This window comes from Nannobrachium achirus (assembly GCF_963921795.1).
Source record: "Nannobrachium achirus genome assembly, chromosome: 10".
In the NCBI taxonomy this organism is placed as follows: domain Eukaryota; kingdom Metazoa; phylum Chordata; class Actinopteri; order Myctophiformes; family Myctophidae; genus Nannobrachium; species Nannobrachium achirus.
The window spans coordinates 23,015,457-23,087,545 of record NC_137819.1 but is presented as its reverse complement, the minus strand read 5'-3'; the positions used below and the strand labels follow the sequence as shown (position 1 = coordinate 23,087,545).

Here is a 72,089-nt window from a genome sequence, read left to right as displayed (position 1 = left end):
AGCACCCGTACAATAGCTTTCAGCTATTTCTGACATGTCTCTTGTGTACGCGAGCAAATGCAACTGAGTGCTCAATTAGCAATGGCGTCACCCAAAGACAGACAGACACACACAGACGTTTGTACTATACTTTTGAGGACATCAACATATTTGTCCCCGCAGTATCTACAGCATTTCTCAAATTCTACTATACTTGAGGGGACTCACGCGCGCGCACACACACACACACACACACACACACACACACACACACACACACACACACACACACACACACACACACACACACACACACACACACACACACACACACACACACACACACACACAGGAGCTAACGTCATCAGGATGTTGTGTCCACTAAGCAGTAAAGCTCATAAAGAGGAGACAACACAACAGAGCACTCTGCTATAAGCACTGATGCAGCACTCACTGCTGGTCCATTTAGTCAGCTCATCAAGATGCTGCTTATCTCTTCATCAATAACCACTTATGCTTCTGATGCATGGGCCGTGTGTTGTTGCCATTACATCATCCTTTCATGATTTTATGGGTCCCTTTATGTTTTGTTCCCTATTTAGTTTTTAATTATTATTATTATTATTTCTAAAGTTTTCATGAATTAAAAACAAAATTCTACAAATTATTCTCAGTAATAATTCCATAAATTACAAAACAAAATGTTTAAGTAGTGAAAATAGCCAATCTACAAGCTCATAACGTGGCACTTTTGAAGAAATCTTGAAAGCAGATCAGTACTAGTTTTAAGAGGTCACACTCAGCCTGTTACAGAACATGGTTAGTGTAATGCTCTGAACCAGGCAACTGAAAGTGAACGCGCTCTTATGTAACAGCAGGTAATGACAGCCCCAGTCTGGCTCCAGAGGAACACTCCATCAGTCCTACTCGGCAGGGTCGTACCAGGACCCAGTGGAAAGTATTTGACACATATTGAGTAAGGACCCCCATTTGAAAATGGTTTATGTTAGGGAAGAAGAAAAACAATTGTGTTAAAATATTTCACTTTCAAGAACTTTTTTCAAATATTGTGGGTATGTGGGTCGGGACCCCCAGGGGGGCCCCCAAATTATTTTGGGTGGTCCCCAGATGATTAACTTAATGTGCAACATTGTTTTCTCACTCAACAGTGAAGAAACCAGCATAAAGTTGAAGTGTATAGAGGGTACCTGCACCATTCTAAAATGACAATTTGAGGACCTTTTAATACCTCTAAAATGACAAATTAAACATTGGCCAAATTGTCAAATATTAGAGGCAGAAATTGTGAAAATAGCAGATCTGCATGCTCACACAACGCCTCGCGACAATAGAAACGTGTTATACAAAATGTACTCTCATAGTGCTCGTATAGGGTGGAGGGGTCCCCAGTTAAAATATGATTAATTTGGGGGTTGCGGCCTGAAAAGGTTAATTGAGAACTACTGATTTAAAAGGCATTTGTCGACTCGGCCTCAGGTTTTAACAGGGTTAAGTCATCAATTGATAATGACCCACCGCGTTTCTCTTTTGGGTCTGGAGTTGAAAGAGTTTGGGATGGGAACTCTCCCCTGCTGCAGTGGAGAGCCATGCTGTAATCCATTCTCTGATGGTACAATCCGATCCCTCTAAAAACAGCTACAGGTGCTGTGTGAATTAAACATCCACCACTGCACTGTCAACTGATCACACACAAAACACACACAAAATACACAGACTTAATTTAACTACAGTCCTTTACGGCAGGGGTCTTAAACAGGGGGTCCGGGACCCCCAGGGGATCCTCAGCTCAGAGTCACTACAGGAGAGCAGCCAAATGTTTGTGTGATTTGACATTTTACATTACAAACTTGAACCCTATAGCATCCTCAGAATAGGTTCTGAGGAGAACTTTAGACAAAATTAGCAGATCTACAAGCTCACAACGTCTTGCAGCTATTTTCAGCAAAGAGGTTGGGTGTAGAGAGGGAAAAGGAAGAGCAGACTAAAAGGAAGAGCATGACTAAGTACATAGTGAAAGGCCAGGTTTACTAAATAGGCTATTGACGGTTTGTGATCAAATGTCTGAAAATACACATTAACATGAATCCAACATACATTGATGATAATGCTGTCAAACAAGTCTATGAAGCTATCTAGAGCTTGGTGGGGGTCTCTGCTTCATCTCTCTCTCAGCTAAGGGGTCCTTGGCGTGAAAAACATTGAAGACCCCTGCTTTATGATTTTACAGTGCAGCCACTACTCATTCCGTTGTATGCTTTTAGTTACATGTTCTTTCTACTAAATACATATTTACAGAGCTTTAATTGTTGTTATAACGTGGTGTTACCATGTGTACAGTATGTGATAACCTGTAACAAGAATATGTGGTTAGTTTAAGTGGTTATTGCGACCGTTAGGGAGCAGTTTACTACCAAAACCTCCACCGGCCGTCCGTCCGTCCGTCCGTCACACGTCACACCTTTGTTTGTGTACGGTGTGATGTCATATATCTTCAGTATGACATCACTCCACATGTGTACACAAACCTTTGTGTACGTTGCTGTGGCAACAGTCTGTTGTTAGTGGTCTGTTAGTGTACGTTAGCAACCACCTTAGCAACCATGGTTTTACCCTAGCAACCAACTGTTTACCCTAGCAACCAACTGTTTACCATAGCAACCATGTTTTTTTACCCTAGCAACCAACTGGGCATAAAAGGGATTCTGTTAGGGATCTCCATATATGGGCATAAAAGGGATTCTGTTAGGGATCTCCATATATGGGCATAAAAGGGATTCTGTTAGGGATCTCCATATATGGGCATAAAAGGGATTGTATCCCAGATGATGCCCTGTTAGGAGATCCACACTAACAGAATCCATATATGGTCCTACCGACAGCTGCTATAAGCCAACCCTGGCGATAAGGTCTGAGTCGAAGAAATGCTTCTTTCCTGGCAAGAATTGCCCCTTTATACTGTAGGGCTCGTTTGTGTATTGTATGACATCACGCCACATCATCGGCTGAGGACTGTGTGATGTCATCATATCTCCATATATGGAGACATAAGTTGCTCATGCCCAAATATGGGCTGGTGAGGTCAGACTTAGTGTGATGCGTAGGTTATCTCCATATATGGAGATTCAACTTCAATGAGTAACCATGGCAAACTGTCAACTGCCCGTATGTCTTGATAATTGGTAAAACAAACTTTTGGCCTATTTGTGGAGATAAGCGACCAACGGTCGCTTATCTCCCGATTAGGGAGTCTTACTGGTAAATAATGCCCCTTTGTTTTGTTTTTGTATTACCATGTATTACCTTGCTTATTGTATTGATGCATTACCTTGTTATTTTAAATCGCTCTCGATCGAGAGCGTCTGCTAAATGCCTAAACTGTAAACTGTTTTTGCAATGTTTGATTGTAATGACTGGTTTGGCCAAGTTTAAAATGTGCCACAACCCCCAAACTCGAAAATACATGTTATGGACCGTCTGATTGATTTGGGCTATTGTGATAGATTGTAAACACGCTCACATGTACATTACACGCACGCAAACACACGTGCGAGCGGCGAGCGCACACTCACAGCGCACACAAGAGCCATTCCATTCTGGCAGATGTAAGGACTAGCCGCTTGCCACCAGAAAATTACATTACTATCATATAACACTGTCAGAAACACTGGGAGAAACTCCAGCGTTCTCTCTCTCTCACTCACACGCACGCACACACGCACACACACACACACACACACACACACACACACACACACACACACACACACACACACACAGTGCAGAGGGAGCGTGGACACAGCCATGAAGCGCTAGCTGTGCCAAATCGAATCAACAAATCAACAAAGCCTTTTGTGAGCACAGGCACGGAATGGAGTCCTGGGGAGTGCTGTGGTTACACTGGCCTCGACTAGTAGAGCCACAACTTGACTTCTACACCAGGGGTCTTCAACGTTTTCAGGCCAAGGACCCCTTAGTTGAGAGAGAAATGAAGCAGGGACCCCCCCCCCCCCCAAAAAGAAAAAACCTTTTCATAGATTCCATATACCGGTAGTTTAAACGTTTGACAGCGCAATCATCAGAGTATTTTGGATTCATGTCAATTTGTGTTTTCATATACTGTATTTAACCAAACTTGACCTTTCACTCTGTACTTAGTCTGCTCTTTTCCCCTCTAAACCAAACCTCTTTGCCAAAAATAGCCGATCTACAATCTCACAACGCCTCACAGTGCGAGGCGTTGTGAGCTTCAAGGAGAAAAAAAGTTTCTATCACATAAAGATTTGGAGGACCCCCTGTAGTAACTCTGAGGACCCCCTAGGGGTCCCGGATCCCCTGTTGAAGACCCCTGTTCTACAGCTACAAGCACACCTCGAATACTGTATACAGGTGGTTCTTCCCAAACTATGGGTCGCGCAGTGATGTCATTACGTGCGCATCCCGCATCAAAAACTCATTCAAGTCGCCCAGGGACTGGTCCTGGGCGACTCCTGGGGTCCCGGCGATGCGCCTCCATTGGAGTCCATGTTAAAATAATTTACCGGGTCGCGGTAAAAGAAAAACATTTTAAAATTCCACAGACACCACCATTGTTCATAGGTGAAAGCATCCTACTTTATACCCTACGTTAACACAAATAAAATCCACGTAGAAAGTCTTAAACAGGCGATAGAAACGTCAATGTTTTGATTCCACCGACATCCGACGCCATTTTGCGCGCCCGAATTCATTAGGGGCACATGTTTTAGTAGTTTTAGTAGTTCTAAGTTCAAACATTAGCCAAATTGTAAAATAAATATAAGAAATAGGCAAACATTTTGAAAATAGCCGATCTACAAGCTCACAGCGCTTGAAAACATTGTATTGAGGACTCATAAAACTTTTCTGGGACCCATTTGAATGACCACCTGTGGGTCCCGGGACCCATTACATTGAAAACCTAGTAACATCACTGGTCGGGGCCCATATAATCTGATAAAAAATACATAAAGAAAATAATAATAAAAAAACTGAAGAATGTTGTAACGAAAATAATATACCGGTAGTATAAGTCCTGATGAAGATCTGAGTGATCGAAACGTTGACAGAAATACAATTAGACTTAACGTAATAATCATGAATTAAAATGATCGAATATAGGGCTTAATTGATTGAGGATTCATAATGCATTTTGAATCAGAGACACAGAATTGACGTATCTTTTGGGTCTGGAGCTGAAAAGGTTTGGGAACCAAATGAACCAACCACTGGTACTGTGACTATTCTAGTCAGAACAGTGACTTCACCGCTCCCAGGGAGAGCATCTCAGTTACACTGCAAGCGTCATACACAGTTACAGTAAACACACACCCCACACAACACACTCGCTGTTCTTCTGAGGGAAGGCAGACGACCCGCAAACAAAGGCAGAGCCAACCATCAGTGTAGGATGGTTTTACCTAAGTAAAAACATCAACACTGCAATGTAGAAATACTCTGTTTTCATGCAAAAGTACAAAAGTATTGGTATCACCAAAATGTACTTAAACTAGCCCACCAAAAGTATAAAGTAGGCTACTCAAGATGCAGAATGTCCCATTTCACAAGTTTCAAATAAGAAAATTAAAAAAAAGCTCACAAAACATCACATTGTAGATCGTCTTTTTTTTTTAATATATATAGTCAAAGTATAAGGTCTGGGAGGTGGGGTGGCGGTGGAGTATGGTGTGTGTGTGTGGGGGGGGGGGAAGGGGGGGGGGGACAATAGAAAAACATTGATGCTTCTGCTGTAGCAAAGTAGGGTCCGGGGACCCCCAGGGGTCCTTCACGGGTTATGGGTCTGTAACTCAGAGAGCGTAAACACATGGAACCAAATGGACCCTTACAGGTACTGTTTCATTCTCATGTGGTCTATATGGACATACAGATGTGCCGTTTAAAGTATTTTACTGCTCTTTTCCTGAACATTTTCCGGCAAATGCATTTCTTCCACAGCCAGGTCTCTTTCCCTGTTTCGCCTTTCTAATTTCTATGAGCATCATTTTAGCAGAGACTTATAAATGGCAAGAAACCACTCCATTCCCATTGAAAAGCAGAATCCACCTTCATAGGTAGATTTAAACTTTGAAGTCAGAGAAGGTCATAAAAATAGTAAAAATAGTTGATACAAGCTCAATGTTCTAAAAATCCCGTGAAAATCTACTGACTTGGCAGAACGTGTGAAGTTTTGATATTGCACATCTGCACTCTGTAATCGAAGCAACATGCATGTTGAAATAAAGAGTTTATATCGCTCATTTTGTCAGCCAGTCCCATGTTTTTTAGACATTCCGTTAGTTGCGGCCGCAACATACTACCTCCCCTGGTCACGTGGTATATACACAACGAATAAGAACACACAGAACCGGCTGACAAAATGAGCGATATAAACTCTTTATTTCAACACGTTGCTTCGATTTTCTTCCACGCTTGAGAAGTAAAATGATCAGAGACCGGCATAGGACCTTCACTTTTTGGATAGAATGTTCACAAAAGGTAAGAAGTGTTTGCGACCGGCGGATCTTCCATGCACCCAGTCGGACGATTCTGGTTGACGACAGTGACGAACCTCATCTCGGAGCTGCATAGCGGAGGGAGAGGTTCCGAAAGGAGCTATGCCAGCCAACAAGTGTTGTGCACCTACACATAGCCTAGCCCATGAGGTGTTAGGAAAATAAGTTTTCATCCTAGCTAGCATACAGAACCATTAGGTTTAGTCAAATAAGTTTATATACCGTATTTTCCGGACTATAAGGCGCACTTAAAAGCCTTTAATTTTCTCAAAAAACTACAGTGCGCCAGCGCCTTATAGTCCAGTGCGCCTTATATATGGATCATTCATTGACGTTGACATTCCCTTTAGCACAGCTCCATCTGTTGGATGCATAATGCAACGGTAGCGTCTATTATGTGCGCCTTATAGTCCGGTGCGCCTTATATATGAAAACAGTTCGAAAATAGACCATTCATTGACAGTGCGCCTTATAGTCCGGTGCGCCTTATAGTCCGGAAAATACGGTACTAGCATGCAGTAGTGCATCCATTCCACATATCCTTATCCAAGCACATAGATTAGGAAAACAGGTCTATATCTTAGCATAGTGCACCCATATTTCCCAGCCCACAAGCGGTTGGGAAATCAAGGTTATTTCCCGCCATAATGGATCCACAACATGTCTCCCAGGCCCAGCCTATGAAAAGTTAGGAAAAAAAGTTGCTATCCTATCATAGTGCATCAACACACCCCGGGTTTGTATCCTAGCATAGTCGTATGATGTGTTAGGACAAACATGCTTCTATGATCCATATTCCCCAGCATATAAGGGGTTAGGGAAACAAGTTCATAGCATAGTGCATCCATATTCCCCAGCTTATAAGGGGTTAGGGAAACAAGTTCATAGCATAGTGCATCCATATTCCCCAGCTTATAAGGGGTTAGGGAAACAAGTTCATAGCATAGTGCATCCATATTCCCCAGCATATCGTCTCTGTCGGGTGGAAACCTCATACAGTATGTCCAAAACTGTTACGTTTCAGGATTAAGAAAATAGCAGATCTACAAGCTTGAAACGCAGCGCTTTGCGCCGCATTCGAGCCGCGTTCGAGCCGCATTCAAGCTTGCGGATCTGCTACTTGTGATGCTTTTGTGACACTGTTGTATGATCAAGAAGGGCACTAATTTATGATAAAACTCAAAAAGTTAGAATATGGGGGCGCCGGACGCCCGCTGACCTAGCGGTCCAGGCACCGCATAGGCTCTGATGCTTGACAGCGTGTTGCAGGCTCGAGTCCCGTCGAGTCCCAATGACCTTTGCTACATGTCACTCCCTATCTCTCTCCCCATTTCCTGTCAGTCTAGTGTCCTATCAATAAAGGCTTAAAAGCCCCAAAACAAATCAAAATAAGAAATAGGGTTAAACCAGTGGTTCCCAAACGTATTAGCTCAAGACCCGAAAGAGAAATTAGACGTTTGCCCGGGACCCAAACTAGTGAAAGTAGCAGATCTACATGCTCACAACGCGCCATGTTGAGAGCTTGTAGATCAGCTATTTTCACTACTTCTTAAACATTTGTTTTCTAATTTATGTAATTTATTCGATTTTTTTTAATATGGAGATAAGGTTTCTGCCCGACAGACATGATCGTATTATGGGTATTAGGGAAACAAGCATAATGCACCTGCACAGGTCCAAGTAGCACACACACACACACACACACACACACACACACACACACACACACACACACACACACACACACACACACACACACACACACACACACACACACACACACACACACACACACACACACACACACACACACACTAACCATTTATTTATGTCCACATAAGGGAGAAACAGACAGGGACACACATGCTATCGGTGCAGCAAGAGTCACTCAGTAATCTAAGGGTATAAGTAACAGCGTCTCCGCCATATGTGGTGGCAGCCAACTATTGCAGACACAGCACAATACTTTGCTAGCTTTTTTGCCTCCTTTTTGGGCAGCCCAAGTTGTTGAAACCCTCTAACGACCAGCCTATGGGTATGTCATAGGCTGCCAAATATAAAAACAAATAGTCTGCAGACTCTGCACACTAAGGCATTCACGAATAGTGATTTTTAGTATTCGAATTATTCAACCTCAAAGTATTCGAATAGTCGAATATTCTACAGGACTGGCCAAAGTAAGCAAGAGGCGAACATTGTGTCCGAACACAGCTGAGGGCTAGTCATTGAAACTTTTTTCATTTTCATTTTTTCATTTCATTTGAAAGCTGGGAATCATAGCTACAAAATGATATATTGGTTGTGAAGATTGACCCAACAGTTTTGTTGATATGGCTTATAGAGTTATGCCATGCAGAAATACTAGATCTGAGAAATTTTGCCTTGGCATTGACAACTCATTCTTATGACTTCCTATCTAGCAAAGCTTTATAAACTATTTTTAAAGAGAAAACAATAAAAAAAATAAAAATAAAAAAAGCAAATATTCGACTTTGGTGAACAACGTCGAATAGTGACTTTGATATTCGAATATTTGGTGAATGCCCTTCTGCACACACACACACACACACACACACACACACACACACACACACACACACACACACACACACACACACACACACACACACACACACACACACACACACACACACACACACACACACACAGGACTCACGGTTGAAGTCCCTGCGCTGCGCCCGGTGCCTCCAGGGCCGGCCCCTCATCCAGTTGAGCCGTCGAGGCAGCTCCATGGTGCCGGGCAGGTGAGGAGGTCCAACGCGTCACCCGGTGCCACGGCCTGAACCATGCCCAACAAGACGGAGCCTCAGTTTGGGCGCCATTTTTAAACAGGTGCCGGATTACTCCCCTCCCCACTCACCGACCGACCGAACAAGCTATCCAAGCCTCTAGGGTCCAGGAAAGGTTCTTCTGATAAAAAAACACAATAGGTTCGATCTGCTCTTGCTCTCTCTCTCTCTCTAGGGCAGTGAACTGATGGCTCTTGTGACTCCACACATTTTCTTCCCCCCCCCCCCCTCTCTCTCTCTCTCTCTCTCTCCCTGACTTTATCTTTTATGCATGAGTCAGTGGAACCCAACTCCCTCTGGGTGCTGGGAGAGAAGCGGGAGGAGGAGGGAGAGGTGGAGACAAGAGGCCGCAGAGAGTCAGGTCTCATCCTGGGCGCTGGTGGGACAGGCGCTGTTACGACCGTGATCATTTTAGTTGAAGGTTTGTTGATTAAAGGGGAAGACCAGACCACCCATTTTCAATATTGAACTGTGTCATTAATATACCTTAGAGGAGTTGTGTGGAAATAGAAAAAAAAGTTCCCCCCCTTCTGTGTTGCCTAGAACTGGAAGATTGATTTTGGGGTTTGTATTGTAAAGTACAACTTGATGACCACATGATCACACATTGTACTACCCCAAAATCAATCCTCCAGTTCTAGGCAACACAGAAGGGGGGGAAACTTTTTTTCTATTTCCACACAACTCCTCTAAGGTATATTAATGACATATTTCAATATTGAAAATGGGTGGTCTTCCCCTTTAATGTATACCCCTTTTTTGCATCCAACATTGGAGCATAGAAAACATATACAATTCTGTTTGTCTTTTGGGCTTTGTAAACATTGCACAGGGCAGATTATGACGAATAAGTTAAATATCGTCTCTAGTCAGGTGAATACCTCATTAGGTTACTGCTACTTTTCAGGATTCCAATTCCAAAATGGCAAAAGTAGCAGATCAGCAAGCTCAAAAGTATGTTGGGATCTGCAACTTTGCAATTCATTTACGAAAAAACACAAATAGTTAAAATATGGAGATAGGAGCGTTCTGCCAGCCATACAGTGACGACATACAAAACCTATTACTGAAACATAGAAAGAAATGACTGACAATAACCTGTACCCATCAAAATAAATGATGTAGGCCTATTATGTCCAAAACAGGCCAAAATACTTAATTGCATACTTAACTAAAGTGATTTAACGTATTTTCTTTCCTATAAATACCCAAACCAGGGACTCCAGGCCGACTGTGGTTAAAATAGCGTGGACATCATGGAAACAATGATGAAAATATTACATTTATGTTGATTTTAATCCAGCCGTTTTCCATACAGACGAATGGAAAGGATTCTAACTATAATGCAAAACAATGGCGATTAGCTCAAATTATTGCGACCGGGGGGCTATTATGCAATAACTGTGACACGGCTGCTTATGGACACGGCAGGTGACACGTTGTGACAGCCCAGAGTGCAGAGTCTGGGCAGAGTGCCTCACGGTGAAACGTGATGCCCCCCTCTGTGTCAGCCAACACCCCCCCACCCCCCTCTCTGCGTCAGGGCCCCCAGGGGGGCGGCAAGGTGGACAGAGAGGAGAGAGAGAGGAGGCGGTGCTTGGGCGGTCACCCAATAGTGGTGGACAGTGACAAAGTATATTACTTAAGTGCTGTAGTTAAAGGAGTAGTTCACCCCCGAAATGATTTTTTTGGAGCTGTGTGAAACACAGGCTCCCTATACGTGGCTGTGTGGGTCTGTGTGTGTGTGTGTGTGTGTGTGTCTGTCTGTCTGTCTGTGTGTGTGTCTGTGTGTATGTAGCCTGAACTTCCTAAACTTCGGCACGCCACTAGTCCCACAGTTTTGCCACCAAACACTCGCGCCATATGTCAAATCGACCGGCTTACTCGGGAATCGTGGGCTATTACTTTTCTAAGAGAAAGGTTCTATAGTTTAATTGATATTAATTTATTAGTGAATTAATTTTCCCCATTGACTTAGAATGGGAATCGCAAAAACTCACATTCAATTATTTGTCTCTCGCAAACCACAGGGGCTACAGTTTCAAGACTTGGAGAGGAGGTTCATAATGATTTCAAGGATTAAATAAAAAATAATTGTGTCATTTGGCCTCATGGTGGTGCTATAACACCCCACTTTACGTTTTGGCCTGTAACTCTTGAACCGTAGGTCGGAAAATGATAGATAGATGCGCCATGATAGATTTTCCGCCATCTTGAATTTTCTCCAAAACACACTTTTTGCTCCTTTTCCTACATATTTTCTTCAAATGTCACAAAAATCGGTACACATGATCCACACACACACACACACACACACACACACACACACACACACACACACACACACACACAGCTCCACTTCACACGGGTGTGATTTTTTTCCTATTGATCACTCATGCGATGGAGACTTGAGTTCAATAATATTTTTTGTTTTTTGTCGCATTCCTAAGACCAAATTAAAAAAAGGAAAAAGTACCCTGACGGTTTCCCCATCCACTGCCATTCATTTGGGTCCCCATCCAGGGCCATGCATCCGGGTCCCCATCCGGAATCAATGGGGGTAAATTGACTATAATCACATGTGTCTTAGGAATGTGACAAATACAAAAACATATTTGGGCAGAGTGCCTCACGGTGAAACGTGATGCCCCCCTCTGTGTCAGCCAACACCCCCCCACCCCCCTCTCTGCGTCAGGGCCCCCAGGGGGGCGGCAAGGTGGACAGAGAGGAGAGAGAGAGGAGGCGGTGCTTGGGCGGTCACCCAATAGTGGTGGACAGTGACAAAGTATATTACTTAAGTGCTGTAGTTAAAGGAGTAGTTCACCCCCGAAATGATTTTTTTGGAGCTGTGTGAAACACAGGCTCCCTATACGTGGCTGTGTGGGTCTGTGTGTGTGTGTGTGTGTGTGTGTCTGTCTGTCTGTCTGTGTGTGTGTCTGTGTGTATGTAGCCTGAACTTCCTAAACTTCGGCACGCCACTAGTCCCACAGTTTTGCCACCAAACACTCGCGCCATATGTCAAATCGACCGGCTTACTCGGGAATCGTGGGCTATTACTTTTCTAAGAGAAAGGTTCTATAGTTTAATTGATATTAATTTATTAGTGAATTAATTTTCCCCATTGACTTAGAATGGGAATCGCAAAAACTCACATTCAATTATTTGTCTCTCGCAAACCACAGGGGCTACAGTTTCAAGACTTGGAGAGGAGGTTCATAATGATTTCAAGGATTAAATAAAAAATAATTGTGTCATTTGGCCTCATGGTGGTGCTATAACACCCCACTTTACGTTTTGGCCTGTAACTCTTGAACCGTAGGTCGGAAAATGATAGATAGATGCGCCATGATAGATTTTCCGCCATCTTGAATTTTCTCCAAAACACACTTTTTGCTCCTTTTCCTACATATTTTCTTCAAATGTCACAAAAATCGGTACACATGATCCACACACACACACACACACACACACACACACACACACACACACACACACACACACAGCTCCACTTCACACGGGTGTGATTTTTTTCCTATTGATCACTCATGCGATGGAGACTTGAGTTCAATAATATTTTTTGTTTTTTGTCGCATTCCTAAGACCAAATTAAAAAAAGGAAAAAGTACCCTGACGGTTTCCCCATCCACTGCCATTCATTTGGGTCCCCATCCAGGGCCATGCATCCGGGTCCCCATCCGGAATCAATGGGGGTAAATTGACTATAATCACATGTGTCTTAGGAATGTGACAAATACAAAAACATATATTATTGAACTCAAGTCTCCATGGCATGAGTAATCAATAGAAAAAAAGTCATTTTGGGGGTGAGTTCGCCCACAAAATGACTTATAGGCCTATTCTATCAATTACACACCCCATGAAGCCTTGAAATGATTTTTTCCCCCACATTCTTAAGACAATATGATCACGGCATCTGCCCATTCACAGAGTGGAATCAACTGAACAGCAGGTATAACCTAAGACTCTTATACCTTAACAATTAAGAAGTACTGATGTAGCATAAAATTAAGGCAGGTGGCAATGTGCAGGTTAGCAGTACAACTGAAGCCTCTCATGCTGCATGTTAGGTATTCAGTTGTAGGTTTGCCGAACACACAAGCACTGGACCTATAGTCAGGGGCGTCACGAGGGGGGGAAAAGTGGGTCTGAGTTATTAAGGCCCAAGGTGGAGGGGCCTTAATTATTTTATATTTTAGCTATTAAAAAATAGCAGATCTACAAGCTCGCAGCGTGGCACTTGGAGCTTGTAGATCTGCTATTTTGTTTTGAAAAATCTTGAAAATGTGTGCAAATCTTTGAATATATGTATTTTTAAGCTAACAAATTTTGCTTCTGGTGGGTCCCTGAAACTAAATATTTTGAGATGGGGGTCCATGGAATATCATTTTGGGGGTCCTTCACATAAAAATGTTTGAGCACCACTGACATAGAAACATTGGTTTTTCAAAAAACCTGAGAAGGATTTGAAATATTCACGATTTTTCAATAGTTAAAGCACAAAATAATGCGTAATAATGCGTTCCCAGTCTAAATGGGTTAAACCCCCTCTCCCTATGAAGAACATTCATGGGGGGCCTAACAGTGAATCCTTGTACCCAGGGCCCTGAATTTGGTGCGACACCCCTGCCTATAGTCATCAACCCCACCCTGAGATCTGGACTTTATTAGACAAAAAGAGCATGCAGCGAACCCATAGACCCCTGCACTTTGAACCACTTTGTTTTCTGCTGCGTAAATTAGGCATAACTAAATGACAGTACTGAAAAACTAAGAAAAAATGCTTGGGGAACCCAGCCTAGGGGGACCCCCCCCCCCCCACCCCCCAGTCATTCTAATCACAAAGTAAACCAACAGAGGGCATGCATTATGCATTATGTTTGTTTTGGGCAAATCAGATAATGGCTAAACAACACCATTTTGTTTCCTTTTTTATGAACTATAGGACTATTATCTTCTGCCAGAGATATACATAGACCTAATTCAAACAGCAAACTTGTATGTGAAAGCAAAACTTTTATACACCGCTGATTGACACAAATTGCAAACAAATAAATAGTATGCTATGTACTATACAATGATTGCAACAACCAACAGACACAATCAATTCATTATGAGATGATGACCTCTAGTGGCATGTATAGGCCACTGCACTCATAACCAAACCAGTAGGCTAGTTTGTAAAGGCCAGCAAGTGGCAACAACACAGCATTTAATAACATTTTCTTTTTCAGGCTACAACTGCAACAACAGATTAAAAGATAATGTATTACTTTGGTACTATAACGTTGTATAGCCTACCTGATGGACTTCCCAAACTTCTCCATCATCTGTTACTTCTTCTGTTCTCTGGGAGAATGGCTCCATTCATTTCCAGACTATATAAACACGTAAATCACAATTTAAAGCTGATTTAATCTACAGCCCATACTTGCGCACACACACACAGTTCAGAACAGAGTTTTGAGAGGCATGGGCCCCATTATTGTCGTGAAACCTTTTATCCAGACATTTGTTTTCAGTAACTTTGCTCAGAGAGGGACTCGAGCAGTGTGTGGCGTTGAATGAAAATATTAATTAGCCTACAAAAAAATTAAATAAAACACAAAGATAAACGTCTACACCAAAGGTTATGGAAATGTCGGCCTACTTGCATTGTCGTGAAACCTTTTATCCAGACATTTGTTTTCAGCAACTTTGCTCAGCAAATTAGCAATGTGACTAGCCACCTGTGCAGTGAGAGGGACTCGAGCAGTGTGTGGCGTCGAATGAAAATATTAATTAGCCTACAAAAAAATTAAATAAAACACAAAGATAAACGTCTACACCAAAGGTTATGGAAATGTCGGCCTACTTGCAACAACAATCTTTATCTCACCTTTAGGCGCTGGAAACCACGGGTCACATGACTGACTGGTGTCAACAAGGTTGCATTCATTTCACAGAATCACAGTCACACAGGAGATGAAGAGATTTTTAAAAGTGGCGCGAATCTGACAGAGGAGTTCTCTGGTCCTCACTCCTCAGACAGTTTTTTTTATGAGTTGTAAAAGGGACCCCACATAAAGAAATAAAAGCAATTGTGTTTTTTATCCTTTTAGTTGACTTTGTATGTGGGCCTACCAGGCTGTGTGAACTGTATGGTCCTGTCTCCTGTACCTTTTCCTATGAGCAAACCTCTTGATTTTCTTTTTATCAATCAGCATTTGGGTCACATGTCACTCCGCCTCAGGTCAGGTATGGGTAAATGGGTATAGTCCCTCCGCTTGAGGAATTAGTCCTTTCGCGTTCTCTTTATTATGACTTTAGTTTGAACATATAGCACATAGCAGTGCCAGGCGTGGTTTACTGGTGCATATCCAATTCATTTCCCCCATACTTTTACAAAAATATGTATAGGCCTATCAATTATTTTTTACCAATTATCCCTCTCAAATATTTTCACCATGACATCTTTGATTCTGTGAAAAACAAAGGGTATATAAAGGGTATTTAAAAAAAAAGTAGTATTCAAATATTTCTTTTCACAGAATCAAAGGTTTTATGGTCATGATTCAACAGGATCCTAGATGGCTTAATTATATAGGCTTAAAATAATCGATATAAATATTTGTGTAAGTCTATGGGAAAAATGAATGGTCAATTTATTAATGGCACCAGTAAAGCACGCCCACTGCTATGCCCTATAGAGGGTACATGCATCATATGCCACTCATCTGGACTGAGTGGCAAAACATAAAGCAGCATGAAGCATTAGAGTTTGGAAGCACTTGTTGGGAAACTCCTCTTGACTCCTCCTCACTCCTACTGACTCCTCATGACTGTTTTTTGCCATTCAGTAGGCTGCATAACTTCCATGTATGATGATGTCACGTGCATACCCTCTATTGATTGCATTTGTAGTGTGCAGAGAGATGACACATCTCAACTCTTTTTTGTTGAGAACTTCCATTAAGGGTAAATATGCTGCTGTCTTCGAGAGCTAAAAGTTTAATTTTGAGTTGACAGTTTCTCAGTACAATGGCGGTTAAACGGAGAAGAGCACAGAAGCAGCAGATAGGAGATGATGGATAACAGCAGTTAGCAGGTAGAAGATCCCATTAAAAAGGTCAACATCACTTGAATGCCCCTCCGTGTGGTGTGATGTGATGTGTGCGTGCCCCATAGCGAAATTGCCAAATCATTTATCAAAAGCAAACACATAGCTCTCCACCTCCCATTCATGCTCCCAACAGACTACAGCAGTCAAAGAGAGAGTGACAAAACATAAATTACTAAAGGTCATTATGCGCTGGATAATCCAACAAGTTTACTGCAGCTCCCACCCAGGGATCGCCCAGGGAAGACATTTTGGGCAAACAGTTATAGGCAAACATGTTAAATATCAGATCTACAAGCTCTCAACATGTCATGATTCATTGCGTTGTGAGCATGTGAGCTTATGAGCTCGTGTCGAGTCTTAGCCGGGGACCCACAAGCTCAAGGAATAGGGTAGGACCTGTGATTTTCTGCCGTACTTTTTATTTCTGTTTTATCTATTAGTTTGGTCATTAAGGTCCACAGAATGAGAGGCCTGCTCTGCCGGAAACATCGCAAATGTATATTGTATATTTGTATATTCACTGTCCCATTGACTCCACTAGAAATATTTAAAAAACAAAAATAATCTGCTTTAAGTAGCATGTGAGGGGTCAAACTAGGGGTTCTTCATGATTCTGAAGCCATTGCAAGCATTTGTTTTGCATGAAAAACATTCCTTGGGGTTAACTTTCAGCAGCCCAAAACTGTGAAAAGTGGGAAAAAAGTGATGACTCGTCACTTTTCACAGTTTTGGGGGGCCGAAATCTAGCCCAAGGAATGTTTTTCATGCAAAACAAATGCTTGCAATGGATTCAGAATCATGAAGAACCCCTAGTTTGACCCCTCGCATGCTAATTAAAGCAGACTTTTTTTCTTTTTTTAAATATTTCTAGTGGAGTCAATGGGACAGTGAATATACAAATGTCCACTTTTTTTCGCAATGTTTCCAGCAGAGCAGGCCTCTCATTCTGTGAACCTTAATGACCAAACCAATAGATAAAATAGAAATAAAAAGTACGGCAGAAAATCACAGGTCCCCTCCCATTTTGGTGACTGGGTCCCCGGTAGGCCTGGGGCGGTATCAACATTTTGTTACCGCGATTACCGTCTTCCCATTTACCGCCGGTACTGCGGTAATTACCGCACAGCCCGTATCTATTAATTAAGGTTCGGCGTCGGCGATAAGCCAAAATATTGCAATCATCTTCCCTAAAGTCGCCTCACAGCCTGACTGCCCGAGTTATACTTCTCCGTACAGCACAGCGGGTATGGCTTTCATATCACATCCGGGACGCATTCTGAGCTTTTAGATCTGCACTGTCGGGTTACCATAGTAACGTAGGCTAGCTACTTAGCTTTTCAGACACAAACAGCTGTGTGAACAAACCAGAAGAGGACGGGTAGTCAGATCGTGTACAGTGATTCTGTAAACTCACGTCACGTCTCAACTCTCAAATCGCAGTGATTGAGTGCTGCTATATACAGGTTTTAGTTACAAGAAAAGGTTATAAAATCGCCGACGCGCCGCCGGACGGGGCAAAACGTGCGACGCGGTGGAAAAAGTAAAATAGTTTCATTTTCGGTTTTAGTCCACGCGTCCCGCGCTCCGCCAGTAATCCGTATGAATAAAAAAAATATGCCACAACACAAGGTATGTATTAACATCCTTGTGTTGTGTGGATTACAGAGAAAGTTTACGCTGCTCTGTACTCCCCTCGCGGCTGCTGTGGTGCCCTGGCCTGACTCTGTGTCTCTGAGAGTGAGAGTGACGTATGTGGCTTCCAACATGTGGTACACGGCCCAGAGCAGAGCGGCATGGAGCGCATGCGGTCCTCGCTTCTCCCCTGTTTTAAAACTCGCTTGTTTTCCAATAAAAAATTGACTTTTTTTTGTCTTTTTTTACCGCGGTAAGCACACTGACACCGCGGTAGACCTCGGTTTACCGCGGTACGGCGGTTACCGTGTCCAACCCTAGTCCCCGGCTATCTGGAGTCTTTGAGGGCGAGTCCGAGTCGAGTCTGGAGTCTTTGAGGGGCGAGTCCGAGTCGAGTCTGGAGTCTCATAAATTGCGACTTGAGTCCGAGGCCAGGGCCGGGACCACTAACTGGCATACATTTTTAGGCCTGGCCCGTCCCAGAAACGTCAGATCGGGTCGAGTAGGGTCGGGTTCGGGAAGACTTTGAGAACTCTAGTCCAGGGGTCTTCAACAGAGGGTCCGGGATCCCTAAGGGGTCCTCAGAGTTACTACAGGGGGTTCTTCAAATATTTGTTTGTTAACCACTTGAAACCTAACGTCCATATTCTGAGAACTTTAGCCAAAAATAGCAGATCTACAAGCTCTCAATGCCTCGCAGCGCGAGGCGTTGAGAGCTTGTAGATCGGCTATTTTCGGCAATAGAGGTTTGGTGTGGAGGGGGAAAAAAAGAGCAGACTAAGTACAGAGTGAAAGGTCTATAACACAAATTGACATAAATCAAAAATTCTCAAAATATACATGTGTCCTATATAAAATATGCTGAATTGTTAAAACTGTTCATTTATTTTGCTGGGGGCGGTGGGGACCCCCTGGAACCCCCTACCCCAGACCCCACTTTGAGAACCATTATCTTTTGATTGATTGAATACTTTATTAGCAGTTCTCATAGGAAAAGCACAAGACAGTACAGTTCAGATACAAGGTCTACCAATAGGATTTAAACCCAAGAAAGCACTATGCCTTGTTTACACCGGGGTCCTTTGTACTCATTTCATCAAGTATCTCATTGAACCCTAGGCCTGCAGCGTAGAATTATTTTCCAGCACTAGTCTGACTATCAAAAATATTGCACAATGCAGCTTTAACAGTGACCAAAGTAATTTCGATACACAGGAGGCATCAAAACATTCCACATAACTTTATTATAATAAAACACATTGTGTAGAGTCCTGCAGTGAGTGTACAGGACCTTGCATTGTAAAGCACTTCATTTGTCCAGGTCTCTAGCAATACAATAAATTAAAAGAAAAAACAATAACGGTTGTGGCTCCTGAACCAGTACCCCAATCTCTAGAGACTCCGAATTCAGGAGTTGGAGGTCACTCAATGTCATTGTCAATGTACTACTATGAGCAAAAGAGCGATTGTAGATCCTTGCCATGACCTCAACGTCATCAAAACCATTCATGAACTTGACCATAAGTAACATTAAACACCTAAAAGCCAACCATTTGAACCCTAGCTTCCCTATTCTGGGGGCGAACACCAAACATTCAGTGAAAATAGCTCATCTCCAAGCTCACGTGTCGCAGTACAACACGTTGTGAGCTTGGAGATTAGCCGTTTTCAACGAAGATGTAAATGAAGATAGGTGTAGAGGGAAATACTAACGGACCTAGTATAGAGCCCTGGGGGACCCCGGTCAACTGAGTATATAGGTAAGAGACACTTCAGGATAGTCAAGGAAGGTACCACCGTGTATGTAATGGACACAAGTAATAATGGGACGTTTTAGACGGGATGTCAACTAGATAAGGGAAGAGACTTCCTCCAGTCAACAATGCCCTCCCTGCACTGGCTGAACCCACCGCTCAGCTCAAAGGCATGGTGGGTACAATACAGGTTCAGGAGCCACTACCCAAGAAGAAATACACAGAAGATAGAACATAGCAAGCGATTAAGACAAAATGGTTATCTAGACCTCCCAGTTTCAACAAAAAAAACCTGCCCACGGAAATGGTCCACGACTAATATAAAAGCCTCCCATCTCGCGCTTCAGGAGGATATTGAGGAAGACTAAATAACGACACAGGACAACGGACTGAAAACGCTTGCCATTTTAAATCAGTTTACTAGCAAGTGCTTGCGGAAGATAACAGGATTTCCGCGGCGGTAAACGTACTAAACTGACAACCAGATGGATGGCCTAGCTGTGCATACGGACGGCAACAGTCCACACATCGTTATACAGCCTTATTCTACCAGAAAGGCAATAAACACACAAATGACATCTCTGTGCTTTGTTCGCTGGAGTCAGACAGTTGTTGATGTGGTGGTGGCAGGGTTTAAATCTAAATCGAACCCTGCAGAGCTGCTGATGGTTTAACAAACCTCAATTGCATTGCCTAGAGGCCACACAAAAGGTTCTGTATGAAACAGAGGAAAGAACATGGTCCATAAAAAGATGCTATACAACAGTGGACCGAAAACATTTTCATGTCACGGACCCCCAAATATATTTGACTCCCATTTGAAAAGATTTTGTGCGAGGGAATTGTCAACATATTCCGAAACTAAATGACCTACAAGCGCATTGCAGTGTGTGCTTGTAAAATGCAGTGGAATCTACAAGCTCACGACTCCTCGTGAAGCCACACGTTGTGAGCTTGTACATCGGCTGAATGGCCCATATACACACAAGTACAAATCAGGCATTAATGTTTAAACTGTTTCTTCATTTTCCTGGGGAACCCATTGAAAGCCCCTCAAGGACCACGGGTACCCCACTTTGAGAACAATAGCTACACAGAACCACTGTATGGAGTTCTTTAGGAAAACTCACAAGGTTCTTTCTGTTGGACCAAATGGTTCCACGTGAATGTGGAATCTTGTCTCATCTGTGCGAGGCGTACGGACATAAAGTGAGCAACAAAGCCTTTTTCAATTTCTCTCGGCATAAAACACATCACAACACCACTGGACGACGTGAACCTCAACAATCAACACAATGTGCTAAAATTCACACGCCTCTGCTGCGCTCGGATGATGTGTGACAATATAAAAAATATATATTTGGTCTTAAGCAGGTCCTGGATTTACATTAAGAAGGCACATGTGAAGACAACAAGTACACCAAACAACGTTCTACATGCACGGGGAGCGGAGTTGATCTTTCTTACAGGAAGACATGGGCTGCGTCTTGAGTCACTATATTCTGCTCCATCCTAGTTCCTAGGAAAGGACATTTACATGAAGGTGGAAAGTCCAAAGCTTGTAGATTTTATTTGAGCAGTCGTAACATATCTACACACATGTAATATAAAATATTCTTGTGGAAATGACGATCTACTGCACACGTGAATATTATTTTCTGTGACTTCACTCTTTTCTTTCTGTGATTAAGAGTAAATTAAGATTGCACACGTGTGTGGATTACAGGTTACAGGTTCAAATTTCATTGAGTTTTGAGTGCTCAAATCAAATCTACAAGCTCTTTTTGAGGCATATCTACCATCATATTACTGTCGGTGTCCTTTCCTTCGTAACACCAACATACATAGTGAGGATAGAGGAGCTGGGAGAGACGCAGCAACGTAGTTTCGTGCATCTTAAAATGGACAGTAATGACAGAAATGACATGCAATGGCCCGAGTTCATATGCAGCAGTTAAAGTGAGTAACTGTGCGATGTCAAACCACTTTACAAAAACATTGTTTGGAAGTTGCTGGTTTTATCCAGGTCAAATGACCCAACTGTCTGTGCGAGTTCTACCTATTAGTATACAGGTACTGTACATAGATGCTCCTACCGGTTGTATGGATAAAAGAAAATGGATGGAAATGGGAAAGTGCAAAAAATCTGAACGCTGAGAGTACATCCTATATGATCCATAGTGTGAGTCCATAGAGGCAAGGAAGTATATGTATATATAAAAAAAAACAATCCCAACATGTACATGACCTACAGTACATTCTTTTACATGAACCGCACATTGGCAAACAAAAATGAGCATAAATGGATTCAGTCTCAAAGCTTTATGGATGAATCAGACCTGACGCCCGATTCATACTTGGTTGGTCGGGTGTCGAGCACTGAAAGCAGCAGAGCGTTGAGTCCGTTTGTCAAGACAGTGCGCTAAATGGCACAGCAAGGAGTTAACGAAAGGGTCTTCAACGTTTTCAGGCCAAGGACCCCTTAGTTGAGAGAGAGAGATGAAGCAGGGAACCCCACAACCTTTTCATAGATTCCATATAGTTTCATTGTTTGACAGCACGACCATCAGTATTTGGGTTCATGTTAATGTGGGTTTTCAGATATTTAACCACTTGAAACGTCAATACTTAATGAACTTGACCTTTCACTGTACTTGGTCTGCTCAAGTTTCAATCACACACAGATTTGGAGGACCCCCTGTAGTAAATCTGGGGACCGCCTACGTCCCTGTTGAAGACCCCTGAGTTAACAGTTCTGCCGTCTTGTCTTGTCTTGTCTGTCTGCTGTTTACTGAACCATCAAGCAACCGTTCCCTGTGGAAACGACTACTGAAGTACTGAGGGATACTGGAAATCGTTAGAACTGATTTGGGCCCTGCTCAGGAGGTATACTAACCATTCTTTAAGTGTTGTTTTGTTTAGGACATACCTGCCCCTTTAGGGCTGGTTTAGACTATATTGGAAATGTAAAGAAATAATAATTCTGGTTCACAGTCAAAGAGCCAAAAGATGGGGATTATGTTCATCCCAAGCTTTTGTCTAAAACAAATTCTTTGAACCAAGTTCTTACAATATGTAGGTTTAAATCAGGCTCTTGGCTATTTTCGGTGCTCAACATGATGCTCAAACCAAGTGCAAATCAGGACTTGATGATTGTCTGCGTTGAAGACACAGTTCATGCCGATGCCGAGCTGCTGAGTGAGGCGTCTTTGTATGAATGGCATCAGCACAACATCTTAATGTCACAAGAGTTCTTTTTGTAGCTCGTCCCTTGGAAGACAGGGTTTGTTCTGTGAAAAAACTAAAACTAAACAACAGAAACCAGTAGCCACTAGAGGGAGCTCAGAGCTTAAACTTAAAGACGACTCCATAGCTGCAAACTGCTGGGAGGGTTTGGTTAAAACCATGAGAGTCCCTGGACCCCATATCGAGAACCACTCGGTAAAACAAAAACATTGCACCGTAAGAATGAATGGTGTTCCTGTGGAAGAATGAAGTCAGAGTTGATGGTGACGATTCATTGGTTGTATACAGTACTTTATAATGGAGAAGGAGGATCGTAGGAACCCCCCAAATATTGAAAATAAAGACAGTATGAGACCTCCAAGGCCCAACAAAAGGTTAAGCGTCTTCAGTGGCTGTGACAGCCGTGCTATTCCTATGGCGACTCAATCCTATGGTGACGATTTAAAATACATTTGTGCTTACCTCAAAGCCTTTCAGCTTTTGGGTTTTTGTAAGATTGTTCCTTTGTCATTTCTTGTCAGTATCCTAGAATATTTCAGGAATGTCTCTGTGTGTGTGTGTGTGTGTGTGTGTGTGTGTGTGTGTGTGTGTATACGTGTATGTTTTTCCGTGTGTGTACGGAGGGAGCTGCATGAATGGCCACATGGCGCAAACGCCTCTAAAATAAACAATCCTAAAGCAGTCACGTCCACGGCGGAACTCCTTCCTTCCGTCGTTCGTTTAAAAAAGAAAAGGCTCGTCTTTGGAAGAGATGTGCGAGAGAGGGGCCAGCTTCAGCGGAGGTCCCCGTCCCGTCCAAACCCTCTCTGTTCTCTCTCCGCGGGACCCTCCGTCCTGGGATCACTCGATCTTGTCGGGGTCGAGGTTGTCCAGGTCGATGTCGGGCGACACGACGCAGCACAGACACAGCTTCTGGGTGTACAGGGACATCTTGTCTACGGACCCAACCACAAGGGAAGAAGAAGTTGAATGAGAAAACTCACAATTTTGTTTATCCACCCCAGCATCCCTATTCCTGGGGGGAAAGTTGGCAAAAACAATTGCTGATTTACAAGCTCACAACGCGTTGCAGTGAGACACGTCGTGAGCTTGTAGATAGGCTATGAGATTTGGTGTAGAGTGAACAAGCATACCAAGTACAGTGGCAACTTGGGTCTGCTTCGCTATTTCAACCTTGGCGTCTCTATTTTGAGTTTGTCAGGAAAGTCACAAAGGTAATGAAAATATATAAGGTAATGTCCCATATAAAATATATATGGGACACGTTATGGGCTTGTAGATGGGCTATTTTTGTACATCGTACATCAAAGTATGAAATAGGGCTTAAAAGTCTGTGCCACAAAGCACTCCTTTCCCTACCCGCCTGTCTTTTTTGCCAAATGGATTTTTTTTACTTGTATATCAATTCATCAAAAAACAAAATCCACATTCTTTTTTCACATTTGCTATTAGAGGTGCATTCACATCAGGCATCACCATTTCTTTAAGTGACATGATTTAACATTAAGTCAATGTTCTGATACATCGGACGTCTACAACAGGCAAAACGTCCTCGCACATGTTAATCACATCAGGTGGTCTAGAGAAGTAATGCAAGGTCCAAATGACCAACAGAATAAGCACCAAAATCATGGCACTGTGTCAACAACCAAAAGACTGTTTTCTAGTGGCAACGTTCCGCATTAAGCTAATAGTATTATGTGTGTTTACTCCACGTGTGAATACTGTTCTCATGCTGTACAGTTACAGTAGATATGCTAAACATTCTTATGCTACAGAAACCTGCATGTGCGCTGGATTTGAAGGTTGAAAGCTTTACGCTGAAGGGCAACAATGACATAGTTTAGGTCTGCTGGACAATGAGCCAGTGTTGCAGTACTGTAAGTCAAACACGGATTAGTCAAGACTTATGTATGATTTGAACATTCCCTGACCCAATACTTACAAATATGTGTTAACCCCGTTTCAATGTTCAAGGTCTCCCCTTTACTCTGACAGTGTACAAATGGAACCAAATGAAGCCGTTAGGGTATGGGTCAAATTAGATCCCCTATGCCTTCTAAATCAGTGGTTCTCAGAAGAACCCCAAATTGATATACATTTGGCCGTGGACCCCAATCTGAAAATGTTTTCTGACAGATTTGTATTAATACACTTTCAAGACTTTTCAAATATGTTCAAAAATAGCAGATGTACAAACTCGCAGTGTGGCATGAAGTGACACGCTATGAGCTTGTATATCTGCTACTGTACTTTTGAGAACCACTGTTCTAAAACACTAAGAGTTTTCTGAAAAACATACCTTGCTATACATAGCAACTTAAGTGTTCCCACATGTTTCAATAGGTTCCATGCACAGCAGCCATATTGTAGAGAAATTGGACATCTTCCTTACTTCCTTCACAGTTCACAGGTGTTACCATTGATACTAATGAAGGCTCTGTTCCATTCTGGTCAAACAGAGTCAGGGTGCTGATATTGTGCATGTTGGCTCACTGGAAATACTCAGGCCTAGGCCAGACGGAGCTGGATATTTCATATATCCCAGTTTTTCAGATATCCACAAAATATCTAGGTCCACACGACAAAAGATATCTAGGTCTAAAATAATCTGAGTCCCCAGACCTCCACTAGGGGGACAAGCACACACAGTAAAGTCTTCAGAGATATCCGGGTTCCATGTCTACACGGATCCAGTGAATCGGATATTTTTCAATGTATCCACTTACTTATCCGGTTTCAAAAATATCAAGCTTCGCGGCCAAAATATCCAGCTTCGTGTGGCTGCAAGCCCCAACCGCATAAAAAAATGTCTAGCTTCAGAAATATCCAGCTCTGTGTAGCCGGCACCTCAGAGTGTGGTCCAGGTACCACTCTTTGACTCTAAAGACTCTATCATAGTCCAACGTGAAGAGCTGTCACCTCACCGTGGTGTAGTTTTCTAGCCATGACCTAGGCATTTGGCTACGCATTCACTCTGCATACTAGACAACTACACCGCGGTGAGGTGATAGCTCTTCACCTTGGACTATGATAGAGGCTTAAGGGTGTACTCTCTTTGAATTATTATTGTGCTACACTAAATGGAACAGAGCCTTCGTTTGTATCAGTGGTGAGACCTGTGAAGGTAAGTAAAGAAGAGGCCCAATGTCTTTCCAAAGAGGCAGCTGTGCAAAGCGCCTATTCTACGGATCCCAAAATAGATATAGCCTCTGCCTGGGGGTTAAGTAATGAACTAATCAAGCAAGCAAATCTGGAGTTTCAGAAATTAAAAATCGCACCATTGCGAAGTGAACGGTGCAATTACGCACGACACGCGTGCTAAAACAAAGCTTTGGATTTGTCCATGTTGTTGGCTAACACGGGATGTTATGGACGTCATGGACAGAACGACTTTTGATTGATCTGTGCAATTCTTTTTGGCTAAAACAAAGCTTTTGATTGGTCCGTGTTTTGGCCAACACTTGACGTCATGGACGGGACAGCTTTTGATTGGTCCGTGGCAATTTTTGGGGCCAACACAAAGTGAAATATAGGAGAGGATTGCACCGCTCAAAAAAAGAAAAAGAAAAGAAAGAAAGGCCGGTGGTAACCGACGGCGTCATCTCACCCAGCATCCTGCGCATGCAGGCGGGCCTGGAGCTGGGCGGCAGGTGGACACAGATGTAGTAGACGGGCGCTCCGGACAGCGCCACGCCGATGCCCACCAGGGAGTTGATGGTGTCGCTGTAGAGCGGCACCACCACCAGGAACACGCTGCACAGGCAGTACATGATGGGGAAGAACAGGGACAGCTGGGGAGAGAGGAGAGGAGGGAAAGTTTTGGGTCAGTGGTTCTCAACCTTTTTTAATTTCAAAAGACCCTCGGTTTTATATGCAGCATACAGTATGTTAACTCATTCATTGCCTTTTCAAGATGGCTGCCAAGTACCAGGATGCCACGTTCCTAAATTTCTAGTGCACTGATACATTTTTAGTGCACGGATCGTGCACGCCCATGCCTAGATCATGCACCATATGTGTAGTACTTTTTCACAGCTTTCAAACAAAATAATCTGCTTGGAAATCCGTTCAGGCATTCACGAGATAGAAGCCTTCAAGGTCAAACAAAACAAACAAACATGGCTGCCATTTTGAAAGATGTGTTTGTTATGGGGCTAAACATGCAATTTCGCGATTGCGATCATGCCTAATACATTTTTTTTTTTCAAAATGGCTGCCGACTCGGGAAACTCAGGCCGTGGCATCCTGGGGGTACTGAAATAACTCGGGAAACTCGGGCCTGGCATTTAATGAGTTAATTTAACTTTGACAGCATGCAAAATGGAACCAAATTAACCCGCGGTTACATTATGTATTTGGAAGTTGGAACCCCTGGTGGTCCACACACCTGATGTTGAGAAACAGTGTTCTACGTGCGAAAATTGCAAACAAAAATGCATCCTCAGTTGTGCCATTTCCACCCCCTGCCTCCTGTCCTTTCGTCATCGACACAGTTTCCGAGCCAGGCTGGTCTCGCACATCTTCCCTCTCACTTCTGCTGGTGCCCTTCTGTTACAAATCATCTCCCTCCCACCCTCCATCCGTTCCCCCCCTGCCGAAACACTTTTCTTCTACACTTCCCATTACTTTAGATGGTTGACCCCATGCATTTAAAAACTCCTTCCTGTTTTCCGACCTCTATTCCTTCCATCCTCACCGTTCCACCGTCCTCCCTCTCAATCACGCACCCAGATTTACACTCGATTTCTGAACAGTTTCTAACCGGCTACCATCATACTGTTGGAACAGAGGAATCACCAGGCCGGAATTCTTCCCTTATTTGGTCTAGTCTCCCAATGCCAGATAACCTTCTATGTAGATTACATTCACACTTTCTTATGCCGAGTCTACCTGGTATGGTTTCACCTGAGGTGCATTTAACTATGTGAAATATGGGGTTTTCACCTTTGCTGTTACACCAACGGAGGCACCATTTTTTAAGCAGATTTTTATGTTTGGAAGCTGTGAAGGCGCGTCCATGTGTGGTGCATGATCCACGCACCATCGTGCATGATGGACACACACACGCCCACGTTAAAAGTTCAGAAAAGTCCGGCAGTCTGCTAGTCAATTTTGAGATCTGGCAGGTAACACTGTACCTGTTATTTATTCTTTTTTTTTTACTACACCTCATGGTGGCTTGTTCACACCTGAACATTATGCTATTGTTCTAAACATCATGTACATACAGTGTCTATCTTTCCATTTTCTCTTCTGCACTCACTTCACCTATGTCCTCTCATGGAATATGAAGGAGTGTGCACAACATTTCTTTGTAAAAATAAAAATTATGTCACCCACTTCTTTACACCTGTAAACCTGCGATGTGACATGAGTCTGATTTGTGTTTAATAATGTTGAGAGAAGTTACCCAAAAACACATTATGTGGAATGTCGTACCACTGTAGGGATGGGGTGCTAGCAGTGCTGGCGTACCTTGACAGGCCGGTGCATGTTGGGGGCTGTGAAGCGCAGGTAAATCTGACTGCAGATGGACAGACCAATGAACAGCCAGTAGTTGAAACTGAAGTAGTTGATGAGCTTGAAGACGTCGCGCACACACAGGTAGATCAGAGACATGGTACCCTGGGAAATATACACACATACACAGAATGTAAGAACCATGTACAACCATGTGTCGTTGCCATTTTACTTTGTACACATTCTATTTGTGCACTAAACTATGAGAAAATAACACTAAAGCCAAACACCATATCCCCTGGCCTTGGCCAGGCAGAGTCTTGGAGACACATAAGCCTCTATATATGCTATATATGCTCACATATTCACATCTTCACACATATTCACACTGTAAAGGCAATACGACCATGATCTTTGTTGCTTTATGTAAGGGCAATTCACACCCGAGAACGATAGTGACTGACAACTATAAATATGTTAGAAAAACAATCGCTCCAACTCAAATGGATGGCAGTGTCCACACCACAATTATAACGACAACTGTAGTCCTGGGCGATATTGTTTGGATCACTTTCAGCGTGATTTTATGAACAGTAGAAGCATCGACGGCCATTCAAAATCCATTCGGACATCAGGGACGCAATCTGCCACTCACCCTCTGAACGTTTTGTTGTTAATGTACAGACCATATGTAGCCAACGGTAGCTTTTAGAATAACTGTCATTACCTCAGGTAGGGTACAACTACAGTATCTCACCTCCTTGTAATAATTAATAATCAGAGTCACATTATCCCATACATCCCAGTGGTTCTCAACCAGTGGTCCTTTAGGGGGTTCCAGGTGGTCCCCAGCTAAATGGAGTTTGTAACCAAATGCACCCTTATACTGTAGATCTTTAACTCTTGAGAGCGTAAAATGAAACCAAATGGATCCGTATGGTTTACGCTACACAATTCGAGAATGTAGAAGAATTGTTATTTTGATCTAGGTTAGCCGGTTATCTCTCCTATGGTACCACATCAATACAGCATGAAATTGGGGACAAAATGCTATCCAACGATAACAACGTTTTGGGTCCGAGACGCTAAATCTCATCAAACGGTGGTCCGAGGCTCAAATGCCCAGTAATAATGGTCCTTGATATGAAAAAGGTTGAAAACCAATGATATATCCTATCGCACGAGTCTTTCAGATCTCTCTCCCTCTCCTCTCTTTGTGAAATACAGAGCAGGACTGCACAGTGTGTTTGGCGACACGGTTTACAGAGCGCTTTGTACATCAGGTGCTCACATAATAGTCATCGTGCTTAATCAGAGAGGGGGAAAGACATGGAACACAACCAGGACTGAACATGGTCCAAATATTAGCTCCAAAAAGATGAATACATGTTAGGTCAAAATTACATAAGCGGTCATCTGTAGGAACAATTACATAATCCCTTAGAACAAGACAAGAACTGTTGGTTGCAAGCAGGGTTTGTAACCACAGGTGTTTCCACCCACATTCATATTAACCCATTTAGACCTGTTACGTTTCAATCCGGGACAGCATTAGTGTCACATTAGTTGTTGCTACAGTATATACACTGTATATAACATAATAATCCTTTTTTCAATGGGTTAGCAGGGGTTGACACTAACGCCTGCCCGACTGCCCGGGGCAGGTAAATAATATTGTCAGGCAGGTGAAGTTTGCTACCAGATTGCCCGACCGGGCAGGTGCCCATTTTTAGTAACATAATATAAGATATGTTTCGTTAGCCTACTTGAACGCTGAACGGGGCTATAGACTAGTGTTCCGCCTCTCTCTCTCGCTCTCTCTCTCTCTCCCCCAGTTCCTCCCTCCCTCCCCACACACACTGAACAAACGTTGTGCAGTGGGATAGTTTGCTGCGACGTGAGCTCCCTTGAAAACCGCTATTCTACAAGCTCACATCACATTATGCTAAAAAAAGACGTGCATCGGACACGATGAGCGCTCAGCTGCAACTAATTAGAAATCGTGTGATGCAACCCGTAAAGCGACAGCCTCATTGTGTGAACATTAAGTGACTGCTATGGAGAAACCTGTCTTTAGCTATGAGTTCTCTCAATCCCCAAAACAGGCGCAGGAGTAGCGCTAGGTAGAGTAGTGCGTGTGTCTTTGTTTTCAAAGAGTCAGAACAAACGTCCTCAGTGTCCTGGTCAACACTGCTTTTCCGAAGTTTCCTCCCTGCAGCGACACATATCCACAGTTACTGAGCAGCATGTGTGTGCAGCCAACTTGCAAGCGTTTGTGTGCTAAGAGAATCACATCTCCGACTGGCAAGTGGCCATGACCCGAGGGCAGGTAGAACATAACCTGTACTTCTGAGACCTTAGTGTCAACCCCTAGGTTAGGATTTAGAATCGGCATCAGGTCTAAACCCTCCAGACTTAAAACTGAGCCCGATTTTGGCCCTGTACTTGGACCGCCTTTTTCCGTCCACACCAAATCTCGGTGCCAAAAATAGCCGATCTACAAGCTCACAATGCGTCACTACGTGGGCGTGTTGTGAGCTTGTAGATCGGCAATTCTTTTGGCGAATGTTCCCCCCCCTCAGGGACTCACTCCCTAGCTTCCGGCGTGGACTGAAGACTCAGTCAGACTCCACCTAAACCCATAGCACTACTGTAACACTCCCCTTCCCTCAATGACCATACATGAAGCTAGATAGCTTTCTTAGCTTATAGAGAAGTATTTCTACCACTTTTTGTGGTCACATGTTCAGATACTGGATTCTGATTGGCTTAAAACAGTGGTAAATCAGTCAACAACCTTGAGTTGGCTCATGGACCCCGCCCACTGTTGTGTTGCAGTTGTAACATTTCCAAGACCAAACAAGTGTTTTCTTTCATTTATGGTAGAAGTGGTAGAAAAGCAATTTACCATTCGAGGGTTGTTGGCTGATTTCAGGGTAACCCTGAAACAGTGGTAAATCAGCCAACAACCCACTCCCTCTCATGGTAAATGGCTTACTTTTACTGATTGAAAATTGGTAGTCTACTTATGTTGTTTTTCTAGATTGATATTCCTATGCATTTGTTGTATTGTTGTTGATGTACTGAGATATTTATTATATGGCTGTGTTACCTGCTTATTGTAAATCGCTTTGGATTAAAAGCGTCTGCTAAATGCCTAAGGTGTAAATTGTATATGGATGCTGCAGGTAGAAGTGCTGACTGGAGAAAACAATGTCAGCAGATCCAGGAAGAAAAGAACTTGGGAAAACAAGAGGAGATTAAAACCCATTTAGAACGGGTACACATTATTGTGTATCATTATTTTGTGCTTTAACTATTGAAAAATAGCAGATCTACAAGCTCACATTTTTGAAAAATCGCGGAAATTAGAATTTTGACCCAATTCTATAAGTGTCTTTTGAATCCTATGATTTTTCTTTTAAAAACCTGTGTTTCTATGTCAGCAATCTGGCCAGCCATTGTCAAAGAAAAGGTTCTCAAACGTTTTCATGTGAAGGACCCCCAAAATGATATGTATTTGGCCACGGACCCCAATTCAACATATTTAGTTCCAGGGACCACCCAGAAGCAAAATTTGAGTTACAAACATTCGCTTTGAAAGTACATATTCAAAGATTTGCACACATTTTCATGACTTTTTCAAAAATAGCAGATCTACAAGCTCGCAGCGCGCGCTGTGAGCTTGTAGATCTGCTATTTTTCACTGGTTAAAGCATTCCTAAATGGGTTAAGAACACCCACACCACGTAACCAGGTTAATACCCAACACAACAGAGCCAGTAAACACTTTGTGACTGCTTGCCAGAGAGCCGATTATCCTGCGGGGTTACCGGTGGTGAGTGTGTTTACATGAACCCACATTCCATCATTATTTAGAGGGAAATAAAGTATTTTGTTGCTGTCGCTGTAAAATTGTGAAAACAGACGTGTTTATGAGCTTGTAGATCTGCCAGTTTCACGACTCTTGTTTGACAAAGTAGAGCGTTCTTTTAGGGCAGTGGTTCTCAACTAGTGGTCCTCGAACCACCAGGGGTCCTTGAGGGGGTTCCATGTGGCTACATGATGGAGAATCTATAATGGACGTATAGATCTTTAACTCTTGAGTGTAAAATGAAACAAAATGGACGCTTACGGGTCGGTCCATTTTGTTTCATTTTACGCTCTCAGTTAAATTATTGTTTAACATCTGCATTACTTGATTTACAACAAGTTTAAACAATTAGAAAATGTAGAAGAATTGTTATCGAGGTTGGCCTGTTATCTCTCCTATGGTACCACATCAATACAGCATGGCATTGGGGACAAAATCTTATCCAACGACAACTAAATATTCTACGTTTTGGGTCTAAGAGGTTAAATATCATCAAATGGTGGTCCGTCCGTGGCTCAAATGCTGACCAAATAACGGACCTTATATGAAATAGGTTGAAAACCACTGACATAGGAAAAATCATAGTAAAAAATCACACTCGTGTGAACTGAGCGGTGGAGGCTGCGTGTGTGTGTGTGTGTGTGTGTGTGTGTGTGTGTGTGTGTGTGTGTGTGTGTGTGTGTGTGAGTGTGTGTGTGTGTGTGTGTGCGGGCGTGAATGTGAGAGTGAATGTGAATGTGTGTGTGTGCCTGGCCTCAGTGGCCTGAACAACAGCGCCCCTCCCTTAACATGTGTGGTCAAAAAAGGTACTTCAGGCTACAGACAGACAGACAGACAGACAGACACACACACACGCACGGATACACACACGGCCACGCTATGGAGACGGTGTGACCACCGCTCAAAAATTGAAATATGAGGTACTGACGTTGAAGAGCAGGGCTGGGATGGGGGTGAAGCACTTGACGTGGATCATGGACAGCATGTTGGGCAGGTGGCCTTCCCTGGACCCCACGAAGAACAACCTGGGAGGAGGAGAGAAACACGTTGTCCATGGATGGAGTGAAGCAAAAATAAAATCTCACCACACATTTTGTATATTAGAATTATGTTTAGGTATTATCGTTCTAAAGCTGTCTTCTACAACAGCCAAATCACAGATTGAGCACAGGCTTTTATGAAATATCAGAGACGCTTCCTAACATGTTCTATTGCCACTTTGACCAATTCAAACAAGCACTCTTTATTCTATTGCTAGTTTGACCACTTCAAATACTCTTTCATCTTAAAATAATTAATAACCAAAAATAGACAATCTACAAGCTCACAACACGTGGTAATTAGGGCCGTCTACCGATATACAATATAGAGAGGTTTCAGGTTCAGGGTAAAGTTACTGACCTGGAGGCAGCGATGATGGAAGAGTTGAGTCCTCCATAGCAGGAGATGGCCACAGACAGAGGGATGAACCAGCGAGCCCAGCCCAGCACGTCATCAGCAAAGGTCTGCAAAACACATTCACATTACCTTCCTTACTTCTGATGTAACGTTTAATGACTTAATGACTTAAACCAGGGGTTCCCAAACTTTTTTGTCTCAGGGCACCCCATGAATACTTTTTTTAATCCGAGGCACCCCTACATTATAATCGCGAGGCGTTGTGTGCTTGTAGCTCGGCTGTTTTCACTAGTTTTGTGCGACAGTCTTGTATGATGAAGCTTTACCAAAAGACATACACATTTGAAACTTGAAGATACGAGGTTTCTGCCCGACAGTGACGATATTTTAGTGATTATGTTGCGAGGAAAACGTTGAGATAATAGCCATTTTAGTTAGAACTGACTGAAAATAACTTTGTACTTCAAGTTTAAAATGATACTAAAATATTTTTCCAAGATGTCCAAATACATTCCAAATATTATCAAACTAGAGGTTCGGGCCCTTCGGGCCGCTCACATCTAGAGTCCACGCCCGCTTCTTTACTAAAAAACGTAAAAAAAAAAAAAAAAAAAAAGTTAAAAAAAAAAAAATATATATATATATATATATATATATGTATATTGTGGGGTTTTATTGTGGCGGAACTATTGTGGCGCAGCGCACGTTTCCGGTCGGACATATTTGACCGCCGGACGCACTTCCGGTGTGTGTGTGTGTGTGTGTGTGTGTGTGTGTGTGTGCCCTCCCTCTCTGTTGTAAATGTAATTCGATACACTTCTCCCCTTCCCTCTCTCTCTCTCTCTCTCTCTCTCTCTCAGTGCCTGTGTGAGTATAGGCTTCAAGCATGTCCGTTTTGTGGAGGCTTCATGTCCGTGCTTGAAGTGGGCGTGGCCTCTAAGCCAATTGTAAATATAAGATTATCTCGCGGCACCCCTGGACTGCCGTCACGGCACCCCAGGCTGCCCCGTCACCAACTTTGAAAACCCCTGACTTAAACCATAAATACTCGGTTGGACGGAGTCCCTCAGGGCTCTATAATAGGCCCCTCCTGTTTTCATTCTACACTTAAAAAGGATGACTTCACCCATTTTCAGCCCATCTTCATATGATTGTGACTGGGTACAAATTTGCTTTGGTCATTTTTCAGTTTTTTACAGATTATTATGGTCCTGACTAATGCTCATTCCTCACGATAAAAATGTAATTTTTTTTTCTCCGTTTCCATTTCTCATAGGAGGGCTGTGGACAAGCTCTTACACTTTTCTTGTAGATTCCATTTTTCCAACGTTTGCCCCCGAAACAGAGATGCCAGGGTTCATGTTGTCAACTACAATAACCTTGTTGAACTCTGTGGTGAGGAACCACAGGGCCAACACAAATCCCCCCCCACCAGCAGCCAGTATAAGCCCAGCTCGCAGTGGGCTCCTTAATAACATTCGGGCTGGAAAATAGCCGATCCACAAGCTCACACCGCGCTGCGTCGGCGACGCGGTGTGAGCTTGTGGGTCAGCTATTTTCCCGCCGCGCGACACTGCCAGTACGCCGGAGCACAAATCGAGCTTAACCCATTTAGGCCTGGGATTATTGAATGCTTTAACTATTGAAAAATAGCAGATATACAAGCTCACAGCGCGGCACCGAGTGCCGCGCTGCGAGCTTGTAGATCTGCTATTTTTGAAAAAGTCGTGAAAATGTGTGCAAATCTTTTAATGTATTTTCAAAGCGAACATTTGTAACTCAAATTTCGCTTCCGGGTGGTCCCTGGAACGAAATATTTTGAGATGGGGGTCCGTGGCCAAATACATATACTTTTGGGGGTCCTTCACATGAAAAGGTTTGAGAACCACTGACATAGTAGTCTCTCAAGAACAGACTAACTGAGCTCCAGTTAAGTGACTCACTTTTCTTTGACGATGGCTATAGCCAGATTGCTGACATAGAAACATAGGTTTTTCAAAAAACCTTAGAAGGATTCAAAAGACTAGAATCAGGTCAAAATTCAAACGTTCACTATTTTTCAAAAATTTCAGATCTACAAGCTCGCAGCGCTGTGAGTTTGTATATCTGCTATTTTTTTAATGGTTAAAGCATAACATAATAATACACAATATAGTGTACCCGTTCTGAATGGGTTAATCCTCAGCTCGCGGTGGGGCTTCCTTAATAGCCTTCATCTGGCCCCTTGTTCCTACGGAGAGGACCACCAACCTCCTTATCCTCATCCTGTGTTCCCGCTGTCAGAGCCCAGACCCGCCAGGGGAGAGACTTCCTCCTCCTTGACAGGAGAGGCGACCTTTCCACGTCCACGGGACAAGACCCGGGTCCAGTCTGACAGCCATGAACACCGGAAACAAAGAGCTCTCCAGTAGGGTGTTAACCTCATACTGTACGTCCAAAAACTGTTACTTTTCAGGATTCAAAAGCAGACAAAAGTGTCAGATCTACAAGCCTCGAAACGCGCGGATCTGCTACTTTTAATGCTTTCGTGTGACGCAGTAGTACGATCACAAAACACAAACGTTTATTTAGGATATGGAGATAAGAGGTTTCTGCCAGACAATGAAGGTATACATTATAGGCCAGTGGTTCCCAAACCTTTTAGCTAAAGACCCAAAAGAGTTGCCCGGGCAGGACCCAACTAGTGAAAATAGCAGATCTACAAGCGCACAACGCATCGCTTCACGCCACGTTGTGAGCTTGTAGCTCGGCTATTTTCACTACTTCTTAAACATTTGTTTTCCAATGTATGGTATTTCTTTTATTTTTATTTTATTTATTCATGAAATAAAAAGAAAATTTGCTTTAAAAAAAAAAAAAAAAAAGGTTTTGAAATAATAAAAAGAAAAATGTAGGAAAGACCCATAAAAATATGTCTGCGACCCTCAAATGGGTCCCGACCCACTGTTTGGGATTAGACCACAAACCCCCATTCGATACTTTTTTTAATTTTTTATCTCTGGGACCCTAATTTACGCTGACAAACAGACGACAGCGGTGACCGCTGTCCCCCCCCACCCCGGCACAGCGGAAGCCGTCCGTCACTTGACTCATTAAGCGGAGTTAAGCCTTCCATCCACATGTCCACACCGTTCTGAAGGTCACCTCTCAGACGGCCGTGAGAATACAAGACTGACTGCCAGGCCTCAGCAAGGTAGGTTAGAGGGATTTTATAACACCACTTTAGGTTAGAACGGTGAAAGAATAGAGAATATCTTAGCCCTGCAAGGCCCAGCGTTGCTTTTTGGCAACATTTTTTAAATCATTTTAACATTAACATCACCATTAAATCCTATTGTTTAGTATTACAATGCCATTGGCCACGATATTTGCATATAAATACCTACCACAGAGGCTGACATTCACACCTCCGAGAGAAGTTGAAATTCCAGCATCTGGACGAACAACATCTCACTTTTTAACTGAAGCTATTCCTCACTAAAACACAAGTAAAATGCCTGTAATATTTTTTTTCGTGATCATTAGAATGTCTAGAACATGTACATACCGGTATGTTATTATTATGAAAGAATATCCCCAAAATGCAAATTAGAGCATGATTTATGATTTATGGCTATAAAATCTTACAAAAACATTATTAATTTTTTAACATTACATTTTCCTGTGATTAGGACTCCTACAACACCATCTGATTTTTTAAAATTGTTTGGGGCCAGTAGAAATTAATTCGGGTCTTGCAGGGTTAAGGAACCGCAATCTCGTCTAAAATTTTAAAAAGGGACAAGGCCACTTGGCCTTTTAGGGCACAAAATGTCAAATGCCAGGGATGGAAGTCGATTCAATAAAACAATGATTTTAATTCCAGAGAAAGAATGACATTTAAGGATTAAGGATGATTTTAAGGATTAAGGGTGATTTTATTTGCAACAAAATATATAGCATATAAAGTAATTGAGAAATGTACAATGACAAATTCCTGTGTCAAACGTCTATTTATGCTCTGGACTAGTCAAGAGTCGCTGGACTCATTTGAAGAAGGGGATGGGGAGACGGGATGGGAGACGGGGAATTCACAATCTCAACAAAAGTTGTGCTGTATTGGCAGGAGTGTGACAGAGGGTAAAATATCAGCTGGGGAACTGTACTGCAGAGGGTTTCAAACCTTTTTGACTCAGGTCACACCTCTAAATAACTTTCTCATCCACAGCACCCCTGAATTACACTGGTATTTTTTAGAATCTTACATCATATTACGCAACATAAATATGCACATCTTTTCACCTGAGATACGGTAGGCTATGTCACAGAGAAAATATCAGTTTCCATCAGAACTGACTGAAAGTAACTTTATAATTGACGATTCACCTCTTGAACCCCAGAATCCCTATTCTGGGGGGGAAGGTTCACCAAAAATAACCGATCTACAAGCTCACAATGTCACGTTGTGAGTGAACATTCATGGCGGGATGCTCACCACGGCGACCGCCTCGCTGGCCAGCACAGTGTCGGCGTCCATGACCACGTAGTAGGCCACGTTGGTGAGGATGTAGATGACGGTGACGATGGGCATGGAGATGGCGATGGACAGAGGCAGGTTCCTGCACGGGAACAACAACAGAGGGACACAAACTCAGCCACAATGTGACGCATTTATTAACCCATTTAGGCCTAGAATTATTGAATGCTTTAACCAGTGAAAAATAGCAGATATACAAGCTCACAGCGCGGCACCGAGTGCCGCGCTGCGAGCTTGTAGATCTATTTTTGAAAAAGTCGTAAAAATGTGTGCAAATCTTTGAATATATGTATTTTCAAAGCGAACGTTTGTAACTCAAATCTTGCTTCTGGGTGGTCCCTGGAACAAGATATTTTGAGATGCGGGTCCGTGGCCAAATAAATATCAGTTTGGGGGTCCTTCACATGAAAAGGTTTGAGCACCACTGACATAGTAGTCTCTCAAGAACAGACTAACTGAGCTCCAGTTAAGTGAAAAGGACCTTTTCTTTGATGAAGACACTTACAGAATCGGGTCAAAATCAAATTTTCAAGATTTTTCAAAAATAGCAGATCTACAAGCTTGCAGCGCGGCACTCGGTGCCGCTCTGTGAGCTTGTATATCTGCTATTTTTCAATAGTTAAAGCATAAAATAATGATACACAATAAAGTGTACCCGTTCTAAAGTGATTAAATGTTGAGTAGACAAATCCAACTTTACACGGCAGCGCTCTGTAGATTCATCTATCACTAAGAAACCTGTGGTTTCCGAGGGAATTCCGTTTGAGAGCACAGACCATGTCTGTATCCACTGATTCTCTCATGATCGTGACAAGGCAAGTTCTAGTCCCGATTCGACCCAGTCTAGGACAAACAGAAAGCTAGAGGAGGTCTGTTTCGTTGTTTATCTGTTTGGGTCTGTTTGCTACCAACTTTATGTGGGCGGTTATCTCTAGATGACCAGATTACATTTTGGGGACAATTAGGTCATGATCAAAAGGTCAATAAAAGGTTTTGTCCATGACGCTGTCAAATATAATCTAGTTTAGATTAACATCTGTATATCCACTAAAGATTGGAAGGTTTAAAAGGGGACAGTTGGCCGGTTAAAGAGCATGTTTATTGCCAAATAGGAAGTCAGACATCATTGGTGTTGGGCATTGATTGAATAAAATGTGTATATCCATATTAAATCTTTATGTGTTTGCTTTTTTTTTTTACATTATCGCATGATAGCTGTAAATAAATCTACAAGCTCACAACAGATTGCGGGTTTATGGATTGGCCATTTCACAACTTCTGAAAGATACAGCAAATGTTCAACTATATTGCCATGTCCAAAACAGGAATGCCAGGTTGAAAATCTAGCATTGCAAGCTTGCAAATCTGCTACTTTTGACGCTGTTGAGCACAAAGGGTTTCTGCCCAACAGCAACGATTTTGAACACATTTTGATCAAAAGCTCGTCAAAAGACAAATTCCCTCATTGACTGGGCGGTGAGAAACAGAACGGTGCCGTTCTTACCGCTCTGGGTTCTTGAGCTCCTCGGTGATGAAGTTGAGCGTGTCCCAGCCAGAGTAGGAGTACAGCGCCGAGTACAGAGCCAGAGCCATGTCACCCGGGTTCAGCTTGGACCCCTTGAACGAGTCCTCAAAGTTCTGGGTATGGCCTAGGAAACACACGCACGCACAAGCACAGAGACGTGGGTTTTAAAACGACTTTAACCCATTTAGGCCTAGAATTATTGAATGCTTTAACCAGTGAAAAATAGCAGATATACAAGCTCACAGCGCGCTGCGAGCTTGTAGATCTGCTATTTTTGAAAAAAGTCGTGAAAATGTGTGCAAATCTTTGAATATATGTATTTTCAAAGCGAACGTTTGTAACTCAAATTTTGCTTCTGGGTGGTCCCTGGAACTAGATATTTTGAAATGGGGGTCCGTGGCCAAATAAATATCATTTTGGGGGTCCTTCACATGAAAAGGTTTGAGCACCACTGACATAGTAGTCTCTCAAGAACAGACTAACTGAGCTCCAGTTAAGTGAAAAGGACCTTTTCTTTGACGATAGCTGGCCAGATTGCTGACATAGAAACAGGTTTTTTCCAAAAATCTTAGAAGGATTCAAAAGACACTTCGGGTCAAAATTCTAATTTTCGGCACTCGGTGCCGCGCTGTGAGCTTGTATATCTGCTATTCTTTTTATATTTAAAGCATAAAATATTGCGTCATAATGTGTTCAGGCCTAAATGAATTCCCCACACAGGCCTCCGTTTAGAGACAAGTGTGTTGAGTAATGTGAGCTCATGGGTTGGGTAGGAAATCATAGTGAACCGTCACGATCATTAAACTCAATAAGAGAATGTGTACGAATGACTATTCAGATGATACAGTAGATAGGGCTGCAACTAACGATTATTTTCATAATCGATTAATCTGGCGATTATTTGAACGATTAATCGATTAATCGGATAATGGCACTTTTTTGCAATTACCTTTACAATTTAGCTTGAAGTTATTTTAGGCATTTTCTAACCAACAATAAAGACAATAAAAATGTATTCTTCCTTCTGAAATATTATTTACAGCTTTCTTTACATTTGATTAAAAAAGGGAAAGACATTTGTCAAGCTAAATTGTAACATAGCCCATCTCTGACTCAAACGTCTGTATTGCAGACAGCCAGCCAGCCAGAGGTTCTCACCTTGTCCCAGCCGCACCATGCCAGCCACGATGATGACAATGAGAGCAAACACCTTGGCCACGGTGGAGACAACCTGCAGTATGGCCCCCCACTTCACCTTCATACAGTTCACCACCGTCAGCAGACCTTGACACACACACACACACACACACACACACACACACACACACACACACACACACACACACACACACACACACACACACACACACACACACACACACACACACACACACACACACACACACACACACACACACACACACACACACACACACACACACACACACACACACACACACACACACACACACAGTTAACATGAATAACAATTCACTAACGATAATACCAGTACATGTAGGACACCTAAGGGCGAAAAGCGACATGTGTTGGCCATCTGGCCAGTCGGACCAGTTACCCATAATTATATGGAAACCCCTGGTACCCATTATATTCACAGATATAGTTACCCATAATTATATGGAAACCCCTGGTACCCATTATATTCACAGATATAGTTACCCATAATTATATGGAAACCCCTGGTACCCATAGATATTCACAGATATGGGCTTAATATTGATGACATCAGGAATCTCCATATATGGGCATAAAATGGATTTGATTCCCCTAGCATCACAGGGATCTCCATATATGGGCACAAAAGGGATTTGGTTCCCCTGACATCACAGTGATGTCAGAGAGGAAGGGATGAATGGGAGGGATGAATTTTCCTTGCTGCCGCGCCGCTTCCTCCACAGGCTGCGCTCTTATTTTGAAGGGCAGATTTCTTTTCACTTTTTTTTCTTCAATGTTTACCCCATCTAGTCACGTGACAGTGTGTAGATGAGAGGGTGTCATGGCGGCTCCCATGCGATAGCAGATTGAGCTGTAAACATGCCAGCCTTGGGATCAAAATGTATTTGATGATGAATGAAGTCTCTTTATGGGAAGATCAATGCATTTCTAACAGAGGAGCTTCACTTCGCGTGCACGCCCAGCATGCGTTGTAAACAAATCGCGGACATCGCCGATGCAGAATGGACAGCCAAGACGTACACTAAGTCATAACAGTGTTACTGTATTTAGTCTATTTACAGTAAGAGTGACGAGCTGATCTGTCAACGGCGTCATGGTATTATTAACCCTTTCATTGACGAGCTGACATGTCAACGGCAGCTATAAAGTTAAAGGGGAAGACCACCCATTTTCAATATTGAACTATGTCATTAATATACCTTTTGTAGGAGTTGTGTGGAAATAGGAAAAAAGTACCCCCCCTTCTGTCTTGCCTAGAACTGGAGGATTGATTTTGGGGTTTGTATTGCAAATCAAGCAAGTGCCGCACTGTGAGCTTGTAGATCTGCTATTTTTGAAAAGTTGTGAAAATTCTAGCAAATCTTTGAATATATGTATTTTTAAAACTCAAATGTTGCTTCTGGGTGGTCCCTGGAACTAAATATTTTGAGATGGGGGGTCCGTGGCAAAATACACATCATTTTGGGGGTCCTTCACATGAAAACCACTGACATAGTAGTCTCTCAAGAACAGACTAACTGAGCTCCAGTTAAGTGAAAAGGACCTTTTCTTTGACGAGTGGTCCTGCCTTTAAACACCCCTGTTAACAGAACACATACAGCAGGTGAGCCTTACTGTATATGCCATACATTATGCTTCGTTGTTCCAGCGAAACAGGCTGAACCAGTTATCAGATTGCAGCGCTGTAGACGGTTAACAATGCTAACAGTCTGTTTGTATGACCGCCCTACAAACACAGATCCTGACAACCGCCTCACGTCCCCGTTCACCTTTGGTAGTTCTGAGGGGGAGGGGCCCTGTCCAAAACATCTACAGACGTTTTTATGAAGTTGTGGCCTCTTATTTGTGTCAAAATGCATTGTTTTAGGAAGAAGTCTAAAAAAAGCTACTATACACTAGGGCATTAACGACTTGTGATTTTTGCAGTCGACTCGACTCAGTAAAAAGTTGAGTTGAAGTCGACTTTATTGTTTGATGACGTCATCACATCACACACGACCCCCCCAATTATTTTGAGGGTCCCCAGTGGATTAATAACTTAATGTGAAACATTGTTTTCTCACTCAACTGTAAAAAAAAAAAACATAAAGTTTAAGTGTATAGATAGAGGGTATCTTCACATTTCTAAAGTGCCAATTTAAGGACTTTTTAATACCTCTAAAATGAAACATTGGTGAAATTGTCAAATATATAAAGGCAGAAATTGTGAAAATAGCCGATCTACATGCTCACAACGCCTCGCCTCACAATAGAAAGTTTTTTTTTTTTTACTTCGACTTCCGACTTTCTCTGGTGGGAGTCGACTTGTGTAATGAAGTCGACTGAGTCGACTTGGCGACTTTTTCGTTAATGCCCCACTGTACACTGTCAGAGTTACAGACTTGCATGGGTCAATTTAGACCCCCCCTAAAAGGAACCCACAGAGTCCCTGGAATCCATTTTGAGAACCACTGATGTAGAACATAGAACATGTCCACCTCCAACAAACTGATTGCTTAAAGTGCAGGCACCATGCAATTTACCTTGTAAAACTGTTGACACATGTCTCTAAAAGTCCCCCTAAGTATTTTTTTTCCTGCTGGAAATGTACCTTGAGTGTGGTTTCATCTGTATGAACTTATTCCAGGGAAAATTAACCACATGAACTACTATTTCACAAATCACAATCTAGGATTGCTATATACGAGTCTGGACCTACACCTCCCGAAAGCTGAGAAAGATGTGGGCATCTGTTTGTCATTTCCGTGAACGAAAATATATTTAAAACATACCTTGAAAAAATATATTTTAATTTCCGGAAAGCAAGCAACGTATAGATGTTTTGACATTATTGATTTACAATAGGACCAATTTGCGGCTTTGCAGTCGGGAGGCTGTAAGGCTACATGTGCTTTACCCCGGGATCATTTTCAGCTTAAAGTCAATGCAAAAATGCATGGATTTAAGCAAAAGTAAAACATGTGCATTTGGCAACGCGTCAGCAAGGTTTGAAACGTTTTCAAAAAGAAGAAATTGTAAAAAAATGTATTCTTTTTAAAATGTACACAAATCATCTATTATGTGGTCCCTGTCACATATTTTCATTTCAATTTGGGGATTTGCAGCCAAATAGGTACCAATTTAGGGGTCTGTGACATGAAAACAATAGAATTATGCAATACAGAGCAACACAAATACCACAAAACCCTATAGCAAAGTGGTTATCCAGGCAGCTATACAGGCCCATGCGCTACTGATAAATAATTCAGCACGAGATGTTCGTGCCAAATCTTCTGATCTTAGATGCATCTTAGCCTGGATGCACACGTGTGCTGCATGAACTGCTCCAATGAATAGTCTCAGCAGCAGATGGACAAGTCGCTTTTTTATGCTTTTGTGTGACGCTGTCGTGTGATCAATTAGGGCATTAATTGGAGATAAGAGGTTTCTGCCAGTGACAAAATGTCTGACAGTGAAAGTAGCCAGACAGCTGAATTGATGCTGGTGATTATACAATCAAATGGGGTGGGGGGAGAGGGGGAGAGGGAGAGCGCGAGAGAGATACACAGAGAGAGAGAGAGAGAGAGAGAGAGAGAGAGAGAGAGAGAGAGAGAGAGAGAGAGAGAGAGAGAGAGAGAGAGAGACAGAGACAGAGACAGAGACAGAGACAGAGACAGAGACAGAGAGAGAGAGAGAGAGAGAGACTATCCAGTTGATTAACATGGAGGTAACCGGCCAGACAAAGGGGAGTAATTAACAGACTTTCTACAACATTGAGAAGACAAATGGGGAACATTGAGAGCTCTGCTGATGGCCGTGCCTGCTATAAAAGCTTGGCCGGGTTCCCTGCAGTTTACCTGATGGGCCGTTACTCTGTCTGAATTTAATAACTCCCTCAGTAAAACGCGTAATACCAGCACACTGCTGGCAGCGCCAGGATGGACATGCAGATGGAAACCATGTCCAAAAGTGTTACTTTGCAGGGAATGGAAACAATTACCTGCGTTTCAATGAATCCAATGTAGAATTATTTAGTCATCTTAACACTTTTCACTTTTGCCATTTTGTAAAAAAATTGAATCCTGAATCCTTTTGGTCATATAAGGTTTCCACCCGACAGAGATATTATCTTACACCATTACATTTACCACTATTATTGCGACCGTAGGTCGCAGTTAACTATGAAAACCGGCACATCTTGTCCGTCCGTCCTTCCTTCTGTAACCCCTCAATTTTGTTGACATTGCGACATCACCTCATCAAAGATCAAACCCTGGATATCCATATATGGAGATGACAAGATCATCACCTTGATATCCATATATGACATCTACATCTGATTCCCAGATGATGCACAGTTAGGGCAACCACACTAATAGAATCTCTTTTATGCCCATCAACATTAAGCCCATATCTGGGAATGCCCATATAAGGACATATTGAAAACAACCAACCGCAACTCGAATCACACAGGTAATGCTTCAATACATCAACATCGATACTTCAACTGCATTGCAATATGAATCTAGAAAAAAATAACGTTGCTTGACCAAGCACCTAATCAGTAAAAATGTTGTAAAAACCTAAGAATGCTATCTATCTTTCATGTATGGTCATTAAGGGTAGGCGAGTGCTATGGTAAGTGCTATGGGCCTAGGTGGAGTCTGAAGAGGTGCGTCTTCAGGCCACGGCGGAAGCTAGGGAGTGAGTCTGTTGTTCTTTACAGGATCACGTTGGCAAAACGCCTTGTTTTTGTGCAGGATTTCGTCAAGGTCACGCTACATGCAAAGCGCCACGTACATAAAAAGGCAAGAAGGTAACCTATGGATTTAAATACCCTCCGGCGCTTACAGTCCAGCCATCAAACATGATTAACCCATTCAGAACGGGTACACAGTATTGTGTATTATTATTTTATGCTTTAACTATTGAAAAATAGCAGATATACAGATAAAGTGCCGCGCTGCAAGCTTGTAGATCTGTTATTTTTGAAAAATCATGACAATTTGAATTTTGACCCGATTCTATAAGTGTCTTTTGAATCCTTCTAAGATTTTTTTGAAAAACATACGTTTCTATGTCAGCAATCTGGCCAGCCATCGTCAAAGAAAAGGTCCTTTTCACTTTAACTGGAGCTCAGTTAGTCTGTTCTTGAGAGACTACTATGTCAGTGGTTCTCAAACCTTTTCATGTGAAGGACCCCCAAAATGATATTTATTTGGCCACGGACACCCATCTCAAAATATTTAGTTCCAGGGACCACCCAGAAGCAAAATTTGAGTTACAAACGTTCGCTTTGAAAATACATATAGTCAAAGATTTGCACACATTTTCACGACTTTAAAAAAAATAGCAGATCTACAAGCTTGCAGCGCGGCACTCGGTGCCGCGCTGTGAGCTTGTATATCTGCTATTTTTCACTGGTTAAAGCATTCAATAATTCTAGGCCTAAATGGGTTAAGAGAGTCTATAAATATAGTGTACTGGGAGGTTGCTGGGAGTTAGCGTGTTGCCGCTCCCCTTACCCCACAGGCACAGAGCTAATTATGAGGGCATGGTTTGTAATCCCTCTATTACCCTCTCTGGGATGTGTTTCCACTGCTGTGCTGCCACAACAATGGAAATTATTTTACAACATATACTATGAGCAATTAACCAAAAATAAATCTGCACTAACATTTAGAACCAATAATAACCTCCTCATGTTGCTCATGTAGGTTAAACGAATAATCAAGTGATGTTTTTATTTGTATTATTATTATTGTATTATACTGAATTTCCCCCTTGGGATAATAAAGGTATCTATCTATTATTAGGCCTAGAGTTATTGAATGCTTTAGCTATTGAAAAATAGCAGATCTACAAGCTCGCAGCGCGGCTGCGAGCTTGTAGATCTGCTATTTTTGAAAAAGTCGTGAAAATGTGTGCAAATCTTTGAATATATGTATTTTTTAAGCGAACGTTTGTAACTCAAATTTTGCTTCTGGGTGGTCCCTGGAACTAAATATTTTGAGACGCGGGTCCATGGCCAAATACATTTTGGGGGTCCTTCACATGAAAAAGTTTGAGAACCACTGACATAGTAGTCAATCAACAGACTAACTGAGCTCCAGTTAAGTGAAAAGGACCTTTTCTTTGACGATGGCTAGCCAGATTGCTGACAGAAACATTTTCCAAAAAGCCTTGGAAGGATTCAAAAGACACTTATAGAATCGGGTCAAAATTCGAATTTTCACGATTTTTCAAAAATAGCAGATCTACAAGCTCGCAGCGCGGCACTCGGTGCCGCGCTGTGAGCTTGTATATCTGCTATTTTTCAATAGTTAAAACAATGATACACAATAATGTGTACCCGTTCTAAATGGGTTATAGATCAACGAATAGACAGGAAAAGATTAGGCGTCTTACTAGTAGATCAGTGTCGCATTTCTATGACATACCGAGCAACTTTTGGAATTTGTGGTTGGCATTGAATGGAAGTTGCGATCGGGATACATGTGTTTTTTTGGGGTACGAAATAGGCCCCTTTCCCCAATTTTAGAAGGCAGTTACAGGCAAACATTTTAATGTAAACCTTTTGCCCATGACAACATGCCCAAAACAGGGATGCCAGCTTGGAATTAGGGGTGGGCGATATGGAAAAATACAATATCACGATATTTTCACGATACACGATTTTATCACGATTCTTTTTCACGTTGTTTTTTTACGGTTATGTTTCAAGTTACTTGACAAAAACTAGACTCTCTGGGTTCCTTTTGGGAGGTCTAAATTCAACTTTACAAGTATGTAACTCTGACAGTATACAAATGAAACCAAATGGACCTTGTCATTTTAAAGTTTGAGAACTACTGATTTAGACCAAAATGCAGGTTTGAATTGAATTCTTCAATGAATCTCTGTATTTACGATTAAGCAGGATTTTTTACACGGCTCCCTCAATTGTATCACGATATACAGTATACGATACCTCTGAAAAGGCATATCGTGGAGACATTGTATCGTGTCAACGATAATTATCACCATATCGCCCACCCCTAGTTGGAATAATAAATAATTATTGCCTCTGTACCACTACAAAGTATATCGACTCTCACAACACCGTTTGAGAAGCACTGAACTATTAACTTGGCCATAAAAGCCACACACACACACACACACACACACACACACACACACACACACACACACACACACACACACACACACACACACACACACACACACACACACACACACACACACACACACACACACACACACACACACACACACACACACACACACACACACACACACACCTATGTGAGCATGCTGCTCACATACGGCTGACATTTATAGCGTATAGCTTGTGAATGTGAACATTGGCCTCTTCCCACAGTGTCAACATTGACACAACAGGTGTTTGACAGAAGCTCACACTTCACACAGTCCTGTAGAACATAGAACATGTCCACCTCCAACTAACTGATTGCTTAAGAGAAGTCTATAGTCCACACACAACCACTCACAAGGTACCTTTTCTTTGAATTTTAAAATACAAATAAACAGGCGTGATAAGGCCATCAGATTGTGAGTATGGACAGTCTACAGCAGGGGTCTTCAACGTTTTCAGGCCAAGGACCCCTGAGTTGAGAGATGAAGCAGGGACCCCCTCAACCTTTTCATAGATTCCATATAGTTTCATTGTTTGACAGCACGATCATCAGTGTATTTAATAATAATAATGAATTGCATTTTTATAGCGCTCAAAGCGCTTTACAATGGTGCATTCATTCATACATTGGCATTCATGTCAATTTGTGTTTTCAGATATTTAACCACTTGAGCCGTCATTACCTAATAAATTGGCCTTTTACTCTGTACTTAGTCTGCTCTTTTTCCCCCTCTAGACCAAACCTGCCGAAAATAGCCGATCTACAAGCTCACAACGCCTCGTGCTGTGAGGCGTTGTGAGCTTGTAGATCTGCAATCTTTTGCTACAGTTCTCAGAATATGGACACTAGGGTTCAAGTTGTTAATATAAAAAGGATTGGAAGATTCGGAGGACCCCCTGTAGCAACTCTGAGGACCGCCTAGGGGTCCTGAACCCCCTGTTGAAGACCCCTGGTCTACAGACTGTTCTTCTTCCAATGACAGTAGAGCATGCTCAGCTCGGAACTTCCGTCCCCTAGAATTTAGTTGCTTAAGATAAATATGACGTAGTGTACATACTCAGCTGCTGTCTGTGCTCTTCCATTGGAAGACAATAAACCAAGTAGACCTATAGATTAGTATACTGTCGCTGTCAGGCAGATGGGCATTTAATCTTTTGAATTGCATTTTCATGAATGAGTGTCCTCTATAATACTTCGCTATATGACAGGGTCATGCAAAAGCAGCGAACATAGCTGATCTGCAAGCTCAAAACACTTGTATTAGCTTGTTCGTCTTCTTTTTTTTGCTGTGACCTACAGTATTCATTTTTTTAATCTCTTAACGGTTTTGGACAGATTTTATCTGGTTTCCCCTGATAGCGATTATATACAGCATGTTTGGACAAGACATTATCTTTTCCAAAGACCAATAGGGGAGGACAACTTTTCCTATAAGGCCGTCACAGGGTTTCTAATAGACTTTAATATAACGTTTCTGTCAGGCAGTGTATTTATTTCGAATTGAACATGCTATTGCTACAGCGTCACACAAAAGCATCAAAAGTAGCAGATCTGCAAGCTCCAAACGCGGCTCAAAGCGACATGTTTGGAGCTTGTAGATTTGCTACGTTTGCAATTGTTTAAAATTAGAATCATGAAAAGTAATCGTTTTGGACGTCTGAGGTTTCCACCCCGACAGAGTTCTAGCTAGCAGCCATCTGCCATCCTGATTGAAGATTTCCACGCGGCCAAATACATATAATTTTGGGTGGTCGTTGGCACTAAAACGTTTGAGAACTACAGTGTAAGACATTCGTAGAATCGGCCTCAGGTCTTAATCGGTTGCAGGAATCTTTTTCAAAGCTATCAGGAAAGGAAAATTATATATTGCGTTTTGGGTCCAATATGAGGACCCAAACTCCAAGCAACACGAGATACAAAGACACGGAGACGCATGGCAGTGCCCTAATGCAGTGTTTCTCAACCACTGTGCCTGGGGACCTTTGGTGAGCCCCTGAGAAGGGTCAAGTGTGCCCCTTGAAACTGCTTGAAAGCCAGTATTGTATTTATCATTTTAACAAGAATCGACACACAGTCAATTTAAAATCTGGTGTATTGGTGTGTTGAAGTTAGTGTTGGTGTTCTTTCTCATGTATATTTCATAATATTCTAACTTACTGTAGGCTATATGTCTAGGGATGGCCAAATGGAGATTTTTTCTTAACCGATAACCGTCAGGCCTTATCAGTTAATTAACCGTTAAGGAAATGTGTTCAAAAATGCGCTATTTTAGCGATTTAAAAAAGGAAAATAGGCCTACACACGTTTTTCCCCATAATAAAGTGCTATATTTACACATTAAAAACACTGGGAGAAACAAGAATACAAATGTTTTCTAAAAGAAATGTGTTTTTGCAAAGAAACGGATTGAAATGATAAGTCTGTAATGTGACGCGCTGGTCGCCAGGCACGTGCGCACATACAGCAAAAGGGGCTTGAGCCCTTAACTTTTATCCGTATGAAAAGGCCCTTTTAGAAATGTCAGCCCATGCCTCTCTAAAATTCTGTGCACTCCCTGGACCCTGGCTATTGCCTAACAAAACCAGCATGAGACGCATGTAGCCGCATGTAGCAATAACTTCCAATCGTATGACTTTTGGAATCGTTGAATCGGCTAAACGTGATGTCCATTTCATTCATTTACTTCTCTCACGCCCGTGTTTTGTGTGTGCTGATGCAGCGATCATTGAATTTGCGACTCTGAGCTTTGTTATTTTCGCATAGCCTACTATGTAACCAAGACGACTTTAGCGTTCCTCACGTCATCAATGTAACATTAGAAAGTTGTGTTTTAAGCTCTTCTTAAACAGGATTCAATGTGACGACGCGGGTCTGTTTTGTAAAATCCAATCGACGAGGGAGCATGTTTCCTGATGAACAAGTCAGCGTGTACAGCCAAATCAAGCACGCAGCGGCAGACTCGCAGTTGTATAAATGCATGGATGTTACACAGATATTGGTGTCCAGAAATGTGTGACCACAGGGCCTGACCATAGAGTTCTAGGGCCTGACCTGTGAAGTGTGAAGGAATGGTGCTCCCTGCTGGACAAAATATTTCATTACACCAGTCTAGGATTCCATAGCCTAGAGGAGCGGGATAGTCCCCTGCTATTGGCCCTAATGCAGTACCCCCCATCCCATCGTTTGGAGGGCCGCTTCCAATCATGAAACTAGCTCGTTACCATGTGACATTGGACAGCCAATCGGCAAATAGGTCGCCTAGGTCGCCTGAATGTCTCGGCAGAAAATGATCTCTTTAAAAACTCTCTCCCAGCCATTTACAATAGGCTTGTGCGCCTATACTGCCAGGAATTTTATTAATTTCCAAGTTAGCTTTAATCTAACCCAACAGGGATCATATTGTTGTAGAATGTAGTACTAGTACTATCCACTAGAGTGTGCCCAACGATAATCTCCTAGAGTCTGGACTAGCGAGTGGACAGCAGTAGACCCATAATGGCGGCGCCCATTGGCGGCCATTATGTCTCCCGGTCCGCCGAACGGGAGCTATAAAACACGATCCGAACGTCGTGCGCACGCCATTTACACTCGTTTTTGCTCTTGAGTGACCAATCTGTCAGTCCAGCCATTTTTTTCCGAATGAAAATCGGTCTAAAAATGGTAAAGTTTGATAAGAAAAACGTCAACATTCAATGCTGTAAAAAGGCCCATTCTATGTTATGGCCGAACGACTTCCGGGTTACGTCATCGATGATGTCACTTCCTTCGAATATGTAACTTTAGACTAAAATTAAGCTAGAAAGGTCATTTATAGCTCAAAAAATTTCAAAAAAATACCAAAATGATCAGAAAATGATCCCCAAGGCGACGTTTGGCGATCTGGCTGCCTCACCCTCCTCAAAATGGCGATGGAAGGCGATTTGGCTGTGAACTAGTTAATGATCTGGTTTACACCAGATAAAAACGATTTAAACTAGTGAAAACAGCTGATCTACAAGCACACAACGCCTCGCGGTGCGAGGCGTTGTGTGCTTGTAGATCTGCCGTTTTCACTACTGTTGTGCGACAGCCTTGTATGATGAAGCAGGGCTTTACTTTGCGAAGAAACGTACACATTTTCAAACTTGGAGATACAAGGTTTCTTCCCGACAGTGACGATATTTATACCCCTGTATTATGTTGGTGTGCCCATGGATTCTTGGGACATTAAAAGTGTGCCCATGCAGGAAAAAGGTTGAGAAACACTGCCCTAATGATCTCTGGGCACGACAAGTACCAAATCACAGGAGGACAATCTGATGAGCGATCAAGAGGAGGCGGACACCAGGACAGCGCTACAGTACAGTACAGTACGTGCCATCCAGCTCGTCACGCGAGAGTCATGATCAAGCGTGGTGACAATAACATCCTTGTGTGTGTGTGTAGGCTCTTGTATTATGCAAGAGCTTCCTCTCCGATGCACAAAGGGCCATACTGTAGGGGCAGAGAGGGAGGCTTGTGCCAATCATTACAATTTGCAGAAAAGCTGGTGGAAGCCTTGTGCCAGCGCTCGCCAAGCCGCCAACCAGCTGTGATACGATCTTCTTCTTCTTCCTTCCGTTTCCAAAAATAGGAAGAAATCTTGAGCAATCTTGGGCTGTTGTTATTGCCAACAGCCAAAAAGTTGTGCACTCAATTTGTACGGACGCCGGAAGAAAGAGAAGAGGGTTGGTTGTACTACTCTTGATGATTTGCAAGGCGTTGAGAGCTTGTAGATCGGCTATTTTCAGCAAAGAGGTTTGGTGTAGAGGTCAAAAAATAGCAGACCGACTACAGAGTGAAAGGTCAAGTTTACTACCTATTGACGATCGAAGTGGCTAAATGTCTGAACAAACATTAACACAAATCCAACATGGACCGATGACAGTACTGTCAAACAAGTCGATGAAAATCTGCATAACGCATTTATACAAGTCAATATGTAGAAGGGGTCCCTGCTTCATCTCTCTCTCAGTTAAGGGGTCCTTGGCCTGAAAATGCTGAAGACCCTTGGCATAGAGCCTATTGTTTTGAATCAGGAAATGCCCTTGAAAGTGCAGCGTGATGACTTGAATACCACGGTGAACCACGCCAAACTATTTCAGTGGTAGGACGCGAGGGGAAGGCTTACAGATGATGAGCGCGGCGATGAGGCGGACGGCATCGTAGGGGGCGTGGCATGTAGGGTAGAAGGGCTGGATCAGGTACTGGGAGAAGGTCAGGGCGATGACCGCCTGGCAGGCTGGCTCCACGATCATCAACGATGTCCACAACCTGAGAGCAAAACACACAACAAAACCCACAGTTTAACCCATTTAGGCCTAGAATTATTTAATGATTTAACTGTTGAAAAATAGCAGATATGCTTGTAGATCGGCTGTTTTCACTCGTTTAAATCGTTTTTAAAATGATATACAATACTGGCTTTCAAGCAGTTTCAAGGGGCACACTTGACCCTTCTCAGGGGCTCACCAAAGGTCCCCAGGCACAGTGGTTGAGAAACACTGCATTAGGGCACTGCCATGCGTCTCCGTTAGTGATGCGCGGATAGGCTTTTGAGGCCATCCGAATCCATCCGCGCAAATTCATTATCCGCCCATTATCCAACCGCATTAATTATATCATCCAATTTATAAATCCGCACCATCCTCATCCGCAACTTCAAAAGTATTATTATTATTATTACCCTTATTATTAGGCTAATATTATTTTCTGGTAGGCTATTCCCTGTTAGTTGTGCGATCACAGAAATGCATTGATCTAGCCTACGGAATGTCTCCGTTCGTCTTTTTTTCTTTCTTTTTTTTTTGGAGTCGGTGCTGCGCGTCGATGCAGACAGACATGCAGGCAGACAGACAGAGTCAGACACACGAGAGAGAGAGAGAGCGAGGGAGAGAGCGAAAGAGAGAGGAACAAACACAACTTAGTGGGAAGTTTAACTTACCTACTGTACAGTACTTTACAATATGGACTATGGAGCTGAGAGAGATTCACTTTTGCAGCGCGACCAGAGGTAAAGAGTGCGACGATGCATGCCGTGATGCCGTTTAAGTGGACACAGCTGTTTAGTTTTATCGTGGACTGCACATAATTGCCTCATGAAAAATGATGGTTACTTTACAAATTATACAAAATAACACACACTAACACAGACACAAGCATACCTAGATTTCGCTTTTTATTGATAGATATATTAGGCCATAATTTATTTCCTGCATTATTTCATCCGCGGATATCCGAAATTAATTAATAATTATATTTGATTGATCCAAATCCGGTGGACCGCGGATCACCGCGGTCCACCGCGGCTAAAACCGCTATCCGCGCTATTATATTTGATTGATCCAAATCCGACTGCACCGCGGATCACCGCGGTCCACCGCGGCTAAAACCGCTATCCGCGCATCTCTAGAGACTCTCCGTGTCTTTGTATATCGTGTTGCTTGGAGTTTGGGTCCTCATATAGGGCAATGCAATATATACCGAGTGCCGCGCTGCAAGCTTGTAGATCTGCTATTTTTTTTTTAAAGTCATGAAAATGTGTGCAAATCTTTTAATAAATGTATTTTTAAAGCGAACATTTTGTAGCTTGAGTTTTGCTTCTGGCGGGTCCCTGGAACAACATATTTTGAGATGGGGTCCGTGGCCAAATCTATACTATAATTTTGCGAATGTCTGAGTGAGTGAGTGTCTGTCTGTCTGAAACAGCATTTCTCCTCAGTGGCTGGAGCAATTGATCTGAAATCGCATCACCATTAGCATATGAACACACCTAACATAACTGTGAAGCCCGTTTGTCACTTTCACAAATCATATACTGTATATTAGCATTTTTATGGTGTATCTACTATCTATTCTGCATCTAGCTTGAGGCACATCTATTCTGCATCTAGCATGAGGCAACATGTTTAACCAGCTCTCTCTGTGTGTGTGTGTGTGTGTGTGTGTGTGTGTGTGTGTGTGTGTGTGTGTGTGTGTGTGTGTGTGTGTGTAGGCAGGCGGGTGTGTGCGCAGGCGGGTGGGCGGGCGGGCTGGGGGGGGGGGTAGCCATTAAACGAAACGGGTATTTCTTACATTGATGCTCCTACATATTATCATGCAAGCACCAGTTAAAGTTACTTTCCATCCCTCATATACTGTATGCACAGTGCACATCCCATAACCCACACACTGCACATCATTTTGGAGCTCATATCTTTGAACGGGTAAGGGCTAGTACATATAATTTTGGGGGTCCTTGACATGAAAAAAAATTGAAAACCACTGACATAGAAACATAGTAAAAAAATAATAATAAAACATTTAAAAAAAAAAACTAAGGGCAACCCAAACAAACAAACCCATGATGTATTCCTTTTTTTTTTTTTTTCTTAATTTTTATACCAGGATTTTGTAACCCATTTTCACTCAGTGCCAATTGCCTATGTAATCCTGGGCTCTGCTCTCCCTCTGCCGTGCCTGGGGAGACAACGGACTGACCTCATGCTTCCTTCAGTGCATAAGCATGAGGAGTCCAAGTTGCTTCTTTTCACCTGACAGTGGGGATTTCCCTGGTTTGGACGTAGCGCGTGGAAGGAACACGTTATTCCAACCAGTTCCTTTCCCCTCCATCAGGCGTCCCGGCTGGCGTGAGAGAGATAATAATAATAATAATAATAATAATAAACTTTATTTATATAGCACCTTTTTAAACAGTGTTTCAAAGTGCTTAACAATATGATAAAAATAGTGAAACATATTTCATAAAATTACAGTAAAAACAAAAATAGAGTAAAAACACAAAAAAGCAGTAACACAAACGGGTCAGTTATGGGGTTAAAAAGGCTTTCCTATAAAAGTACGTCTTTAAATTAGATTTAAATATGGCTATGGAGCCAGAAAGCCTGAGTTCCACTGGAAGGCAGTTCCATAGGGTCGGGGCCCTGACGGCAAATGCCCTGTCCCCTTTGGTCACCATGTTTGAATTTGGAACCTCTAGGAGTGCTAGGTTGGAGGACCTCAGTTGACGGACAGGCACATAGGGTTGCACCAGTTCAGACAGATATTGAGGTGCCAGGCCATTTAAGGCTTTAAAAGTTAATAATAAAATTTTAAAATCTATCCTATAGATAACGGGTAGCCAGTGCAGTGCGGCCAGTGCTGGGGTTATGTGTTCATGCCTCCTTGTCCCAGTAATTAGCCTGGCCGCGGCATTCTGCACTAGCTGCAGGCGGTGAATGGCGCCCTTACTGATACCCGAATAGAGGGCGTTACAAAAATCCAGACGCGATGAAATTAGGGCGTTAGTGACTATGTGAAGGTTGGGAGTGGAGAGGGCAGACCGGATTCTGTAAATGTTTCTGATGTGGAAAAAGCAGGTACGGACAACTGATTTTACCTGTGCTTCGAGGCGGAGGTCAGAGTCGAGTAGTATTCCGAGATTCTTTGCTACCGGTGTGACATTAGTTGACAGTGTACCGAGAGAGTTGTGGAGTTGGGATCTGGAAGTAAGGGGGCCGAACAGGAGGATTTCTGATTTATTTGTGTTGAGTTGCAGGAAATTGGCAGACATCCAATTTTGCAGGTCGGTTAAGCAGGCTTTTAGGGAGGATAGGCAGTTGGGGTTTGAAGTATTGAGTGGTAGGTATAGTTGGGTATCATCTGCATAGCAATGAAAATGGATGTTGTGTTTGCGCATGATTTGACCTAAAGGAAGCATATAGATAGAGAAAAGTAGGGGGCCCAGAATTGATCCTTGTGGAACACCGTGGTTAAGGGTGACAGAGGAGGAGGTGGCATTTCCAATTTCGACACATACTGTTCTTGATGTCAGATAGGACTTCATAAGTTGGAGAGCAGTGCCACTAAGACCTACCCATGACTCCAGTCGACTCAGCAGAGTGACGTGGTCGACGGTATCAAAGGCCGCACTTAAGTCCAGGAGGACCAGTATTGCAGCATCCCCGTTGTCGAGTGCCATAAGCAGGTCGCTGGTGACCTTGACCAAGGCTGTGTCCGTACTATGGAGTGCTCTAAAACCAGATTGAAATTTTTCTAAAAGGTTGTGGGTGGAGAGGTGTGTGAGCAGCTGTGAGGAGATTAGTTTTTCTAAGATTTTGGACATGAAGGACAGTTTGGAATATATTATTATTATTAGATATTAAATATTAGAGGCAGAAATTGTGAAAATGGCTGATCTACATGCTCAGTTGTGAGCATGTAGATCGGCTATTTCTGCAATGTTAAAATTGCCATTTTAGAGGTATTAAAACGCCCTTAAATTGTCACTTTAGAAATGTGCAGATACCCTCTATACACTTAAACTTTGTTGGTTTGTTTACTGTTGAGTGAGAAAACAATGTTTCACATTAAAAGTATATTCAGTGTATTTCATTCAAATAAAAATATAATTGGTACATTTTCCATTCATTCTCCTCACTAGAATGTGTGCTGACCATATAAGGACCTCCACCATGACCCGTGTTACGAGCATAGCTAGATTCGATTTTCAGAGGTGGCCAGCCAGTCCTCGACCAATCAGGGTTGAGTATGTCCGTAGTTATGTTATGATGTTTAGTTATGATGGTCAAAATAAAAGTTTTGAGAACCACAGTCGCTCCACGTCTGCTAAATGCCTAGACTGTAAACTACTGAACTCGTAAAATGCCACAGTCTCGTAGTAAATCAGTATCATACTGTACATATCCTGAAGCTGGAGAAGTAGGCCTTTTGGGTCTAATGATCAAAACGAGAACATTATAATGGTGTAAAAAATCTATAAAAAAACGAAACATTTCCACGCTGTAAGGCCAGTAAGGGACAAGATGAGCCCCGGCCACTTTCATTATCACTGAATACACCTTTAAGTTAATCATCTGGGGATTCCCCAAAATAATTTGGCGACCCCCCTAGGGGTCCCGACCCACAGGTTGAGAACTACTGCATTACAGCACCAGGGACAGCAACAGACCGGGCTGGGCTTACTGCTCATCAGTAGATTATAAATAGATGCATATACTGTACCCCCAAATCTCCCCTGATTATCCTGGAGTGCCACAACCCCAGTTTCTTAACCCATTCAGAACGGGTACACATTTTGTGTATCATTATTTTATGCTTTAACTATTGAAAAACAGCAGATATACAAGCTCACAGCGCGGTGCCGCGCTGCGAGCTTGTAGATCTGCTATTTTTGAAAAATCATGAAAATTTGAATTTTGACCTGATTCTATAAGTGTCTTTTGAATCCTTCTTAAGGTTTTTGGAAAAACCTATGTTTCTATGTCAGCAATCTGGCTATAGCCATCGTCAAAGAAAAGGTCCCTTTCACTTAAATGGAGCTCAGTCAGTCTGTTCTTGAGAGACTACTATGTCAGTGGTTCTCAAACTTTTTCATGTGAAGGACCACCAACATGATATTTATTTGGCTACGGACCCCCATCTCAAAATATTTAGTTCCAGGGACCACCCGGAAGCAAACTTTGAGTTACAAACGTTCGCTTTGAAAATACATAATATTCAAAGATTTGCACACATTTTCACGACTTTTTTTACAAAAATAGCAGATCTACAAGCTCGCAGCGCGGCACTCGGTGCCGCGCTGTGAGCTTGTATATCTGCTATTTTTCCACTGGTTAAAGCATTCAATAATCCTAGGCCTAAATGGGTTAATCCATCTCTCGGTTTCATCTGTGAGACGGAAACAGGTCTGTGCACTGACCTTCTAGTCCCAGATTTAAAGAGCATTGAGGCGCACATTCCGTACAAAGATATCGGCTAAATATGCCAGCTGTGCCAGCCATTTGTTATCAGTACATTTCTGTGCCAAAAAGGGTCGTTTCAGTCTGGGAGGAATTCCCGGACTTGTTCTCCCCGAGTTCAAAAAGGTGATTTAATATGATGCATGGAGATCCAGATATAGCCACCTTCAGTGTGGTAAGACAGCCGGTTATGCTCATTGCTCAGAGACCCTTTCATTGCACAATACTTTGAGTATGTGGACTGGAAACTATTTGCGTTAGTTTTCAGTGCATTGACAATACAAGCTGCATCGTCAAGCACCTGCTTAAAGAGGTGGTGCCATAGTTTTGTACTTTTTCTGTTTTTCATGTGTCTAGGAGGTTGAAAGTACATAATTGGACCCCCTGGTATGGTTTTTAAGAGCAATTATGTATTCTCTTGGTATTTGTTTGTTTTCTCTTGGAGGCTGCCACTTTGTGGTCAAAAGTGTCAGTTAAAAAACACAGATACTTTTACATCACAGAATCAACTCCTCCCCTAATTACCATTCACCCAACACTGTGGGGTGTGGCTAACTTCAGCTGGGTCACCACCCACCATGACATCCATGCATACTTAATGAACTGGGGGTGTGGCAACATAAAAACCCAATTTTAACTCTTTCTGTATACTTTTTTGGAAAAAATCTTCCTCCTAGTATAATCATAATACCTGATAATCATGTTTTAGAGGGGGGGGGGGGGGGGGGGGGAAATCATGGCACCACCTCTTTAAGAGGAGATGGTAGGGGTGTAACGATACATTTTGATAGCGATTACACCCCTAGGAGATGGCATTCTGTTTTTGTCAGCATTTGGATCGCTCACAGATCCGCATCCGACAACAAATATAATCCATCGCAAGTCTGGAGGTTGGAAAACCTGGCCTGAAGGTATTGGAATCAAATGACCTACGGATGGAGCCGTTGGTATTTGATTGATTGAATACTTCACTTATATTTTTTTCAAATTAAATATTTAAAAAATAATAACTAAAAATGTAATGGAAAATCATTAGAATGTCCTAATGCCTAATTGCCTGGCGTTGCCAGCCTCTATCACAAACTTCGTTTTGGGAAGAGAGTCTGGGATTTCAGGAAGAGCTTTCATTTCTACGTCATTGCCCCAAACCACGTGCCCCAAGCCTACAGAAACCACGTGCCCCAAGCATACAACCCTGATTGGCCAACCCTTGAAGCTGGTTGAGGAAATAAAATCTCAATCAATCGGTGCCAGACCGTACTACAACACCACTACCGCCAGGGGGTGGTGTTGTGTTCGGTCTGGTTTATTAACCAGGCAAGTCCTAATAATAATATGTGTGAGAGGGCCATGATTTTTCCACTACACATTTTTTTAAATGTTATATTTTTTGTGAAATATCCCTTGAATTAGTAGGAAATGTAAAAACCACGTTGTAGGACTACAGTGGTCAAGTCATTAAGGCTAAAAGGAGAACACAAAAAAAATCCATTGTGTTTCAATATTCAATTCATCAACATAGCATAAAAAGTGTACACAATAATATGTTTCATCAACAAACAAACACTATATGCAGAAAGGAGAAAAAGGAAAAACTGCAGCGACTCATAGTTTAACCACTCCACTAGATTTAACCTCCATATTAAAAACCACAAGCCTCATGTTCTACCACTCATGACATCCTCGGTTAAGTATTGAGTTCTCTGAAATTCCCTCCGCTTTCATGTACTTGCAACAGGCTCTGCAGCTTACCTGCAGAAGCGCGCTAAAGCTCCAGTTTGTTTACAATGATTTATGGCTGCGACGCAGAGCTCTAGATAAGTGTTATCACCTGTGTAGAATCAAGCTGGGAAAACAAATGTGTATGACGGATGATTTCCCTCTCTATCCCCTTATAACCCCCTAAAGCAGAAACAAAGCTTTTTGTAGGAGGCTTGCCTTCTAAAAGAGGGTCTGTACACGTGCGGCTGTGTGTTTGTACGGAGCTAATCTCTCTAATCTCTTTCTGGACCGATCAGCGCCACGTTTCTTGTGCATGGTGCCAGTAGGCAAAAGAAAGTATTTCTTTCATGTTTTATACATTTCCATATTTTCAACCCCTTAAACCAGGGGTGCCCACACGTCTTGAGAACTGCTTTTAAACCAGCTCAACAAGATCTACAGTACCCACCCAAAAATACTTAAGCCTAAAATAAGCCTGAGGGGTTTTAGAGTAACACACTTGGAATGGGAAATAGAGGAGGGGAACGTTTTTTTTATAGAACTTTGTAATGATACGTTTGTATCCAACACTCTTGAAAACAAAGTATTACATTGTGGGTCTGTCTACTATAGAAGCCGTGAAGTGAGATGACAGGCCCTTCTTGTTGTCAATCACTCATGTCACCTTAATTCAAGTGGTGATGCCAAAAAAATATTAGATTCTTTTAAAGGCATGTCATGTGGTCTACAGTACCTTCACAGCCTTTGTGATCTACAGTACTGGTCACCCCTGCCTTAACATGTCAAACAGTGAAAATAGCCGACCCACAAGCTCACAACGAGTCACAAGGCGACACGCTTTGAGCTTGTAGATCTGCTATTCTGTTCGCCTACTTTTGTTGAATGTCCAGCTATTATGGCACCCTCAGAGAATAGGGCTACTATGGTTTTATAATGAAAGTCAAGGGGGTTGTATCAGGCTGAAACCATGGCCAATATTTATATTATAAATAAAATAAAATGTCCACCTACCGAATAAAAGCTAAGAATCCTCCAAAGGTCTCCAGGATGTAGGCGTAGGAGGCGCCAGACTTGCGGATGGTGGTTCCCAGTTCGGCGTAGCAAAGTGCACCCAACACGGAGAAAACCCCGCCGATCGCCCACACCACCAGAGACAAGCCGAACGAGCCCGTGTGAAACAGCACCCCCTGGAGGGAGAAGGAGGAAGGGAGAGAGAGAGAGAGAGCTTTCTATAAATCGTTACTGTCAGGTGGAAACCTCATTTATGTCCAAAGTAGACTACTTTATCATACAAGAGTGTCAAACAAATGTACTAGTAGAGCATTCATTTGCGAGTTGAAACACTAGCCAAAAGCATTGAAATGCTAAAACTTTAGAAGTGCAGAGACTGACGGTAATACATGTCAGCAGTTATCCATTTAGTCTTGTTTGCATGGTCTATCTGCATTGCATCTTCCCATGTGTGTACATTCATGTCTACTGCACCCTGAACCACCGTCACTGTGTCAGAGGTCAGAGGAAATATGGAGTAAGGTCCCTAGAGTCAAATTACAATCCAAATATGTCCTCCAGCATGGCACTGTTACAGTGAAAGTGACCTGCCAATACGTGTCCAAATTGTGGATTCTACATACAGTAATAACTCCCACTGGTCACATATTTCGGCAGGTCACCAATTTCACCGTTAACACCGCCATGCTGGAGGACGAAGGAGCCAGAATTCTAAGTATTAGTGGAATTTGTGTTTTTTTTTTTTTTTATCAGTATGTGACATGATATGTATGTGTTGTACAGTATAAATAAGTGTCCATATATTTGCAATAGCCCCAGTTCAAATCTCTATTACGGGGGACCTTAACTGTTATGGTGGTGGTGGGGGTCCAGTGCCAGTCTAAACCCACAATAGAGGGTATGCACATGCATAAAATTAATAGCAAATCGAGTGGCAAAGTTTAATGTTGTTTAATGCAATCAGATAGGACTTTTCTGTTTGGACGTATGGGCTGTCAAGGCCAGAAAGTAAGCCATTTACCATGAGAGGGAGTGGGTTGTTGGCTGATTTACCACTGTTTCAGGGTTGTGGCATGAGGCGAAGCAGAGTGCCAAACAACCCACGACCCTCGAATGGTAAATTGCTTTTCTACCACTTCTACCATATAAATGAAAGAAAACACAGTTGTAACTTGCAAGGTTATTTAGTTACAATCATTAATTGTTTCAGTGGGCGGGGTCAATGAGCCAACTCAAGGTTGTTGACTGATTTACCACTGTTTTAAGCCAATCAGAATCCAGTATCTGAACATGTGACCACAAAAAGTGGTAGAAGTATTTTTTTGCCACTCCGTAGGTGTTCCCGTATAACTTCCGGGTATGATGATGATGTCGCACGCATACCCTCTATTCTATTCCTGCCAAGCTCACAGCGAGCTTGTACAGCTGCTGAAAATGTTTGAAAAATATCGAAAGTGTGTAAGATTTTGAATAATTATGATTTTAAATCTATAAATCAAAAGTCTTTTCAGATGGGGGTGCGCGTCCAACTCCAAACACACATCTATGTAAGGGTTCCTTGGCGTGAGAAAACCTTGAGGACCACTGCAGCTGCACGCTACCTTGGGCGAGACGAAGATCCCCGAGCCGATCATGTTCCCCACGATGAGACAGACGCCGTGCAGCAGAGAGATCTCCTGCTTGAGACGCACGCCGCTTCCCTCCGACGCCGTGTCCCCGTCGGACCCCATCCTCCTTTCAGCTCTGCACCGCCTGCGTTCAGCTCAGAGTCCTTGTGCTAGGGATAGGATGATAATCGTTATTACAAGGTTCCCACACATTTTTACCAATTAATTTCCCAAACTTTTCCCAAACTTTTCCAGAATATTTAACCCATTTCCAGGACTATATAACAATAATTCAGCTCAATAACAGGTCGCTTACTCATATGCGCAATGCACAAAGACAGCTAGTGTATGCGAGTGGTTCTCAACCTTTTTAGGCCGTGACCCCCGAAATAATCATGTTTTAACTGGGGACCCGGCACCCTGGCGAGCACTAAGAGTTGAGGAATTTTGTATAACACGGTTCTATTGTGAAAATAACAGATCTACATGCTCACAACGCCTCGCGTTGCGAGGCGTTGTGAGCATGTAGATCGGCTATTTTCACAATTTCTGCCTCTAATATTTGACAATTTGGCCCATATTTAATTTGTCATTTCAGAGGTATTAACAAAATCAATAACCAAAGACAATGCATAGCTATTTGCTTGATAAATTCCAAAACTTTTCCAGTACTGGAAAAATATTTTTCTAATTTCAAAATATTTCCAGGAATTTCATGACGGTGGGAACCCTGTTATTATCGTGATAGAAAACACTCACTATATATGTTAATACAGGGGTCTTCAACGTTTTCAGGCCGGGGACCCCCAAACGGATGGAGAGATGGAGCAGGGACCCCCTACCACCTCGTAGGGTGGGGGGGTGGGGGCTACGACATATCGTAGGGTGGGGGGGGGTGGGGGCTACGACATATTTGTTATTTTAAACATGTACAAGTTACAGCGAGCAGGGTGGGCCGTACCACTACCATTTCTAAATATACTACTTATTAACTGAGAATCAATGTCAATAATATCAACAATCTGTCAATTGCATAGTAATCATGTATTCAAGCTATTCAAAATGGATAGAATCATGATTTATTTTTTAACATAAATGTGAAAAATGAAAAAAAAAAAAAAAACTTTTTTGAAATCTTTTTTTTTTTTAAGCAATAATTTCACGGATCCCCTGCAGTGCCTCCGCGGACCCCCTAGGGGTCGCAGACCCCCTGTTGAAGACCCCTGTGTTAATATATGGTGAAATTATCCTCTGTTATATGCTGGGATCAGTTCACCTTTGGTCCACTTAAACCCTCTACAATTGGTAAAACACACCTGTAAACATACTTGATATACCGGCAGTCTTTTTATTTTCACTCTACTAAATCTCTTTGCCAAAAAATTGGCCGATCTACAAGCTCACAACGAGTCGCAACACGACGTGTTGGGAGCTTGTAGATCTGCTATTTTTTGGCAAATGTTCCCTCCCAGAATATGGATGCAGGGGTTCAAGTGGTTAATAAAAGCAACATTTTAAAAGCATTAGGCATATTTTGCTTATTGCGATAATGTCGTCAATCGCAAGTATTTTGGTCACAACAATCGTGGCGTGACACTTTCATATGGTCCCATCCCTACCTTATGCACCTACTAACCTCTCGTCACCAGGCTTTCTCGGGGGAAAGCCTGGTATTCTTTTACAACGGGCCGTTAGATCCAAACAGAAGAAGCGGCGTCGCATTCCCTATTCCCTATTAAAATGCTCGAGTAGCCTAGTGTAGTCTGGCCAGTGGCTACGAGTTGGACTAAAAGATGCATATACCAAACAGACACATTTTCCAAAAGCAAAACTACGCTGCATCAAGTAGTTTATTAAGTAGGCCCTAAAAGTATGTCCTTGCGCGCAGGGGAATTATTATTATTCCGGACAAATTGTAGTCCTTTGAGGACTACAACATGACGTAGAGTGGTTTCCGCTCCCGACCGGATCAAACCCTGAAAAGTGATGGGATCCCAGGCTATGCACCTACTTTCTGCCAATTACCACCTCCTCCTGCTGCCGACGCGTGCCTCCTTTCTGAGCTCAACAGTGGCCTTACGCAACCTCCTTTCGGCTCAAGAGCTCAACTGTGGCCTCGCGCGCCTCCTTTCAGCTCACAAGTGGCCCTCGTCACGGCGGCCTTATTGAAGAGCCCCGATTCCTCCTCCTTCCGAGGAACCAGGATTCAAGGACGGAAGGGCGGAGGCATTAGGGGAGGAGGACGGATGAAGGAGCGGGCAGGAGGAGAAGAGGGGGAGCCGGGTGGTGCTGCTGCGGGAAGCTCTCCTCCATCTCAGCTGGCAGACGTCATGGTGGGAGGAGGGGGTGTGAGGCCACACAACCTGCCAGGGACACAAGGGAATGTCATTCAAACATCGAGAGAATCAAGGAGGGTTTATTTATCACTTGCTGCATACCGACACAAGCAGCGACTAGGGCTGTCACGATTATGACATTTTACATGCAGATGAATTGTCGCTCAAATAATTGCGATTAACGATTTAATTGCATTTGTCGTTGACAATTACATTTCTGTTTTTAGGCTTTTCGGCTTTGCAGTTGCACATGGCAGATATGACACATAACAATGACTGACATATTTGACAACTTTATACTTAAAAAGAACATTGATAGTGGATATGGCCGATCTACAAGCTCAAAATGTATCATGGATGCAATAATTGTGACAGGACAAACATCAAGAGAATCAAGGAGGGTTTATTTATCACTTGCTCATACACAAGCAGCGAAATGTTGAGTGTGACTATGTTCCACAGAGGCTGTGCCAACAACTGCAATACCTATTTAAGCTTTGTACGGCTACGGCAGATGACAACAGCAACCGGAAATGATCAGCGCTCGATAGATCAACCTGCCGCCGTAGCAGCTGTACTACGCCAGAAGCTCGCTTTCCACGTTGCGCCTAAAATGTCTGTTCCATAGACGCATCGCCATGGGAACCAAAGCGTTCAGTAAAAGGGGTGGGTCCCGGCTGTGTGTGGGACTATGTATGCAAGTGTGGGACATGCATACATACAGACAAAACCTGATGTAGGAGCGGTTAGCAGCGCTCAAAAACAGCACAAGTAGCAGATAGACAAGCAGCTAGTCGCATCACACTTTCAAGCTTGTTGTACGTCTGACGCTGAAGTATGATCAAATAGGGCATTAATTTATGAACTAACTAAAAAATAGAACATGGAGATGCCTGCCTGACTGTAACAAGAAAATAAAGTAATAAAGACAGCTATGATAAAGGTACGAAAGATAACGAAAAATCTCTTAAAGGGCCGACACCATGCTTTTAAAACTATATTTTTTGTATAAATATATGCTCAAAATTGAGTCTTAGACAGGTTTTAACCCTCAAAAAACACTCTGACCATTCTTTTTGTTTGTTCTAGCTCTACTATAATGAGGCTCTCCAGCTGCAATACCAAAACGGCCTCTGTTTGCTCAGGGGCGCATCTAGTGGGGTTTTTCCAGAAAAAAAAGTTTTTTGAAAAAGAAAACGTTTTTTGAAAAAAAAAAAGTTTTTTGAAAAAAAAAGTTTTTGAAAAAAAGTTTTTTGAAAAAAAAGTTTTTTGAAAAAAAGTTTTGAAAAAAAAAGTTTTGAAAAAAAAAATTGATTTTTTTTACTCTGCATTGCATTTAAAAAAAAAAAAGTTTTGAAAAAAATTTTTTTGATATTTTTTTTTTTTTTTACTCTGAAAAAAAAAAACGGGAAACGAGAGTGACGTCACTCTCGTCAACTCTCAGAACAGCACTGTTCTGAGAACCCGTGGAAAGCTTTTCATCTCTGTCTGCCCAAAACCAGAGAAAGACACAACGGTCAGAAATAGGACTTTGTGAGGATAGAAGGTGCCAGTGGGACCCCAAAAAAAGGTTTTAAAATAGAAAAAGTGAAAATTCATGGTGTAGGTCCTTTAAGCAGCAATTGAGGAGACTGCCGATGACAGTGTCAGTGTCTCCATCCATCAAATCTAATGATGGACCGAAATACATTCTCAGCCGAAGATGCCGAAACCCCTCAAATAAGAAAACACAAGGTTTTTTATTTTATTTTTGTTGGTAACAAAACAAACTCACTCACTACAAGTTCACAGAGCTCACATTTCGCTGAATGTTTGCCCCAGAATAGGTCTCTAGGGCTGCTAAGTTTGAGCTCATTCGAGTGACGGCTTCAGTCACACACCAGCAGCCTGCAGGAGTCTTGTCTGTGACTGCTGTGTTTTGTTCTCGTTCTGGCGTCTTGCTCTACCTGTTCACACCGTCTGTGGCCCAAGGCCATGGTTGGGTCTCTTGTCAAGTCTGCCATGCCATTTCTGCGCGCAGTAAATCACGGTTGTGCGTGTGCTCTCTTCCATGATGCAACAGTGCAACGTGAGAAGCCGTTTAAAATGCTAATGGCTAAAACCCACCTAGGAGCATTTGCTTCCAAAGTGTTTCAACTTCAACAGGTCTACCTTTGGTTTGAAAACAAATGCCCTAATAGTTGGGAACACGGGCACAGAACAATCATCAGACACGCACACGTTTCCTAAGCTTTCCTGTCCTTCAAAGTGTAAATAATGAACAAGGCTCCCTGTTTCCCAGAGAACAAAGTGGCTGCTGTTTTTTCAAAGACGCACTCACGGCAAAACTCCTTCCTCGTATCCAAAACACCTCATTCAAGCCATACTTCTTCCCTGTCAACACACTCCCAACACCGTAGCGGTAGCAGGAACGTGGCGATTTCCCATGACCACTTCAAAAGGAACTAGCTTTGTATTTGTGCCCATGCAGTGTTTGCCTATTCTTTTACCAAATGTTCCGCCTATTGTGACGTGCCCAGAATAGGATTATTTTTCATAATCGTCATAATTGTTTCCATGTTGAAAAATGTTTATATTTTTTTTAAAAAGTCAAAAATAGTGGATGCGACACGTTGTGAGCTTGTAGATCGGCTATTTCCACTATCAATGTTCTTTTTTAAGTATAAAGTTGTCAAATGTGTCAGTAATTTCTTTGTATATTTAGGTTGTGTGTCATATCTGCCATGTGCAACTTCAAAGCCTAAAAGCCAAATTGAAATGTAATTGTCAACGATAAAAACACAATCAAATCGTTTCAACCGCAATTATTTGAGTGACAATTAATCGTCATGTAAAATGTCATAATCGTGACAGTCCTATAGGGGTGCTAGGGTTAATGTGGCAAATGTCACGAAGAAGGCCAATAAACCGTAGTTAATCTTAAAAGTGGCACTATGTCACTTTTCCTGTTCTCTCGCTCATTTTAACCCCCTGTTCTATCGCCACATTACTCGTGTCTCCAGCTGAAATGTTTACCACTGATATAATAGAGCCTGCGAGGAAAGTTTTAATTTTCACCTTCAGGTCAAAATCCATGTCAAACTGGAGGATCGTGTCAAACTTAGACACAGGACCTACATCTCTTTAGAATTGTACAAGTCAGTGGTTCTAAAACATTTTTATTTCAAGGAGCCCCATCTCCGAGAGTGTACACATGGAACCAAGGTGGATCGTTACGCGTCCATGTGGTTCCATCTGTAGACCGAGGGGTATCATTTGGAACCCCTTCAAGGAACCCAGAGGGTCCTTGGAACCCACCTTGAGAACCACTGCTTTAAGTTACATTGCATTAACATGTTCTACAACTCTAAATTATGTAGATGTCGGATGTCATCAATATGATGTCACTGCCCCAAACGGTACTGGTTGTTGCCCGTGACACAGATGGAAACCGAAATCTTCCAGACATCACAGACATAAGGAGCCATATTTTGTCCATGCCTTAACCCTTATCTCTAAACTTCTTTGCCTATTTTACCATTTTGAAAAGCATTAAAAAAAATCTAAATAGCCGACACGTTGTGAGCTTGTAGATCAGTCATTTTAAATATTCACATTTGTTTTTCAAAATGAGTAAAAACATCAAAAGAATTTAGGGATAAGGGGTGAAGCAAGGACAAAAATAGGGCCCAATATGTAATATTCCAAGTCTCACCAGCTCTGCTGAGGGTGAGACAAAAAGAAAATCTAGTTCCTAAGACTGTCTCATCAGCACTACTGGGGTGCGATGACTGCGATCGATGAAAAGTTTCTTCTGTTGGCTATTTGCTTGGGGGGAAATAACTCCCGGTCAAATATCTCAAAGGTCACGTGATTAGATGGAGAATGTGCTTCTCCATCAATTCACTAAGTCTCAGGGCTGAAACCCACAGTATCACATGGCTGTAGGCCTGGACAACATGAACACAGAATAAATCGATACTTATTGAATATTTGTATCTGTTCATTATAAAAGGGGACACATATTCAGCAAAGTCCTCTTCTCCCAGTCTCCGTTGGGTTCTGAGCATTCTACAGTAACCCGCTTACAGTAAATTAAGGCAGTGGTTCTCAACCTTTTCAGGCTGTGTTCCCCAAAATGAATCATATTTTAACTGGGGACGCCCACCCTGACGAGCACTAAGAGTTGAGGAAATACATCTTGTACAACACGGTTCTATTGTGAAAATAGCTGATCTGCTATTTTCAAAATTTCTATACACTCTCTATACAAAAACGGTTTACTGTTGAGTGAGAAAAAAAATGTTTCCCCCTGGGGGTCCTGGCCCACAGGTTGAGAACCACTGAATTAAGGCATCTAAAACACAGATGTTACTTAAAGCCGATTCCCCATTAAGACGCATACCCTGCATACTGTATGTAGGTGCTGTTAAATATCTCTATACCAAAACTAATCTTGCTTGGTCAGGACCTGGGTTTCTCCAGCTCTTTAGTAAAACAAAAAAGGAAAAAAACTAATACAGCAGGATGCAGGACACAACTTCAAATTGGAAGTGATGAAACAAATAAATGAGCAGACAAAGTCGAGACACTATGAAATTCTCTCATGGTATCTCACCTGAAAAGGTATTTTCTGACTGTTTACTTAAAGGAGTAGTTCACCACTTTTCAACCTGTCTTCATATAATAGGTCCTCACTAATGTTCATGATAAAATATCACAATTCTTTTCTACTCAGTCCAAGTCTCCAAGGAGAGCTGTGGGAAGTTCAGAATCCATCGTCTTAAGTTGTGACATCATCATTTTCCACAAAAAAAATGTAATCAATATTTTTGAAAAAAATATTTAGATTTTTATTATTGCGAGAACAATGGCTTCCACTTTAAAATTGCAACTTTTCAGGAATAGAAAGCCTGCAGTTTCTATAAGCTGGATTGGCAATCGATGATGTCACAAGACGATGGGTTTCTGACCTGCCCACAACCCTCCTCTGAGGAAAAAAATAAATAAAAAATATTTTTATTTACTATTTTTGAGTGAGGACCAATTATATGAACATAGGTTGAAAAGTGGTGGAGTGCCCTTTTAAGAGCGGGAGATATGGGGGGATCCGTAACTGAACAAACACTATAGCAATACTATCAGAATGTAGAGTTTGAACTCTTTAACCCCACAAAATAAACATCACTTAAGTTATGTTTAACAGGTTAGGAATGAAATATAAAACAACCACATGTCTCTCTGAATCCAATACGGGGTTGACACTAAAGAGGAACTTGCCCATCGGGCAAGTACAGGTCATGTTCTACTTGCACAAAGGTATACATTTGTTTTACTTTACTTGCAAATTCTGGGGCTGCACGATAGGACATAGCTCAATATTCATGTCAAATATCTCAAATAGCTATACAATGTGACCAATTTTAAAACATGGGATGCCCAACACGTCCACACACGTGATAATGATTCCCCCCTTGTGGAGTGCTGCTGCAGGGGGGAAACCGTTATCGTTCTTCTCCTCGTGAAAGTAAAGACTTTGGGCGGTCGTGGACGGGAACACCCGCGCACACAACGTGCACCGAAAATCAGGTAAAAACAATAGGAAAAAGCCTAGTTGGCAGTTAATCTACATTAGTTATGGCAAAATTATGACAGCATAAGTGTTCCCCACTCAAACACACTTGTCTGTCGGGCAACCTGAAACCTGACTGGCAAGTACTTGACCGTCAGGCAATGTGAAATCAAACTCCACCTGCCCCAACGGTTTATTTGCTTGCCACAGGCAGTAGGTCAACCATTAGTCAGTAAGCCTTGCTGAGCCATGAGGCTCATAGGGCAGGAACCTGTGTCCTGTTTCTGTAGGCAGCTTGATGTACAAGTACCACCTCCTGGACATGACGCTAGAACAGGGGTCTTCAACGTTTTCGGGCCAAGGACCCCTTAGCTGAGAGGGAGATACAGCAGGGACCCCCACTACATATTGAATAAAACTGTGTTGCAGCTGATCGATTTCATAGATAATTCATAGACTTGTTTGACAGCACTGTCATCAGTCCATGTTTTGGATTCATGTTAATGTGTTTTTTTCAGACATTTAACTATTGTCGATACCAAGTAAACTTCACCTTTCACTCTGTACTTGGTCTGTACTTTTTTACCTCTACACCAAACCTATTTGCTGAAATGCGAGGTGTTGAGAGCTTGTAGATCTGCTACTTTTGGCTAAAGTTCTCCTCAGAATAGGGATGCAGGCATTGACACTAAGGCTTGCCCACCTGCCCCCGGCAGGTGAAAAAAGCTTTGGGGCAGGTGGAGTTTGCTTTCAGGTTGCCCGACAGGGCAAGTGCTTGTTTGAGAGGGGACGTAACCGTCTATAAGCAAGATACTGTATCTGTCTAAACAACTGAACGTTGCAAGAGCGCTCTGTCTCCTGGTTTGGAATGTGAAATAAGAGCACTGTTTACCTATAATGTGCTGTT

At 42.5% G+C, this 72,089-nt stretch overlaps 1 protein-coding gene across 1 annotated transcript; it reads right to left on the bottom strand.

Annotated features, from left to right (window-relative positions):
* Positions 1 to 23,293: 23,293 nt before the first annotated feature.
* LOC308292721 (Y+L amino acid transporter 2) lies at positions 23,294 to 65,414 on the bottom strand. Its single transcript, XM_080735133.1, has 12 exons — positions 65,307 to 65,414; positions 63,290 to 63,465; positions 61,689 to 61,864; positions 53,348 to 53,490; positions 41,024 to 41,149; positions 39,845 to 39,989; positions 38,299 to 38,422; positions 33,828 to 33,931; positions 33,355 to 33,451; positions 28,568 to 28,717; positions 26,700 to 26,883; positions 23,294 to 24,024 (listed from the first exon to the last, which is right to left on the bottom strand). Exons 2-12 carry the CDS (start codon positions 63,416 to 63,418, stop codon positions 23,930 to 23,932), a joined length of 1,473 nt encoding a protein of 490 aa, XP_080591259.1. The 5' UTR covers positions 63,419 to 63,465; positions 65,307 to 65,414; the 3' UTR covers positions 23,294 to 23,929.
* Between the last annotated feature and the right edge of the window lie 6,675 nt (positions 65,415 to 72,089).

Excerpts from the sequence above, each read along its gene's own strand:
- LOC308292721 (XM_080735133.1), bottom strand. The coding sequence starts at position 63,418 with ATGGGGTCCGACGGGGACACGGCGTCGGAGGGAAGCGGCGTGCGTCTC. Across the intron at positions 53,491-61,688 it reads GGATTCTTAGCTTTTATTCG|GTTGTGGACATCGTTGATGA; the intron begins GTAGGTGGACAT and ends TTTTGCTCTCAG. Across the intron at positions 24,025-26,699 it reads CTGCATGCGCAGGATGCTGG|ACAAGATGTCCCTGTACACC; the intron begins GTGAGATGACGC and ends TTGGGTCCGTAG.